The sequence below is a fragment of the Harpia harpyja genome, chromosome 3, assembly GCF_026419915.1.
Source record: "Harpia harpyja isolate bHarHar1 chromosome 3, bHarHar1 primary haplotype, whole genome shotgun sequence".
In the NCBI taxonomy this organism is placed as follows: domain Eukaryota; kingdom Metazoa; phylum Chordata; class Aves; order Accipitriformes; family Accipitridae; genus Harpia; species Harpia harpyja.
The window spans coordinates 61,183,332-61,255,420 of NC_068942.1; the positions used below are offsets into that span (position 1 = coordinate 61,183,332).

The window sequence follows — 72,089 nt, forward strand, 5'->3', positions numbered from 1 at the left end:
TTTGTCTGAAAGAGCGGGGGAAATAGTCTATCTCTTTGAATTTTCTATACCTAGACATATTAGATAGGTACCTTAATTAAGAACCTAGGTACACGTGGTATAAGTATTTCTGCATAGAACAAGTCCAAGCACTTCTCTCTAAGGCTGTTGCTTACCCTCTTGTTCACCTAGACCACACAACTGGATTGACCACGGGTCAGTAACCCCTAAGAAAACTCAAGCAAGTTTTACATAAGCTGCTGAGAAAGAGCAGGGAGGTAGCTATAAACTCAGTATTGTTGTCTGTTAGAGGATCCAAAGAAGCTGTCCACATTCCTATCATGGGACAATACTTGCTTAGATAATTATGCCTATGCTGCATAATAGAGTATGCGAGAAAGATCTCTGAAGTGATGCCAACCTGATCATATGTACATGATTACAGACACACTTTTGAGAATAATTTATCTCCATCTCTAAACAAGCGTACCATCTTTCACCAAGAATACACTTTTTCTGATTCTTTCATATCTAAAGAGAGAAATCTATTCAATCTGCAAGTTTGGGTTAGTTCTGCAGCGTAATAAATGGCTGATATATTCAAACCACCTGTGACTGATTAAAGAGTGGGAGAAATGCTGAATATCATCCTGGCAAAAGCAATACATAGAGGATAAAGAGAGCAAAAATATTTATGCTTAGGAAGATGGGAAATGGATAAATGTCCAGATAGTACATATAAAAATGAAAATACTTAAACAAAATGGCATACATTCAAAAGTGGTTCCATAAACCACTTGCAGACAAGCTACAGACAAAATGTTATTCTCATAAAATAATCTTCAAAATAGTTTAAATAGCAAATATATTTGAAAAATCATTGTATGTTATTAGCCAATTCAAAAACAGAAAAAGAGGAAACATTTAAACATATTTAGTAAAAGTAGCTTACTAAGCTGTCATTATGAACTAATGCTGTTGCAAGCAAATTTCCAGTTCTATTTTATGACAGGGAGAAATCTTGTTCTGACTTGCTCAAATACGAAATTACCTGGACTGTCTTTCATTATTATCAGTGGGAATGGGTATTTTAAATGAAATTTTACCTATTAAGGAGGACTTACAGCCATATGTTCATATTCTTGGCTTCGTGGTGTTACTACAGTTGTGATGGTTTAAGGGGAAGAGAGTTAAGATTTGCAGAAAAAGGCTTTTTTTTTTTTTTGGTGGACAAACTGATACAGTTAGAAAAAGTGGACAAGCTTTAATGATCAGTATCTTCCTAAAAGAACATTTCATCAGAAAGACTGTGCACTTTTTCCAGCTGTATCAGTATTTTTAAAGGTATTTTCTCTCCCTGTAAGCTTTTCTTCCACTATGGTTTTAGATTCCATAGGTAGTCAAATTACCATTAACGTGGAGGAGAGAAACAGTTTTGCAGATTGGTAAGAGTTCTGCAATGGTCATCTTCAGTTCAGCAGTTCAGTGACAGACTTTTGATGCTTCATCTTTGATATTTCATGACAAGTTGGTATATTTGTATAGCATAATGACCCAAGTGATCCCATTACCATGGACCCATACACAACAGTCCTCTGAACAAGGACTGAAGATCATAGGAGCTTCCAGTAACAATAGGAGCCATTTCCTCTGTGCTGAAGACTTGTCTTTTCTCTTCAGTAGAACTGGATATATCTTCTTAGTGCTCAACATCAAGAACGTGCAAAAAAGTCCAAATTTATTTTGCTAGAAAGCAGTGTGAAGTTGAATTTAAGTAGGAGCAGTCATCTTGAAATTCCCTTTTAAGTGTCATAAAATAAATAAATAAAACATAAATACAACAATTATGTACAGTAGTGAGTTGAGAACAAAAGAAAACAAGATCAAAAAGTTCATTTTTAACTTGTGAAATGCAGTTAAACAATCTACATTTCTATTTGTTCCATGATATTTGGAGTTGGCTTCCTTGGACATAAGGCATCTGGGTTGCTGTCTAGCCACATTGCTTGCTAAAGAAATCCTTATCTTTATGTCTAATTTCTCAGTTCTACCATCCGAGGCTTAGACGTTGCTCTTATTACTCATCATGGTTATTAAAAATAATTAAAGTATTTCCAAGGAAGTCTTGAGAAACAAATGCCAAACTTGAGGGCAAGGGGGAGCTGTTTGCAAATTGCAGGGATGCAGCATCAAGCTAATGAGCAAGGGATTAACCATTTTGATGTGCAGTATCCCAGAGATGGTGAGAAGTGCAAGAGAAAGCAAAAGTTATTGCATGTTAAGTACTGAACTAATGAAAGTTGTCATATCATAATTTTTGACAGGGGTGGGTTTGGCTGCTACTTTGCATCTGGTGTATAGTTAAATCTGCATGTTATTGTGCCTTACACAAATCTGAGCGAAAGTAAACAAATAAATATAAGCCGATTCCAAATCCTTTGGAAGAGTCATTTCACAGAGTTCTACTTCTTCCTGAGCTAAAGAAGTCGTATTCTCTATTTATCTCCTGTCATTACTGGTTACTCCAACCCTTTGGATAACATTTAAAACCAGGCAGTTAATAAAACAGAAGTGGCATTAACTTTTACACTGCGATGAAAAAAACCTCTATAATTTAAAAAAAAAAAAAAAAAAGAGGCAAACAATGCTGAGGCAATTATTTTACCCCAAGAAAATGAAACAAAGTAGTGAGAAGTAATTTCTTAGAAATTACTCATATTGAAATTGTTGTATGCTGGGTATTCTCTGCAATCCTGAATCACACTTTCCATTCATTTTTGTGTTGGTGCAGCCCTCAAAGAAAAATACTATTTCAATTTTCCACGCTATATTCAAGGTTCATATTGGAAACAAATGTGAACCCTCTTTAGAATAACAACCTTCTGTTACTTTTTCCATAAGCATTTTTTTCCCTTTTCCCTTTTAAGTCTGTAATTTGTTCTGTCTGGTTTTATTAAGTGTGTGAAAAGGTAGGCAGGCTGCCCAGGTCTTGGAAATTAAAGTTCCCCAAGTAGCTCAGGTGGTTGCATGAAATCCAGAAGCTCAACAGCTAAGAAAGAACAAACATATGACAGGATGATCCCACTTTGTATAAGAAGAAATTGAGGACATCCCCACCTACTGATCTCTGTGTAAACTCAATTCTGAGGTCTATTTACCGTGGTGGTAAAATGAGGAGGGAAATTTATATTAAAAGTTAGACATTCTGTTTGGCACGCTGCAGAGAAAGGAAGAATCACACAATCCCATTTTTTCATTGACATGGAAAGCATAACCAAGCTGTGTTTTTTAAAAATGCAGTGTGTTTGTATGACACTGGGAATATGAATTATGTAGACATTTACAGCTATGTCTACATAGTTAACATCATGGTCATTTTTGCTGCTGTTCCCAGATACTCTTAAAAATAAAATGGCAGACTAGATGAACATTGCACTAAAATCTAAAATGTTGATGACAAAAATCAAGAGCCCAGATAGGCAAAAACACCATCAAATTTCCTGTGCCAGGAAAAAGGCACATAGCATCGTGGTAATCAGCCACACACAGACCCACAGCCTTTTTAGTCTAGTGCAAACTGTTTAGAAGGCAGGTGATTTTATTTTATTTTACTTTATTTTACTTTATTGTCATTCTTTGCCTTGTTTTACACATCATTAACTAATTCATACTTTCTAATAATGTTTACAGAAGTGAAAATTACAAACTGATATTTTTTGAAAAACAAACCACAAGAAAACTATGCAACTCAGTTTAAATAAAACTAAAAGCTTGTTCAAAAAAGGAACAAGCTTCAGGAAAAATGTTTCTTGTATGTTTTTTTCTGTCTTTCTGTCTTTTTAAAGCATCATTGCATATTTCTCCTCATTGTATTTGACCACTTCCAGTCTGTCTACATTTTGATCTTCACATTGATTTGTTCTGGCCTGACACTGCCTAATTTGGATTGCAACCTGCTGTAGAGACATATTTACTTTTTTCCCCATTAGAGTTGATAAATGAAAGCAATTGAAAAAATTCAGTTTCAAGTTCTGTAAAACTTTGTCTGATGTTTTACTTGACCTCACAGTGTCCCCTAAAGTACCACATGCCATTTGTTTCATATTATTGCACTTGAACATATATAGAAATACATAAGAATGATTCAAAATCACCAAATACAGTAAAGAGATCCAAGTGCATTTTAGATGGCCTATGATCACGGCCACAGGCCTGTTTTTGCTGGGATTCTACATAGGCTGATACTTTTATCTGGATGAATCTCCTTTTCATTTAATGGAAAACCCACACTGGTATCATGATTTATGATTCCAAGTTCACAGCATGATTTGGACTGTAGACACAAATCTCTGAAGTATGAATTCTGATTTAGTAATTGTGTGTGTATATATACACATTTCCTTTTGTAAAGCAACTGTGTATATATGCAGAACTAGAAACATCTAGTGATGTTGGTAGAAGAATAACAATGAAAAATGACCACTTTCTCAGCCATATTGCTGGGTTACTCTGGTTATTTCTATCTGATTTCTCTACTTAAGTGGCTGGGCAATTTACATGTCCATCCCTAGTTTATAGTTTTCAGTCTCAAACTTCTCATACCATACATTCTATTGTCATTCTTTCTTAACTTTTGAATACTAAACTGTAACATTTTATGGGCTCCATCACTGAATTGTCCTGCATTTTATTACCATTTCTTTCACAGACTCAGTTAATGAAACTGATGAATGATACTGAGAATTAAGATGATAGCAACATAAAATAGTAATGCAACTATTTCATATGCCAGTGTTAATCATCCCACTAAAGCTTCCACATTTGAGTTATTTGTTTTTCAAAGATACTAAAGTCAGTTAGGAGAATTTTAACTACCTTCCCTGCATCCCTCCCCCATTTCTTTTTTTATTAAAATAAAGGTTAGCACCATCAGCTAACTTGCATTCTCTTCTTATCGAGGTACAGAGGTTCTGAGGGATAAAGCACCTTGTCTTCATGTAATCTTAATCCACAATATATGACAATAAGGATGTGGTAGATTCTTAGACAGTGTGTAACAAGTGATTAATCCTTTGGTATCTATTACAGCCACTTACAGAAACAGAATTAAATTTTACACATCATCAGAGGAACAGCTGCGGAATTGCCCCAAAGCTTCTCTGAGGTGCCATTATGAAAAATCCCCTACAAAGTGGTGTCTGATTCCAATGTGAAAGAAATATCACCAAAACTTTAACAATATGGTTCAAAGACAAATTTTCTACAGTAAAGGGCTGAATGGGACTCAGCATGTTTGTTATGCATTATGTATAGTTCCATAAGGCTTATGCATAATACATAAAGACATACCTATTTGTATAGATACATACTAGTCTGATTCAAATGAAAGACAATAAAACTGGAAACACAGATTTTTTTAAAAAATCTTATCCAGATGCACTTACAAAATTATTTTAGGGGAAAAAAAATAGTATAAACTCTTAAGTGATGAATGTATCTCCACAAGACTTACACACTCCACAGATTGTGAATTCTTGAGCCATTTAATAAAGGGACATCTTTACATCTAGATGTCAAGGACTAAAATGAAAACTTCATTAACTAATGGTGAGACTAACAATAATAATATAAGTTTCCATATAACTAGGGGCTTCATCCAGGTTTCTAAAAGAAATTTTACAAAAGCTGTTAAAAACTTGAGAGGCACAAGAGGAACTGAGCAACCTACTTCTGGCAAATCAGCAGTTTTAGTAAGGCTAGTCATAAGTTTGGATTGAATTTGCAATTACTTTTGGCTGAATCAAAATACTTATGCTACAGAAATGTCAAAACAGTTCATTTTGACATTTACTTAAGAAAGTGTATTGGTATTTTTGAGACATTATGTTTTTAAAGTCTTGGAAAGACAAACCAGGACAAGCAAAAGCAAGGTTCATGTACCAGCTGGAGGAATGAGCCCTTTTTCTGTCCAAAACTCCATTCAGGACATGAGAAAGACAAGTTCAGATCTCCCCTTTTCTTCAGAGGGTCAGTTCCCCAGATTATCCTTATCCTTAATTTGTGATTAAGTATTCCAGTGCTGAGAGTTAACAACATCTTCTGGTATTAATATTTTATTTTCTAGGAATGCATGATATCTTTTGAAGGAAGAGAGGGAGAAAGAGAGAACAGTTTCATGGCCTAACAGCTGAGATTTTTGCCTTGATTTAAATTTACTTTCTGTTAAATTTGTTAAATTCCAATTATTTTCTGAGATACCTTCTAAATTTTTTTTTTTTTTCATAATGGCAGGTAGGGAAATCAAAAAGTTAAGTGAATTGTGCAGGCAGATACAAAGCTAGTGACAAACTCAAACACAGAAACAATCAGTCTCATTCCTATGCATTAAGTAATAGTCCATGGTTTGACTCAGTTGCAGTGGCTAAAATTTATATTCCAATTGAGTAGGAAAGGTGAACATATTGCTACACAAAGCTGATGGCTATGAGATGAAATATTATTCACACCAATTGATGAACCCACAGATTTTTAAGAGTTTCTAGTTTATTAGAATTATTCTTTATGAGATGATGGATAGTAACAGAGAGGTTTTCAGTATTTTTCAAATATCTCAGTTCATGTAAATGAAATTTACACCAGAATCCAGAATGTAATCAGACTGTAAAAATTCTTCATTTTGTTTTTGAAGCTAAACTTGGAGTTACATTTCCTGTCACAGTGTAGAAACTTCAAACTGTAGTTACAAGCACTGCAAAATGACTTAAGAGAAATATTAAGTAAAAGTCTCATGCACATTCACCCAAGGGCACTCATTAGAGAAAGATACAAAACAAATGATAATTTTTCCTTTATGAGATATAGTTTTTAAAGATGCTATTGACATTACACAAGACAAAATGTTTGAGTCATGCTGTAAAAACATTTGATGTTTGCCATTATGTCTTGCAACCATTAAAAAAAAAAAAATCATACTGGCTCAGAACAAAAATTGGTGGCTGTTAGACCTTGTTACGGAGGCATGCACAATCAAATCCAACAGGTGTTAAAAGTCAGATTTATTCTTCAGTAAAAAGTTAGTTAGAACTCCGATAACATTAGTGGACTACAGGCTTAATGATGTAAGGGGAATTAGTACTACACAGCCGACTTGAGAATCCTTGAGATTTAAAAGTGATGACTCAAAACGTGCATATCACTCACCTAAAAGCTGAGAGCTCTCAACCTCGAGGAGTTACCTCAGGCGGTGCCCTGACCAGAGGGGGAGTCCCCGACTGCAGACCAGCTGCTCTGAGGAGGGCTGATTCCAACATGTCCTCTGGCGGGACCCTGTTTATACCCTTGTCGAATCTGATCTGTGGTCATTTAATCCCTATTGGCCAAGAAGGTAACCTCAGTGTACCTGGCACATCTCAACTGGCCAATCCAACTTTCAACCTGTGGCCTCCAGGGTTTGGGTTTTTTTTCCTCTTCTCCCTGCCTGGAGAAGTTTCGTTTCCTGCTGGGGGGAGTGTACTGCCACAGACCTTAAAGCTGAAATTTACTAAGATAAACTACTGCCCCTTCAGCATCTTAAAGGTTGCAAATTAGTGATCAGAGATTTAGCAGCTTTAATATTGACTGGATAATCACTGACTAATTGATTTTAAAGTGACTATTATCATTCATATATCTGTATCATGGTAGGTCCTATATGGACTTAGAGGTTCCGTTGAATTAGCTGTTGCACAAAGTACAACATTAAAAAAAAAAAAAAATTTCTTCATCCATGAAGTTTGCTTGCCAAATTGTTCCACTAAAGTGATTACTGAGAGATGGCACAAATGAATAATGCTAGTCATCCTGACAGATCATTGTCTTAGCGTACCAACTCCTGGGGCAGTTTTCTGTAGGGACTCAATAGATAATAAGGTAGTTTGATGCCTTTTTACAAGATCATCTCATCTATAAAGGAACATCAGGAGTAAAAGTAAAAAAATATAGGATGAAAATCTTTATTCCATAACGATGCTGGAATCCTAATAGAAACGCACAGAAGCAAACAACCTAATACTGAATGGGAGATGATACAGAGGCTGAGAATTGATCATTAAGGGTTTTGAAAAGTAAAGACAAACAGTCTGTGTTTGGTCTGGTAGCAAAATAGCAGCCAAGATAGTGAGAGAAAACAAGGTATGATACAGTTAAAACAAGAAGCAAGGATAATTGTCTTTGCAGCAGCCTTTGGATGGAATAATTATCCATTATATCAGCAGACACATACAACCAAAGATTCAACTGTGGAATGACAGTGATAAGGGGCAACATGAGTAGAGGCTCATGTTTTCTTCTTAAAAAGTAGTTTGATATGCAATGAGGATTTACATACCATGCACATGCAACATAATTACATAATGCAGGTCACTATGCTTTCCTCCACTTTCAGTGACAGAACACTTTCTCTTCCATCATTCCCAGGTTCTTCATTGCTGGAAAATTCATTTACTCTCTTCTTCATATGCAAAGTTTCGATTTTACTTCCAGTAAAACTGTGTGGAAGTGTTTGGAAAAGAAATGCCAAAACATGCAATATATACTATGTTTCAGTATCCATTTTCCTTAGTACCTGATTCACAATCTAGTTTTAAAATAGGTTAGAATTACAAAATGTTGGGCTGGGCTGAAATTACATTCCTTCCAAGTTTGGGGTATTTAAATTTAGTCATGTGGTGTGAGGCATTGTGTAAAGCATTAGTGAAATTCAGACACAAGATTTTGTCTAAAGTTAATTTCCCACCCTGTGTCTACTTCCCTTGCTTGAGATGAGTTAGGTAGAAATTTCCATTTCAGCATCAACAATGAAGTTAACATGACCAGTTTATGCTATAATTATATAAATCCTCTCCCCCGAAGAAAAACAGCGAGCTTAATATTTTTATTTTTATAGAGGCAAAACTTGATGATTTGCATGGAATTTCACATGTAACTTTTGAGTTTGTTTAAAGTTGAGAGCTTGAAGCCGAACTCCAAGATAGGAAATACCATATGAATCAAAACAAAAAGGAATCTGCATCCCTCCAGACTGAAAATGTTGGCTTTTTGGTGAGCTATAATTACAAGGCCTCAATCTTTTTTCATTCATACTATGAACTGAGAGTAGATAGAAAGATACAGAAGGGTGACTGCTTAAAAGTGCTAAATACTGAATCAGCCCAGGGTATTTGTTGAAAGCATTTTTGATAACACTTCCCCATAGTAGTACCATGTAATGAGGCAATTCTGTAATTGTAACAAATTTACCACTTCTGTAAATCTTTTTGTTTTAACTTAAAGCAAGTAAAAATAGTAAATTAGCAGACAGAGATGGTCTACTTTAGTTGAAGTCACAAGTAAAACTCATGCTGATCTCAAGAGATGAAAAAAATAAAAAATCTTCCTCTTTATAAGCAGATTGCTCCATAACGAGCACATTTTGTTAAGTCAGTGTCACAATAAAGAAGATTATGAATGGATAATAAAAATACAGCTAAGCACAGAAAAGTAAGCAGAAGTCACTCTTGTATCCAGCAAAACCAATGAATGTCTAGCTATTTAGTAGGTAAAGACTCAGCTCTTCAGTAAAAAACTCTTATAGACCCCATTAATAATACAACAGAGAAAACAGCTGATGGATTCCCTTGAAACCATATTAAAACGGGTCAACTCACTCTCCTGAACAAGGCAAGAAAATAGTCACCAGCTGAGTAAAGCCAAGGGCTGACATAATGATGGATGGCCAGATGGTTCTACCACAAAAAGAATAACCTGTCCCCAAACAGTAGAACACGGTTCTCAAGCATAAATATATTGACCCAGCCCACAACAGAAAATGGAGAATAAGCCAGTTTAAATTGAAAGTACTCACAATTTTTTTTTTTTTTAATATACTCTTAGTGATTCTCTCCACTGAGGAAAGAGAATGCGAATAAAAATGAGTCATGTAAGTGCTTTTGCAAACATTATTTCCTTTTTTTTTTCCATAGATGTATTAATAAATATTCATTTATACTTTATATATTTTTTCTTAAATGCAAAAGTTTCATATCAAGCAATGTTCAAACCTCTATCTCCTCTTGAAACAAACAGTTTTGTTCCAAATGTAGTTTTGAAGTACTTGTGCTTTCTTCTCTCAGGAATATAATTAGTTTGGAGAAAAAAGTTTTTAATTAGAAATATAGAGATTCCTATTTTTTAGTGAAATGTTCCATTTGTAGGGAAGAGATCATTTAAAGTTGATTTCTTAAAGAAATGTTTTTGCTCATTCCAGAGTCTGTTTTTCCATCTATCAGTTCCAGCTTAATAACTTCTGAAAAATTTATTCAGCCCTTAACAAAAGGTATAGGAAGGGTTCCAGTTGCATGGATATTCTGTTCTGTTTCAGTATATACGAAAATTTTTAGATGGGTAGATAAGGTGAACTCTATTATTTGAGAAAAAATGTAGTCTGAGTTTAGAAGTTCTGTTTGGAATGCTGGATCATCAAAAGCAACAACAGTGTGTTTGATGATGCCAGAGGTAACTTCGGGTGTTGTTGGAAGGGTTAATGGAGCTGTGATGGAAAGAATCAGAGAAATTACTGTAGAATAGTTGAAGGCAAAGAAAATGTGAAGTATGTGAACACACATTTTTTTTACAATCTATTTTCCTTTTTTCAGCTTTCTGAAACAAAATAAAAATTTTGACACAAAAATTTGAAATAAGCTTTCAGGTAAAAAAGTCGACTTTGTATTTCCCTCTCACGTTCTTCTTCTTTTTTGTCAAAATTCCTTTCTGGAATTAACTCATTCTAGTCATTTGGACAGAAAACAATCTGGCCTTAGATGATTAGAACACCAGAACATTACACATATAAAACACTGCAAAGTGTCACCTTTAAAGACAAATTGTACTAAAAAGAGTAACAATAGGTCTCAAGTGTTAAAAACATGCATATGTTCATATGCTATAAGCATGCATACAACAGACAGATAAATGGTTTAAGAAAAATGCATTGAATCATTTTTCATGACTATATAACTACGTCTACATTATGTGGAAATTTGAACCTTTCTTATATTGTCTGGAATATATTTGTCATTGGAGGTTTTGCCAGGAGTCATGATAGAAGTTCAACAGAGTTCTCCCACTTGCTTTACTGTATCAGACCACAATGTCTTTTTCCTTCCAGGTTCCTTGAGTTCCTGACCTCTTTCTCCCCTCAGTCAACTGCCATTCCCTGTTACTTACTGATTTTTTTTCACCAACAGATTCCATTCAGTTTCTTCCTACTACTTCTTACCTGCTTGACTTCATCTTGTGAGGAGGCTTTCTAACACACTGAAGAGGGACAGAAACTGTGACTAACCCTCATCTCAAAGGCTTCACTTAAAGCCATCATCAATATATTTACAGAACAATGAAAAGAAAGTGAATCAGGGACTGCTGAGCATGTCTGAGAAGAGGAATTGGCAGCCAGAAGGGAGGATGAAGAGACTGTAATAAATTGTTGGGGGTTTTTTTTCTAAACAAAATCCCTCCGGCAGCCCTGGATGAGAGGAATGTTCATTAATTAGCATAGAAAATGATTGCTTGCTTTGGTGAAGGGCAATTCTACACCATTCAGATAAGGTTTTGATTCCTCCCCCTAAAGCTACAGCAGGGAATTTGGATTCATCAGTCATAACTGGTGATGAAATGAAGCAGACCCTGTTTTAATTGTTACAGAAGTGTAAATTAGAACAAGCTTTGTGGTACTTTCAAAATCTGCTGAATGTCTTTTTTTTTTTTTATTTTCTGGGACACAAGGGGGGAGAGTAACTAATTACAATTTTAAGTACCAAATACATGGCAGCTTATCACTGAAACATTTGCAACAATATCTCAGTCACAGACTTGAAGGTGGTTCTCAGATCTTTCTGAGGCCCAGAATAGGTCTTTGCACTGTTAGAAATTTGAGACATTGAAAGTTACTTCTCCAAAGCAAGGTAAAACCAGTTTATAAAATTTATTTATTTATTTTTTGTTAAATAGTACTTATTCTCTGTTTGGATGTATGATGAAGATGGTAATTTCCAAACAAATGGATCTACTGAACTACTTTGAGTTTTCTCTGAACATTTCTTTAAACATACTTAATATATAGACATAGTCAGTTGAGCTTAGCTTACAATGTGGATTTTAGTTATATGAACCTGAATCTACTATTTATACTATGCACAAAAGATTTTTTGTCTTCATTCTTGAACACATTCTGGTCTGAAAAGCTTTCTTCTCAGAATTATCTTCATGTGTCTTAAATTACTGTGGAGGAGTTGAATGCACTCAGCAAGATGTAGAACTCATATCCACTGCCCATGTTTTTAGTATTGTACATATATTAAATCATGTTAGTTTAGAAGCCAGAAGATACCTCTGATAGGTTTCTGCTAATGCAAGCTTGATTCCATGCCCATGTTTTTCTTCACCGAAGCAGTAAGCCACTGAACTTTGCTTGAACTCAGATTCTCAGAACAGTGCAGTACATATTTGATGCAATCCATCCTGTTCATATTTAATTTCTATTTCTTTTCATTTTAATTTTACAAAGTTTATTATCACTTACTATCCAGCTAAGCAAGAAAGACTAACTGGCTCTGTTGTTTGGTCAGGAATCTGAACTCTATTAAGACATGTTCCAGGAAAAGCTATCTCACAAAATACTGTTCCACCTTGTAACATTTTTTCCACAAACTCTGAAAACCAAGATGGCAAAGACTTCTGAAATGGAAATTCTATATTAAGATCAATAATACATGTTTGAAATGTCATTTCAATAGCAAGATTCATGACGTTAGCAAGTGTATTACATTTGAATGTATATCTTCTTCATTTAAAAAAATAGGATATATTTCTTAAAATCTAGTTTTTGAGAAAACTTGTTTTCAGTTCTGCAGAAATGAGAGAAAGTAGAAGCGAAATTGTTCTGATAACTAACAGCCTTATGCTGGAATTAACTGGTAAGCTCATGTTCTAGTAGGCTGTGATGAACACAACAAACTTCTTAAGCATGTTAAAATCCCATGACCTTCTTCCAAGAATTATAAGTACTTTAGCTCACTGAAATCAGGCTAAATACGTTTTGCAGCTTTAATTGCATGTCACTTCTTTCTTCAGTTCCTCATCTGCTTGAGTTGTACAGTATTTTCAAATACTTGCTGTGTTTAGTTTTGGTGTTAATTTCAGTGAAATGGTCTCCAGAATAAGTTTCTCCTCAAACACACAAAATAATGTAGTCAAATGGCATCCAGGTTCATCTCAGAAACATACATAGGGCAAAAAGACCAGAATACTTGGTCATCACTTTTGACCATCACTTATGAAAGAAAATTGCTTCCCATTTTCTGTACTAAGGAGATACAAAGTTCAAAACCAAATACAGTCTAGGTTCTCTCAAATGCTTATAAATTATGTTAGTGGACAATCAAATAGCACAATCTGAAGAGCTAAATCCACAGAGAAAGATATTTGAAAAAATGTCCTTATTACTTTGATTGGTGCACTGGCTTGTGAGGAAAGGGAAGGGAAGGGGGAAAGGAGCTAATCTAGAGCTGGCTGCAGAGTATTAGTCTCAAAGGCAGACAGCTCTGCTGTAAGGGTACAGTCTATCTCCTAAAGTAGAGCTGAATAAGGATTTAACAAGCATTTGCAGTCATTTATAATTGTTGAAAAATTATGCTGCTTATCATATTTAGCAGGGTAAGAAGTTAGTTTTTTGCCCTTGCAGGACAGAAGGTTTTAGCAGAAAAGCACTAAGTAGACAGTTTGTTTCTATTCTACAAATACCGAATTGGCCTTCATGAGCCAGTTGTAATGGTGCTGAGCTCTTCTGATGAAGTTGAAAATGCAGTTGTTGTAATACATTTTTTTATGGCTTTGTAAGCCAAATCTGAACACAGCTTTAAATAATTCTCTTCCCTTCTACCTTATTTGCATGTCTCTTAATTATACTTGAAAATAACTGGATATAAAATATCTTCAGCTTTCATATATTTTTCACCGTAATTTCAATTGAATTTGGAGTTCTGTGGGGTTTTTTTTTTATTTTATTTTATTTGAGATATCTGACATATTTTGACTAATAGGAACTGCTAAGCATACTGATTACCAAACTGATCAGCAGTGGAGTGTAATCCAAAATAATTAGCTGCTTAATATTGGTAATATCCTTTTTTTTTTCAAATAAATGGAATTCACCATAGTTTTAATTCAAACAATCCACTAGACTGCTTCTTTCCTGGACTTTTGTTTCACTATTTGTACAATCTACAATGAAAATGTTAAACATTCCAAAGCGTGCATGAAATTTGAGGACATGTGCAGACTTTAGGTAAATACTTTTAAATTTTTCATGGAAATAATTATTTCTAGTTCAGTTTTTTTCTGATTCAGTATAACTCATATGAGGTTTTGTAAAGGCCTTCTTAATACTGTTAGTTTTGGCCTGTAACATTAGTTGTCATGCTGATGAAATAGGAAGGGTTTTGACCTAAAGGCAAGATGTGGCAAAAATACATCACCGTTTCATTGTAGTGAAGAACGCAACACCTATAGCTGCTATAGTGTTTTCCCCTAAAGAACTGTCATGTACAGCTACTATTGTTTGGGATAAATCCTAGTTGTGTTTAAAAAGAAGTATAAAACTTCCCACGACATCACCTTGTTGTGGAGTCAGGCATTCCCCCAAATATTTTGATTGCTGGCTTTTATACATAATATCAGTTATTATGATAATGTGGGAGGTAATAGTTGTTATCATATTTAGCACAGGTCAAATAAAAGAAAAAAAAAAGAAAAAAAAGAAGCTATTTTCCTTTTTTTTTATTGTTGTTTGATCCCATCCTTCTGATAAACTCACCAGGTTTGACTCTTGTATTTCACCTACAGGTGAGCTGTTTTCACCAGCTACTGTTGGAGGATGGGTCTGTGTGTTCAGTTGCTCCATAATCCTTTTGCAGTGAATGGTGAAAGAACACACTTGGTGATACAAAGTTAATTTGGAAGACACTGGAGAACTGTCAGTTTATCTTCACCCAGAGCTGAAAAGCAACTTAAGGCAAAGGATCCACCTGGTTTCTAACTATGCTGTAAGCTGTGTCAGCAATTTTCACCACAAGAATCACAAGATTTTGGTGAGGATTTCATATGTATAGATTAATATGCATTGGTAAGGTAGAGGAAGTTTAGGACAACAGCTATGTAGGAAACTGAGCTAAACTGAAGTCACATCAGCATTGTAAACCATTGAATCATTTGATTTCCAAAGATCCTATTTTAGCTAAGGATAAGAAAATGTGAAATTTGAATAGAGGAAAACTTGGCTTTTTCTTTATATGCAACCTTTTCTTTAGATGTGTCCTCTAAGGAATTAATTACCTTACAAACAATCAAGAACTTGTATTGCTTGCTCAAAACCACTTTGCTCACAGAAAGAAATTGTCCCAAAATCAATGGCAAAATTACTGAGCATGAAAAAACAAAAGCTATCATGAAGAATAATGCTGGTGAAGTAGAGATGAGTCCTTTCATTGAAACAGGATATACTACACTCCAGCCAAAAGAAGCATGGCATTTCCCAGGAAAAGAATTTGTTGTTTTGAGCATAAAAATAAGATATGTCCTGACCACTGGGTGATACTACTTTTGCATTTCATACTTTTATTCTATGGAAATATTTCTAGCAAATTACAGCCTTTTGGAAGACAGCAGACAGTTTGAGTTGGAAAACTAATCCATAAAAATAAACACAATCTGCCCATTGTCTCTGCTTTTTCTTTTGCTATTCACAGAAATTGGGAGACGCTACGTATTTTCACAGGAGTGAAAGAATACAAGTCAGCCCTTTACCACTTACGCTTAGCTCTTGAAGTAGTGTCATGGAAATGAAAATCATTCCTTTCACCCAATTTTGTAGGCAATCAAACTGCATAATTCAGCATTTCTTTGTTATCATACTAATCTGATGTGAACCTATGAAATACTGTTTAGTGTCTTGTATTCATTACTTTTTGCCATACAGTATGTGCTGCAAAGATCAATGAATGATACATACTTGTATTCATTAGATGTAACTTTTAAATCTACTGAAAAACAATTCAGTCAAACATGGTAGAAGCTTTTTAAAAATCATAATTAGTCTGAGGGGATAAAGAAATTGTTGACACTGTGTCTGAAATGAAATCAGAGATTTTTAAAAGGGTGGGTAAAATCAGCATCTGCATCCTACCATGTCTTTACTAGAGAGGAAAAAAACAATGTTTCTAATCTTTCCAAACAGTGTTCAACTTTTAGTCCACATATAAAAAATTTAGAGGGGCCTCTACAGCTTAAAACACAGATCCATAGATTTTAAGGTCAAAAAGAACTACCATGATCATCTTATCTGATCCACAAAATAACTTAAGCTATTGAACTTCACCTCTCATTCCCGCAATATGGTAATTATTCTTTCCTGCTATGTAAGTGAATGTTATTGAGCCAAATGTGAATTGCTTTGTTTGTCCTTGGAAAGACCCTCTAGAAAAGGTGTTACTATCCTGTTATAAGCCAATTCAATTTATTAAATTCATCTGAGTTGCCTGCTTCCTCACAGTGAGATTGCTTCAGTCCTTTAGGATTCAGCTACAGAATATGAGCAAAAGGATTGCTTATATCCCCCAGGAGAAAGAAAGCCCATGTAAAGCTGGAATTCACCTGATTGTATCTATCCGATTTCTTTCAGACCAGCAGCTCAGTTTAGCAGAACCCTGAATCAGGCCTGCAATGTTAGGATTTGTCTACATCCATGTTTTGCCACAGTTCAATGATATTGGTCTAGGAAAATTACATTTTCTACTACCAGATTGCTGCTTCCAGCATTTTTAGAACTCTATAATCCCATCCATATATTACACATGTTTTCAGTCGAATATATGCATAGTTAAGCATATATTGCCCAAATGTTTTGTTGTTGTTGTTTCTAAATATCTTTAATGCCATAAAACTCAAATATATAGAAGAGGGGACAGGAAGCCCTTGTTATTATTACATTTTATCCTTCTGTTTTAAAAAGACGACTATTCAGGCAATTTTCCATGAGCTTGGCAAATTTCTTCCAGAAAAAACAAGACCTCAGGTTGCTGGAACACAGTGTTTATGAAGGTTGCTGGATTTCCTCAAAGGTTGCTGAGCTGGCATGGTGGACTTGGTAATTAGGAAGGGTTTAAATTTCTTTCTACAGATTTTAAATTTAACATTCCTGGGATTACTTTTGAATGTCATAATTTAATTTCTAATGCCATCTTTTAATAAATTGATTGTGCATGTGTATGATTTCAAGAATATGAAAGGTGTTGTTGAAGTCCATGAAAACCTTTGTGCACTTAAAGTTACATTTACGCCACACTGCCTTGCAGCACCAAAACTAAACTCTAGATACTGTGGCACAGGATAAGCAGGCAAAGGATGATACAGACATTTCACAAGCAACTGATATGACAAGGACATTGTGCTTTTTTGTATAGCCCATATGTAAAACCAAGCACATCCTCTGTTCAGTACACAGACATGGGGAATTTCCTATATCTGCTCATTGGGGTGACCCTGCTATGACTTCCTAGCTGAGCTTTCTCAAACAGGTCTCTCCAAAGTTGGACACTTGTGCCATTACCTAACTCAGTCCTAAGCCTAAGCAGCCAAACCCCCAGAATGCACTCAGAGCACTGATCTTTGACACTTTAATAAAAATAAACAATGTCCCGTAGCATGTTATTTTTCTTGATGATTACTCGATATTATTGCAGGCAGATGGATGAGTAAATGTGGTAGCTACATATTGTTAATCAAGGGTAAAATTAATGATACTAAGAAACCTGACTCATCCCAACTTATGAACCATCTGTCTCTATCCTGATTATCTATAGTCCTCTTCTTCATCCTGTAGCTGCACCAGCCAACTTATTCACCCAGTCAGTCCAAGGAAGAAATTCCTTAAGAGTTGGCTCACACTTGTGCTCAGCAGCTTAAATTTTCTGGTGCTGAGAGCACTAAATAATCTTTATTTGATATCTTTGTTTAGTCCATACCACCTGAGTACCACAGAATGAATGAATAGTATCATATTGTGGTTTTTTTCATTTTTAGCTATCCATGTTAGCAGCAATTAATGAAAAGATTTAAAGTTATAACTATGTAACAGTGACAAATAACAAACCAGTGAACAACCTGCTGCAAAAACAAAGGACTACTACTTCTTTTGGTAATTTTTGAATATTGATAGTCAATCATTTTGCTGCATCTGGTAAATAACCTTTTTCACCCTGAATGACTATCAAACTCCAGGTATGTCAATATAAAAATATTTTGGAATTATAACTTTTGGCTGAGGAAAACTAAGTTCTCAGATTAGTGTAATTTCTCCACTTACAGTTTATCATAGCTGAAGAAACAATAAACTAATGGTCTTGTCACTAGCCTGTCAGTTTTGCCCTTTTAGCTGGTGAAGGACAAAACAAATCATGCTAGTAAATACCTTGATTATAGCGGAAGCTCAGGAAAATAAAATGATTTCTGAAATCAGAGGTATTTCTTTCAGGAAATAGTATTACCATTTTTATTTTATTTATGTGATTTATACTGTTCTGTATTGCTAAAAAGTTACAAAAAAGTTATGAAACAGGTAATTTTGAATAATATGAATAAGGCAGATGGCTAATTTGACCACATCTTTTTTTTTATGGATAATTCCCAGTTACAAAACCCCCTCATATATTGCTTGTAGTCAGTTATGGAAAGTACTTTCTCTTGCAGTATGAATAGTCCCAACTATTGCGTTGTACAACATCAAAAAAATGAAAGGATGCTTTATTAATCTGCAATTAATAAAGATAAGCTTAGTCCTTCAAATGTAGTGAAAGTGAGGATGACTGTTTGCTGTTCACAAAAACTTCAATACATTGTTTTGTTTGTTTTATTTTAATTTTCTCACTTTGCTTGTGTCTGGAACAGTGATTAATATTACCAAAAATAGAATAAGATCTCCTTTTGCATTTCTCACTAATAAAAACTGAGAGATGTTGGGAAACCTTCTTTAATTTGAGGGTCCAGGCTGATTTCTAAACAAACTTTTGAGAAAGTTAGGGATGTGTCCAAACCTGGGGTGTTTATCTATGCAGAGCTTCTGTTACTGGATGCACATCCATCATACACCTTTAGCTATGAAACTCAGTGAGATGGAGAACATGCTGTTCTAAATTTGCTTGTTCAAATAGCCAAAATGGGCATTACTAATCTTCTAATCTGCTGTTCAAGGGCTTCTGATAAACTGACAAGACTCTGAAACACAGACAGTTGTCTGCAGGTTAAGCTATTCCTGCAAACCTTTGCTGAATCTTTTTGAAGCAAAACCATTAAAAATACTGACAAATAGAAAGGAAAATTTTTCCTCTCTTCAGGAGTAAACTATGCAGCTAGCTAAGCATGCCTCTATTTTTGGAGTAGTGTGTGTTCTCTGGAAATACTTACAGGAGGTTTTTTTTTTTTTCTCATAATTTAGCTAAATAAAATAAATACAAGTAAAGAAACATTAGAAAACTTAAAATGTGAATTTTCTGAAAATTTTACCTTGTTACAGCAGCTAGGGAAAGCTATATGGGCATTGGAATTCAAGTGGGTGCATGTGACAGAGTTACTTTTTTTCCTCGTCATATCATTTACTGTAAAGAGAAAAAGACCTTCCAGTGTAACTCACGTGATTTCTATTCATTTGTTCCTTAATATAAACTTCCTTTGTGACTTTAAGAAAGGAGTTTGATTTCTTTGTGCATCACTTCTCTCTGCAAATGAGCATAATAAAATTTCCTTTCCTCTAGCCATTGTCTACTTTTCCTTTCAAAGTACAAAATATTTTGAACAGAGATGCTTACCCACTTTATGAAAAGACACTTAATTTTCACTTTGAGCCTCTATATTCTTCAACAGGAACAATAACAATAATAGTAATACAGGCTCTATTATCTTTACCAGGAGTCAAAGAAGAAAAAGCTCTTTATTTAGTTTGACTGTCTCCAGAAGGATTTCTCCCTGAAATGATTTGTTTAATAAAGGTTCTGATTTTTATTTTTTTTAATAATTTACCTCAGGGATTTCCCCCCCCACACACCCCCCTGAATGGCAAGCAATCTGTTGGGTTTTTTCCCTCTATTTCCTCATGTTTTAGAAAAAGCCATGATGGCTTCGGTATCCAGGGTCCCATATGAGTGCGGATGGAAGAGATTATTCAGCTTTTAGGATACCGTTACTTGAGCAAACAATCATTGAGCCTGAAGTTTTCCATAGTGATTACTGCTCATTATAATCCCTTTTAGAGGGCTCCTCCTTTTTTAATGATTTAATTCGTTACACCATACCCCAGGCCACTGTGCTTGGTGGGAAGGGAACACCCCGCAGAGGGGGTAGCGGGCCTTTAAGGGCCCGGCACAGCAGGTCGCTCCGTTCTGTGAAGAAAACTAGGAGCAGGCACCCAGGTTTGGTCCCGGGAAAGGAGCGAGGGTGTAAAGTACGTGTCTCCAGGAGAACAGGTAGGTGTTACAGCCGGCAGAGGATAGAGGGGAGGTGGGCTGGTGCCGTCTTCACCAGGCGAGAAAAGCGGCGCGGAGCGGCCGAGCCTGGCTAGGCCCCGCCTTAGGGCCTGCCGGGCCTCCCGCCCCGGGGGCGGCCGGGGCCGGGCCTGGCTTGGCTCCTCGTGGAGCGGCGGCCTGGTTACGCTCGGGGACGCTGCCCTGCGTGCCGGCAGTCACCAGGGCAAGGGAAAACATGCCAACTTTTAATGATCTTCGTAGTGTATTTACAAGGCTTGTTTGTGTGGTTAATATTGACCTCTAATGCCTACTGACACAGGCACTTGCTTTAACTTCTGAATGTGATTTAATGCGGTGATAAATACAAGTGCCAAGTCTTTTCACGTCCGTGTAATGTGCAAGGCTGTGCCGTGTTTCACTTGGTATACTTCATTTTACTTACTTGCAAGCTAGTTTTCCGGCCGGCTGACTGTTCATGCCCACGCTGATCTGAAGTAATTCCTGAAGCGAAGTCCTGCGGGTGTCTGTACAAAGGTTGAAATATATTTAAATTGTGGTGGAGCATTTCTTTTCCTACCTAAATCAGTAAAGTCCTCTGGGGGAAAACAATATCTCAATTTTTGTGGTGCTGTATTTCTTCTCTATAAATGCTGTGGTTACCTACAGTTCTGGTGTGTCAGCGAGGCTATGGAATAATGACAATGCTATTCTAGTCCTAAGCAAGTACTTAATTTTTATTTATCTTTTTTTATTATTATTTTTCATTCCTCCTTACCAGTTGTGTTAAAGTGATCCACACCTTAGCTTCTCTTTCAGATGCTCTCTCCGCTTCCACAGTGTGGGTTTACTCCTGGGCTCTTGAGAGTTTGCAGGGGCCTCCTCCTGTTTAGATAATGGAGGAGACTTGCTAACATAGCTGTTTCTCAGAGAAATGCTGAGGATGTTTTACGGCCCATGAAATATTCTCTGAACAGTCATATAATGCAGGAGGATTATGGGTTTTGACAGATTTGATACTATGCCACTGAGGTAATGGGGAATTTTGCTATTGATTGAGGAGAGGAAGCCTTGCATTTCCACATGAAACAGAGAAGTCATGATACAACTATTCCCAAAATTCCACATTTATCATGTTTGGCATAGCTGTATCATTGCCTCATTGCCCCTTAAAAAAAGGTAAAAAAAAAAAAAAAAAGAAAGAAAAAAGTGTTTTTCTCATCCCAGTTCTTGCTTTAATTCTTAAATAACACTTTCCTTAGGAGCAGTACTATTTTGAAACACATATTTGAGTCTAGTCCATAATATACAGAAATGCCACTGAAAGGGAGTCAGTATATAAATTACAGTTATCAGTGAGAATAACTTGTGTAATACTTATTCAAATAGACTGCAATTTATATGTGTATTAGTATTGTTTATACATCAAACAGATTTTAGCCAGATCCCAGTGTGTGGATTAACAGAGATCCACTGAAGGCAAGGGAGTTGGCTGTATTTACATAATGTGGATATCTACTTACTTCTATGAATATCTGCCTTTATATGCTTACAATATAGCTCTTTTCCGTAAAAAACAAACAAACAACCCCCCCAACAATCCCCCCCAAAAAACCAGCAACACCACCCCCAAAAACCCCTCACCTTTTCCCGAATAACAGATTTAAAAGACTATGAAGCTAAATGATGCAGTTTGAGAAATAAGAGGTGGAAAATTCTCTCTTTTTTTTTTTTTTTTTTTTTTGTAGTGAATTAAATTAACTTGTTGTGATACATCTTTTAGCCTGAGGCTTGCTCTTTTTCTCTCAAGCCAGACCAGTAGCATAAACATTAAAGAAGGACCATATGTATGGCTAAAATTTAAGCCACAGAGGGTCACACAAAAATGAAACAAGTGCAGCTGTTTGCACATCCTTGTAACAGAAACTTTGTTCCAATGCAGTTAAAGACATTAATTGGGGAGTTCAGTGTGGACAACTGTTTCTACTGGAGAGAGGCATATAATAATGTGCTTTTCTCTCTCTGGATCAAAAGATGCAAGAATTTCAGATTCAGTTTCCTGCCTATTAGTTTGGAAGCTGATGATAAGTAAGATCTTAAGACTATTTTTAATTACTTGCTGTTGCAAGGTTTTAAGTAGTCTGTACGGGATCCAGAAGGAAGAATGGCTTAAAGTACTTGTGTAATAACTGGAAGCAAAGAGAGGCTGTAAAAATACAAGTTGCCCTGGGGATCTGAACTATTCAGAGGGACCTGTCAGAAGAAATATTGTGCCTGAGCTGGAATCAAAGACTGAGGAACTGTTTGCAAGCATAATGCTTACATTTCTTACTACTTTGGGTAGGATCATCCATGCCTTTCTGTGAAAAAGGCTTGAAGATCCTCCCTGGATGATTCAAAGGGGGATGATGCAGTTCTCCTAAAGGATGACAGAACATGACTTAACAAGTGGTGGAATTAATGGGAAGGAATTAAAGAAAAGAGGTCTTCACAGAGAACTGGATACTCTTCTTTCTCCTTAAAATAAAGGTCATTGCCAAGATGGAGAGAAAAGACCTTGGCAAAGCAGGAAGACATGCTTTCAGAGAATAACCTTTTATTATTACTTTGTTTTGTGGTATCGCTGAGCTGATTAGTTATCCTTTGGCATGCAATATCCTGAAAGGAACAAAACAGGTGATCTGTTCTATGGACAGTTCTAACTTTACTTTCAATTTGTCTTCCCCCCTCAACACTTGCTTCTGTGTTGAGTGCTGCCAAATTCATATGAGGTTTCCCATCTTCAGAGCAATGAAATTAAGATGGCTGGGTTCGTGCCTAAATACGGGGACACATTTATTGCCTATTCAATACTTAGTTTCTACAGAAAGAGTAAAAACCAAAAACCAAAGAGGGGAAATAGGCAACCAAAGTTCAAATCTTAATTTCCACTACCTCTCTCTATTGCAGACAGTGTCTGGGATGACCTGGTTCCCAGTTACAAGAGATGAACTTTAATAGAAGGAGTTAATAGGACAGTGTGTTCATGTAGTTCCTAAGGTTGACTCTTCAGGTCAAAACCTAGAAATAGAATGAAGGCAGGCATAGGCCAGTCTTTCATTTTGGCCGTATTACTGAAGGTGGAATTTGTATTTATTTCTATGGAGATATTTGTGGCCAGTAACTTCATGGTCAATAGAGAGAAAGAAACAACTTCAGATAGGATGGTTCACTGCAGTTGTGATGCTGTTCTGTGAAAAATGATGAATATAAAGTCCTTGATTTCAGTAGAAGCAAAATCAAGTTTTTAAATGGAGGGAAAGGGGTGTGTGTGTGTGTGTGTGTGTGTGTGTGTAAGACCCAAGTGAACAGTTTTCTTTCAGTCAGTAATTTACATGCACAAACCCACAAAAAGAACAATGAAAATATAAAGCAAGAAACATTCCCAATGTAATGGTATTTTTATTAAAGGAGCAAAATGAAAGGCTAAGAGTAATGCCAGTTATCAGAGAAAGGGATTAGATTCAGTATCAAGAATATTTGAAATGTCACCTACTTCAGTTTAAGGAAAAAAAAAACACAAGCAAAAATCTTCCATCTGTTCATTGTTTTATGCACTGCTTCTTTCAAATATCAAGGTTATTGCTTTCTTTCCCCAATATTTATGGAAAATATATACAGTCCTGGCTGCAAAGCTGTAAAAATCTGAAAACACAACGTAAAACATTCCTGACTCTACTGTATCAGGAAGATGCAATATACGTGCACACATGTGACTGCTAATCTTTTTAAGGTAGGTGACATCTTTGGCACTACACGCATGAGTAAGTGTTGTTGAAAACAAGTAAGGGCTTCTTAAGTGTATCCAGAATGGCTACAGCATATGCATTCAGTGAAGTTCAAGGAAGATGACTTTCACAAAGTGTTTAATGCTGGAGAACAACTTATTTAATTCATGTGATGGAGAGCAAGATACCATTCTGTTAATGTGTAAAAATGAGAAAACTAATAATTTATGTTAATTAGTTTACATTGGTGGGAAATGAACTCAGCTGAGAGAAAAACAGGACCATGGCATCCGAGCTGTTGTAACAGTACTCAGAAGATGGATATGAAGGAAATGCAGTAGCTGAAACTTGAATGGGGAGTTGTGGTCCAGGGTGCTGGACTTTCTTTTTGCCACTGTTATTTTCTTCTTAGAAATTTTTAGTGGTAAACTAAAAAATAAAATAGTTTTCCTGGAAAAGTATCCTATCAGTAATTCATGGCTTTTAGTAAAATGTCAATTTAAAATAATACTGTTTGAAAAGAAGTTGGAACTGCAATAAGAAAAGCACGAAATATATGGACGCCAATAAGTATGTGATCATCATACTTATTTTCCCCCCAAATATGCAGTATAAATCAAGCAAGATGCAATAAGAATTTACCCCAATTTAAGAGGTTTATTTTAAATCTTCCCTGAACTTAATTTGGTAGTTCTTGGTAAGCCAAGTGAACCCTCCTAAATCAGATGACTGGTTAGATAGCATGTGCAAAACCCAGAGCTAGTCCAGGTATGCCAGCCCAATGGTCCCATCTGGACCTTAGCCAAGCCTGTCAGATCTCCCTACCAGTTCTCTCCACAGCCTTAGCCCAATGGCATCTTTTAATGAGGATGTAAAACACTGTTCTATAACAAGCTCAGCCAGGTCCAATCTTCAGACCCCCCATGCAGCTATCTCATCAGCTTATTCTGAAAAGAATTCTGACACTGGCAAAGCCCTGGCTATGTCGCTGAAATTAGCCCAGTGTTGTCTTCCAAACAAGGAAAACCTTCTGAGCAGAAGCATTATCTATAACTTGGTCATTTCTTACTGTTGTTTCCTGAGTCAAATTTGAATTGTATTTCCACTCCAGCTTCACATTTCTTCTTACATAATGTTTCTTCCTAGTCCTACCTCTATTCCTTACCAAGTGGCTACTCTCAATACAAAACCTTAGTACAGGCCACTTTGCATGACCTAGCCTCAGCATTAAATCACCAGCTATCCTGAACTCTGATTGCAACCCTAAATCTACCCAAATAATTTCTGCTGGGTCCAGATGAAATTTAACAAAGTATAAACTGCGAACCAAGCCAGTGGTATAACAAAACCCTGGCCTAGGTTTAGAATTATACTAACATTAGAAAAGGGGCACACTTATGGCTAGAATGGGGTTTCATAAACAACTGGTCTTGGGAGTATTAAAAAAAAAAAAAAAAAAAAAAAAAAAAAAAAAGTAGTGTTCTTTCTTGCTGTCCTGGTTTCAGCTGGGATAGAGTTAACTGTCTTCCTAGTAGCTGGTATAGTGCTATGTTTTGAGTTCAGTATGTGAAGAATGTTGATAACACTGATGTTTTCAGTTGTTGCTCAGTAGTGTTTAGACTAAAGTCAAGGATTTTTCAGCTTCTCATGCCCAGCCAGCGAGAAAGCTGGAGGGGCACAAGAAGTTGGCACAGGACACAGCCAGGGCACCTGACCCAAACTGGCCAACGGGGTATTCCATACCATGGGACGTCCCATCTAGTATAGGAACGGGGAAGTGGGGGCGGGGAATCGCCGCTCGGGGGACTGGCTGGGTGTCGGTCGGCGGGTGGTGAGCAATTGCACTGCGCATCATTTGTACATTCCAATCCTTTCATTATTACTGTTGTCATTTTATTAGTGTTATCATTTTCATTATTAGTTTCTTCTTTTCTGTTCTATTAAACCGTTCTTATCTCAACCCATGGGTTTTTCTTCTTTTCCCGATTTTCTTCCCCATCCCACTGGGTGGGGGGGAGTGAGTGAGCGGCTGCGTGGTGTTTAGTTGCTGGCTGGGGTTAAACCACGACACTTAACTTACTTAACCTTGCCATTTTCTCAACTGCTAATGCTGTATTTTTATTGCTGTTCTCTTTTTTTTTTTTCCTTAAAATTTCCTGTGTTTTATCTATATACTTATTTTCCCTACTGAATAACTGCTATTTCATACTGTAGGAAGCTCCAAGTCTATAAAGGCCACATTCTATGCCAATTTTGAGAGGGAAAGAGCAAAAAATAATTCCTCCTGGTAATTTTATCATTAGTTTAGTTCTGATGTATACATTTCATTCTCGTTTTTATACAGGTTTATTCAGTCTTCACCTTTATCTTATTCAGGTATCAGAAGACTCTGCCAACAGTTTGAGAATTTACTTAGTGCAAGACTTCCTGGCATTATATGTCATGCAGGATCCTGAATTAATGGTGGTGGCATACTTCAAAACTAACTAGAAACATTTTTGTTTTAAGAAAAGCTGGCCTGTAGTGCTGTATGTGCTGCCTTCCCTGACACATTGTGTCAAAAAAACTCAAGATTTAAAAAACAAAACAAAAACCAAGGAAAAAAAAACAAGCCCCAACAACAACCAACAACCCTTCCCCCAAACTTTTTGATTCCTATTTAAATGAAGATACTTCCACACCAAACTGACAATTTTATTTTCCTTCTTTGAGTCAGGCAGTCCAAAGGCCGAGACACATCACATGTGATGTGAACTTCAATTACTAGTGGATAGTCAGAAGAGATAAGTAGTGATTTGACATTGTTTATATATTTTTTTTATTGGGTGCAATTAGTTAAGAAAAAGAAATTAAAGTGAAGCACCGCTTTAAGGTTGTTGTCCATTGTGCATTTCACAAATGGCAGGAGATATTTTGAAGGTCTGGGTGAATGTGTCAGACTTCTTGGATTCTAATGAAAACTCTTATCCAAACTGTAAAATAATAAAGTCTTACAGAATTGTTTGAGAAATATGCTGAGTGTGTGCTTATCCTTAAATGACTGGTGCTGGCTGCCATGTAAGACCAAAAACTTGAGAGGAAATAAAGATTTCACACATACAAACACTCTCTTTTTTTCAACACAAGGAAAGACTCTGGATTTGTGAAGGTATTTAGAATAGTTTAATAAACTCAATGGGAGCAAGAGTTCATGAACAGTAAATCCTACTCTCAATGGCTGTTTCGTTCCACTATGTTCATTGGTTTTCTACAAAATTTATGTTGCTTATTAAGATGTTTGAGTACCACCTTATTCTCCTACCAATACTCAGCTTTACAAACAAGGGTATTCATGTATAAATGATAATGTTATTCATGGTTTAGATACTGAAGGAATATAAAAAATGCCATATGTTTTATGTACTCAATAATACATGGGTAATAACTACTAACAGACTATCTAACTAAATTTTAAATTTTTACGTGTCAAACTGAAATACGTATAAAGGCGCATAAACGTTTTTACTAAGCAGCTTTGAGTAAACAGTAAATTGGTTTTAAAAAGTAATTTGATTAACTATGTTAACAACAAAAATCTACATTAAAGTTTCCCCTTTACCTTATGACTGTAAAAGGTAGTACATAACTATTGACAATGATGTAAAGAAAAGGTTAAGGCTGCAAAAAATTGATACCCTGTGGGTTTGATCCCTTTCACAGTGTGGTTTTCTGTGTGTGTGCTCTTGGTTGCTCTTACTCTCAGAAATGTGTTAACCCTTGGTGACCTGTTATTTGTCCAGTACTTACTGGAACATGATAGTGATAATCTTTCTCTTCTACTTAGTGCATTACCGTTTTCTTTGGAAATTTCTTCTAACTTTTAAATAGAGATAGAGTTGAATACTAACTCTCCATAGTTTATATTTACTATCCTCCTCCTTCATGATCTTAGACAGTCTGCGTAAATCCAGGAAGCAATTTTCTGTATGACTAAAGTGTTTCTTAACTGTCTGCTGTGAAGTTTCTTTCTGTGCAGTATCTGGTATTACTAAAGAAAAGGTAGAAAAGCAGTCAGCTTTGATTCATACAACGGCACTGCAATTCTTATAGGGCTGTGTGCTGAAGGGTAAAAGTTTGGATCACAGAGGATCTGTGAAGCATTATGTCCCAGTCCCTAGGCAGTTCCCCATTGAATATGTCCCAGAATTAGGGTCAAAGGTGCCTCAAACAACTTGCCTGATGAGTTGACTCTAGGGACAGGGAACATGGCTTAGATTCTGAAAAAGGCCGTCAAGTGCAAAATGTTCTTAAAGGAAACAGTTGTGCTCAAAGAATAGTCCTTTGTTTCACTCATAAGTTTCCAAGGGGGTCCTAACAGATACTGATTTACTAAATTAACTTGTAAAATGTTATGGGGCCAAGAACAGAAGAGCAATATTTCAGATGTTTTCTCCACTGTGTAATTAAATGCATAGATAATGGTTTTAAGTAGCTGTAATGAAGATCAGTGGGGCAGACTCTCTTATGACATTTTTTGTGTAATGGACAGATGTGCAGAAGACTCCACTCCCTCTAAAAACTATTTAAAAGTGAAAGCCCTGATGGAATGTTACAAGGAAAGACTTTATTGCTGAATTTTTCTTCTTCAGGTTGAAACTTAGGAGTGTGTACTGTGGAGTAGGTAATAGAGGAGGACTCAAACAGCCTGCCCAGTGTGGTGGTATTATTCTGATGGTAAGAGAACATGTATGTTACAGGTGCACCCTGCTGTGGCTGCGTCAGCCTAAAGTAGGCTCAGCACTATATAATACATAGTGAACTGGAGCACAATAGTGCAACTCTGTTACCAAGAGTACTAGTACAGCTTAGGATGGTTGCTGGGGGAACAACAACAAAGTTTCTTAACTTCATACAGATGACCTGTATACTTTCAGTCTGCTGTGGTTAAATCTGTAGTAATCTGTAACATCTGAAAGCAGACATGCTTTGCACTCGCTTTAGAAAGCAGTGAAATGGGTTTCTGGGTCCATTAATACTTGCCCCTTTGTCTCCTTTGCAACTAGCTATTCTTATTTGTGTTATTTTGTGTTCCCTCCCTTCACCTGTACTTAAGGAAGTAAAAGACTCTGCTTTTCATTGATTTTTTTTTTTTTTTTTTTAAACTGGATTATTTGTTTCATTGAAAGTTTGGCATATCAGGCAGAAAGTATTTAGGAGTTAATTAGTGACTCTGCAATCCATACACATCTTGTGTTTGTTCTGTTTGGGGTCTTATCGTGGGACTAAGTCTAATGCTAATAAATTAATACTTGTTAGTATTCTCACTGCTGCCTGTGTATGCAAAATATGATATCCCATTGCACTCAGCAGAGAGCTCTGATTTTGTAAATTCTTTAATTCTGTGCTAGCTTTGATGAGGAACGGTAAATCAAACTGACAGTTATACTCAGCAAAAGTTTAGTACCATTTGTAAACCAAGTATTTTATTAGTGTCTTCTTTTTCTCTTTCCTTTATTCTTTCCTCCTATTTGACTCAACTGGTCATTCCTCAGCAAAGATGAACATTTCTACCCAGAAGTTAATGGCACTGAAAGTCTCCTGTGGTGGCTCTGGGTTTAATAATCTGAAAGATACCTGAGGCACACATTATTGTAAAAGCAAGCAGAAAGAAGCCAGTGTGAAGAGATGGAAAAATAAAGTTGAAAAATCTCTGAGATGACATGTTTTCTCATCATCACTACCAGTACTGTGCTGTCTGTCAACTGGAGAAATCTCAAAGCCCTGGCAGTAGCACTAATTTAATCCAGTGGTAATTTACGTGCCACTCAAGAAGGGGTCTTTTTTTAACATGAAGAAATTACTCTGATTATATAATTGAATGGCAGAATTCATTACTGGGAAATGCCACCTGTGGAGAAAGATTTGCTCTAAATCCATTTCTACTGTGGAGTAGCAGATTAGTGTAGCATAAGTCACTTAAGAAGCCATCATGGAAATTATAGATGGAATAGACCCAATAAGCTATGTAATCCATCCCCATCAGAGTATGATTGTTCCTTATAATGTATTTTGTATTGCCAATGCAATTTGAAATCGCTCACATGATGAGTATTTAGCTGCTTTTATAGGAAATAAATGAAATGACGCTATACCGATCGCAGGTGCTGCCTGTGCTGCTAGAAAAGTATCATTAACACTAGCATTAGCTGGTATTTCTTCAGCGTAGTGAAGTGCAAGATAAGTTTCAAATATTCTGTATAATGCATTCTGAACCAAAAGGACAAAGAAATATTCACTTCTGAATCTTTTCAGGCTAAGTCCACACTTTGAATTGTCCGATCTAGAGGTGAAGAAGCATCTATGTCTACCTAAAATGATAATGCACTCTGACTAGAGAAACCAGATACTTGAATTCTGCCTATCCCTCCCTTATTTACCCAAGTCACCCAAAATTCTGGCTAATAGTCATACCTAGGTGAAATTAGTCAGAGATTGTTTACACGACAATCTGGTGGTTAGAGCACTCGCCTAAAAAGTGTAAGGCAATGAATTTTTCTCAATTTAAGAATTATTCTTCGTATACCCAAAACAAAGAAAAGTAAGCCAATTACCAAAACATACAGTGTTTTAGGTAAGGGTATTTTCTGTACCATTTTGTTGAAATAGAATCCTTCCTACTAGAAATGTAGGAGTCGTGGGACAGGAAAGAGAGGTGGCAAATAGGAATCTGTTTCTTTCCTGCTCGCTTGTATACCCACTGGTGAGGGACAAGAACCAGTCATCTAGATCCTTGTCTGTAGGATTTTTGCATCTTTCAAACTTTTTAGTACACAAGGACAGATATGGTTAAATGCCCGAGGAAATGTCATGGTAAATAAAGAGACATTCCATGAATTTAGATGCCTATGGAGTTACAACTATGGACTAGTAGATAGGTTAGCTAGTTATCTCTCACTAAGATGGGTAGCAGCTGTCTAAACCATAACTTAGATCCAATTTGGTTGAATAGGATCTCACCTAAAATGTGCAGAGAACATGTCTACTTAAAACAAATATATTTACTCCTTTGTTGCCTGGTGTACTTATCTGGGAAAAAAAAAAAAAGTTCTTTCTGTAAAATTCAATGTATCGATATTGATGAAAAATGTTAAAATATTAATACACATACAGTCTTCAGTCTCCTTCTCTTAGGTTTTTAAGATGTATCAGTGGTTCAAGATTCTAGTAATTATGCCCAAATAAAAAGTAGTAGTACTACTGTGAGGCCAACAAAGAGGAGGAGAAAAGAGTAGCAGTTTAGCGTGTCAAGCATTGCAGACATGGATTTGGTTTTTTTCTTTACAAAAGGAGACAATTCTGGAGCATATATTGCCTTTTCCAAGAGTACACAATGGCAAGATAAAGTAGGAATTTTGACTGTAAAAATTAAAAATAAAATGATTGGACAGAAATTCCTCTGTCCCTAGGCTGGAGTTTGTAGTCAGTGTGCATGCTATGGGTCTTGCAACTTGCTGTAGTTTCTACCTTTTTTTTTTTTTTTATATAATATAAGCCTTCATAAAAAAGTAAGGGTATACAAATCTGAGTTTCTAAATGTGTAATTTATAAGTGTTTGTTGTTGTCTGATAGCTTGCTTGGGAATGTTCAAACAAACTCTTTCTTCACCACCATCATTTAAAGAAAAAAAGAAACCCAGAAGTAACAAAAATATTCCATAAACTATATTTCTAGCTCACACACTTAAAAAATACTTCTCCAAATGAGAATATTTTGCATTATGTCTTTTAAATCTACAGACTGAAATGTCATCTTGCAGGGTAGCATAAGCTACCCTTTTCCATATCAATAAAAATAAAATAAACCTATCTCACTGTAAAGCAAGTGTTTGTTCTGAAAATGAAATGGTAAAACAGTTCCTGTTACTTCTTACAAGGACTGCCATAAAAAACACCTTACTGGACCAGACTGATGAACAATCTAGTGTAGCATCTTGCCTCTAATTGAGCATGTCTGTGTTAAGATTTTAATTCTGATCAGGAGAGCATTTTTAAATCGATCTACTGACTGTCCTTTGGTTCACACCATACCATGATCTCAAAGAACTCCCACGGGATTCCTTAAAGTGAAACTAAACTAGAAGATGCATTCAGGGAGGGCATCTAACGCGTGCCAACCACTAATGTGCATTCACTCCTTTGAGGCTAGACTAAAGCTCCTACACAGTCAAATCTTGGGAATATGTATCATGCAGACATTGGGTCCTCAGCACTGGTTGTTTTACTCTAGTGTGACCCACCAGGAGCAGACTGAAAATGTTAGATGTAGCCGGTGGTCAATATCCTGTTCTAAAAATTAGCTATCAAGAAGCAAGGCATATATAGAAGAACTCTCTCCTAGATGTGCTTTGAATTCATAGACTTCTCCCAAATTTCTGAGTGCACTATGGCTGATTAGGCTCATGATAGTGTTTGTGATGCTCTCTTGTCTATTATGAGATTATGATTAGCATGATCCTCTCTCTTAAGAGGGAAAATGGTTGTCTCCACTTATCTTTCCCTTCATCCCCACTAAAATGCATTTGCAAAAAAGATGTATCTTAGAGTGTAATTACTGTATTCCTGAAACAGTATAAACTGTTAGCCTAGCAATCATTTGATCTTTTCATCCTGAGGAATTTAAATGTAAAAGTGCTGCCAGGGACTTGGGGGGGAAAGACCCCATTCTAGAGGCAGCCATTCTTTCACCCTTTATAATGCTTACTCCCTGCCTCATCCGTGATACCTTAATACTTCTACTTTACAGTTATACTGCATAGCTTCATATAGCTTTGAAGTGCTGAAAGTATTGCTGCAAGATACACTATTCATAGGCAAGTACTACACCGATTGCTTTGAGAGAGCATCTGAGATGCAGAAAGTTTTGTAACTTGGTCAAATACGCTGAGAAAGGTAATGACTCTGGGTTGATAGGCAGACTATGGCACGTGTAGAAAAATCACAAACCTGCAATTCCTGTTTTTTCTAATCCACCAAGTAATTGCAGCCCTTCTGAAGGACTGAAGCTGCTTTGACCAAACTCATGATCATCCTTGTGATTGAGGGAGGACCACTGCTCACGCTGTCAGATCAGTCTTGACCTAGTCAATATGATTAGTTGGCAAGAAGAAGTGCTAAACAGTGGCTGTGAGCTTAAGGTGATTTCCATATTTGCCAACAGGTTGTGGAAAACATTCTGCATGCATTCAGAAATATGGAATACGGAGTGCAGGTTAAGACTTGACTGTCTTCTCAAGAATTAAGATGGTAACAGTAGGATGGTCTGAACCAATATTGCTTCTGTTTAGATTTACACTTTTATCTATCCTTCTGGACTGAGCAAAATAATCTTTATTAGTATGTAGTACCTTTGCTAAAAATAATGATAGGGAAAAACATTATTTAAGTGGCATTTTGTGAATATTTTCAGTTAGGAAAAAAAGCAAAAAAAATGGAGATTTAGAAATGTTATTTTGACAGTTTTTAAATTAAGCATTTCAACTTTTTTTACACAGCTGTACCTTCTATTTCAAGTGTGACCAAAATTAAAAAGGAGGCTAAAGAAAGCATTAACTAACCTGGCATTAAAGAAAATACTTCATTTTCAGTTGAGCAAAATGCTTCATTCCACCTGAAACTTTTTTTCATTTGGAATAACGTAAAGCTTCTGTGATAGAGCTGAAATCTTTGTTTGTTAGGTTTTTTTTCACTTTGCATAAATCCCTGATTATTTCAGTTCAGCTCAAAATGAGTTGGTTGTTTGGTCCCCAGTATTCTTTAACCAGACTGTAAAACCCATTAAGAGGCCAATGGTATAAGTCATTATTTGTTAACCTTTAACATGTTTCATAAAAGTAGTTATCTCAAGTCATGTTGCTTGTCTCACTCAGAATTGAGCAAAAATGTGATATATTGTACTTCTGTAGTGCTTTTCCCTAAGTCCCATAACTCTTAAGTCACTAATCATTCAAACCCTGCTGTTAGATAAATACCATTTGCACATTTTACAGATTGCAAAACTGAGGCAGAAGGAAGCAGAGACTATAGTCTTGGGGAGATCAGTTTCTATCTTATCTTTGCATAGTGTGAATATTCCCCTTAATTTCTGCAGTTTCCCACTGCACATGAAAAAAAGTGTATGAGTCTAAAGTTACAAACTAGCATGAAGCAAAGATAGTAATAGAGGTCAGGTCTCATCAGTCTTGTTGCTTTTAAATACTAGATCAAACTGGAAAATAAACTTTATTTTAAACCATGTCACAGTGGACAGCTTGATGGTATGAGTCATGAATAAAAGTCAGGGTCACTATGGTTATCTGTTGAGAGCTTGAAGAAAAAAGTCTTGTCGGACAGCTGTATTTTGAATAAATTTATTTATATTATGAGGTATACAGCCTCAAAACTTGAGAAAAACTCAGTCATGGAAGAAAATAGTAATGAGATCCAATACCGAAAAAAGCCGGCAACTTCAAAGGCAATTAGCTTGTCTATCTCTTTCAGCTAGAGGTGCAAGAACAATGCAGCTATCGCTCTTAGAATGGGTTATAGTGATACTGGTTTTCAAAACTCACTTTACTTTTTTTAATAGTCATAAAATTTTAAAAGTGAAGGAGAGGGAACAAAGATAATTCAGCTAAATAACTCTGCTGAACTATTTCATAATTTTGTTCTTTTGTTTCCATTAAAAACGAGGGCTTTATAGTGGAAAAAACACCTTCATTTTACTCATAATTTTTTATTTATTTGTTTTTGGAAGCCACATGGAGACTATGAAGTCCAAATACTGCCTCCAACCTCCTGGCAATTTTTTTACTACTAGAAAAATACTATTCTTTATTTTTGTTGTGTCTGTGGTAAAACTTCGTATTGCTACTCATGACTGCATATGATGATTTCATTTGGATCACTTGAGCTATCAAGAATCATTGGTGTAATCTATACTGTCAGCGAAGTGGAAAAATCTATGTATTTAATTATGACCAGGTGCTTCAACTCTTTAAAGTAGTGCAAAATAATGGGCCAAAAATCAACTTCTCTGCCAAATGACACCCCCCGCCCCCCCCCCCCCCCCGCCATTACCTGAAAACCTTTTCATCATCTGTGAAGAAAGTCACTGGGCTGTCTCAAAAGCATCATTAATTAGTCTAGAAAAATGCTGGACTCCCGCCCAACACAGGTGGGTTGTTAGTATTAAGGGCATTGGCACTTCCCCAAAGAAACCAGACTCTTGGAGTGCTCCTGTTTCCTAGAATGTGTTGCTCAATACAGTGGTGGGCAGCAGGGGTACCTGGATTAGGCTCTCTCAGAGGCAGTATGGCCACTAATGAGATGCTGGTCCTCTGGCAATAAGCACTTAAAAGGAATGCTTGCAGCTTTAGGTAGCTTCACAGTGTAAAAATGGTGCCTTTAAAAGAATGGTATTCAGGTAGAATACACACACACACACACACACACACACACTCAAATATATAGCCTGGTGGGTGTATATATATATAAATAAAAAATCATTAGTGCAAAGAGGGCTCCCCTGGCAAATTTTTCTAGTGTTGTATTAGTCTGATAGGACTGTCTTCCTGTAGTAAGCAGCACTATGTAAAATCATTATTTTTAAAAAGTGTAAGTCCATTTCAAATGCTTCAGACACTTCCTAGACTTGAGAAACCTTGGTCTTGTTGAACAGATATGATACCAGCTCCTGATGCTGGAATCTAGCCATGGCTCTCTGTTCCCTACATTACCTGAAGGGGACAGTGGGAATGAAAGACTGAGACAGAGACAAGCTGGAAGGGAGTTTATCATAAGCTGAAAAGACTGGCAAACTTCTGAGGGAATTTGTTCCCTTGCATTTCTGAATTTAAACAAATGGAGTTAGCAGTTTTAATGACACTTCGACTTACTATCATTGGATCTTGTTTTGTTTTGCTTAGGGTTTCTTATTACGCATGTTCTGGTAAAAATAAGTGAAGAAATAATCAAGTGTCTGAGGATTCCTTGTGGAATCTTGACTTCCATTTGTTTAAAAATATGTTGCTGAAATAGCATCCAGCTGCTGAAGTTTAAACTCTAGAAATTACTCATCAAAGTTGCTTGTGTTGCACCTTCGAGCATAATAATGGAATAGTTAGAGCTATGCTGAGAGCAGTGAGACAGAATCCAGACCTGGAAGGGACAGTTACCTTGTAGAGATGATCTGAACACAGAGGGTAGCCCTTTAGTGGTTTTGATGGAGCTACTTGCATGCTGAGATTAGAATAAAAGATAAAGCAGAACAAGAGTATTCACAGGCTCTAATGGAAAGCTTGCCCGTTTGATCTAGTTCCAAACCACTATCTACCACTCACCCTGAATACTGCTTCTCCCAGCAACTGTCAACGAAAGCAGCACTTCCAAATATGACATCACGTTCTCAATTCAAAAGTCTTATTTTTAGTTACTTAACTTGATGTTAATGGAGATAACAGGAGTTCTCCCTGCCTAGCAGATGTCATTGCAAAAAAACCCCAAACGCCAAAAACCTGCCTAAACCAAAAAAAAACCACCAAAAAGGAGAGATCAGTTAACATATAAAAGGTTGCTCCACCCCATCCCCATCCTGCATGTGTTTATTCTTTCCCCATTGTTTCTTAAGTACCAGTTTTCTAGCTCCTTAGAAAAGATTTCCTCTTGAGAAGTAGATTAAAAAATACCCTTTAAGGAAACTATAATATTTTTTGTTTATATTTTAAATTTATAAATAGCTATGTACAAAAATATGTCTGTTGAAGTGACAATAAATGTGACTCAGATGGCTATTCTTGTACTTGATTTGTACTGTTGTGCATCAGGACAATTTATATAACTAGAATGATTTTCTAATTATTTTAATTCTGGAGCAGGTTTGTTGTTTCAGTATTGTCTCCTGTATAAGCTTCCCCACTTCTAATGCAATCAACTGTTCACTCTTGTATTTGTCAAGGTCTGCTTGGAGACTGGTGTAGTTCTTAAATTTTTTCACTTCTTGGTACTAATCTGTATTAAGTTATAAGGCTGCTTTTGAACTCTCTGGGAATGTTCCCCAGATCAAAATGAAAGGATGCCGGGCTGCCACTTACCTAGGTCTGCTGGGGGCTGCATGGTTTGTCCAGTAGCAGACGCCAGACATGGGCAGATACTGGAAAAAGACCAGCAGCCAGTAGTGTTCTGAGAGTGCTCTTTGGTCAAGATTATTCCAACTGGCAGATTTGGGATCATCCAGGAGCAGTTCCCTTCATTTTCCTCTAGTACCTGCTTCCCTTTTCTCCCAGTCATGTTGACAAGTGCCTTTTCATCCACCACCTTCAAAATATGTCATGGCTCAGTTGCTTAAGCTATGTAAGCCTATCTCACTTAATCAGTTCCTTGACATTGAAAGGTCCTCAGTTACCCAGTCTCTCCTGGTTTCTGATTTTGGCCTGAAACTATTTCAAATTCTGAGGGAAAATATACTTTAATCTAACTTTGGCCTACATTTATCGTAAAATTTACCTAACAAATACAGCTTGTCAGAATTAGGTGATCTAATATTACCTCCCAGCTATAAACAGCATGAAATCTCACTTGGTTGCTCTAATGCACAGGAAAAACCACAATCAGTCCTGGAAAGACCAGGCATTTCCTTAATTAATGTATTTGTTAATTAGAGCATTTTTCCCTTGATCAGAGAGAGAAGGCTAGACTTTTATCACCGGAGTATCAGCAATTAGAGATCCTGCTGTTCCCTGGATCTTACTTTCCAGTTACACAGTTCTATTCTTTCAAAGTCTTATCTCAGAACACAAACAAGACATAATTGGAGGCAGAGAGACAGAGTGCCTTCAATCAGTGGAGATGTAGTGTGGCAACAAAATAAAATAACACCTTCCAAACTACTTCAAAAGTACACAGGAAATATTCTGGGAGACCTTTGCTCTTCTCTTGATTGATATAATGCAATAAGACAGGAGCAGCAGGTCCTGTTAAATATATATTTTCAAATACTTTTAATGGAAACATTTCATTCAATCCACATAATGTTAAATATGAACTTCATGAAAGAGTAATGGGAACTAAAGCTGTTGTCAGCTGTAGGCCAGGGAGCAAGGTCTGAAGAACAAGCCTCTGTAGGCTTTCATAAGCAATACAAGCCTAAAGTTCATGTACGTATTGGGCTCAGGTGAGGTTTATAGACAGATAACCTGTCAAAGATACAAAGGTGTACTAAATGGCAGCAAAGTTTTAACTGTGAAGGATGAGTTCACTGGAAGGTGAAGTGTTTTGAAAGTCTGAGGCCTAAGTTACAGAACGTTAATGAGAGTTTTCAGGTTTCAGCCACAACTGAATGTTTATCTACAATCTAAATATTTAGGGAACTGATCTGCTTTTGTTTGCAATTGAAAGAGAAACTAATTCTGTAAAGAGATGGGGGTGGGGGTGTTGGCTTTTTTTTTTTAAAGTGCTATTCTGACACTACAATGCTGATGCCAAACTCCAGAGCACTGGAGAGACTCTGTGTGAAGCTCCCTATGCAAAATAACAGCACACCTAAGAAAATCATTGGTGCTTTTGTGCCTCAGTTTCCATTTCTATAAAATGTTCTGTCTTAAAGTGATATTGTAGCTTTATTCCCTAGAAGTCAGGCTATAGGGGCCACCACTGTATTTTGACTGTGCACTTGAGCACACTTCAGCATTTGGACATGCAGTAGCAATGTTTTAGCACAAATAGGAAAGACCCTACAGTGTGTGAGCCACGTGGAGTGGCCCAGTCTACCATCTTGTCTTGACCCTCAAGGATGTGGGGAACTTCAGATAGACAAGATGTTGCTGCAGCCTTTTCAGGAAGAACACTGGCTTCACATGCCCCCTGAGGGCAGGAATGAATTGTATCTTTCTAAAACTCAGGTGACTTTTGAAATGTGTGGATTCACAGTATTGCACTGAAAGCAATTCACATCCTGGCATGTGTATGTGTGGATTGTAAGAAGAAATGTGTACTTTATTTTGCTGCTGGGCTTACATTCCTCAGGCAGAATAAATAGACAGGTACTGTGGCTTGTGCAGCCTTCCTGAGGGACAGAAATGAACAGTCAAAGGTACCATTTTTTCATCTACACCTAAATGATTAACATTTATTTCTCTGCATTAGGTCAAGGAGCGGGCTTGGTTTCTGAAGTGCTGGCCCCATCTCACAGGATAGCAAACTGTTTAGTCCTCCCTTTACTCGGCAAAGGATGCATATGCACACGTAAAGTTCTGGCCTGCTGACTGTTTGTCTTATGTTGACCACAAGGAGATGGTGTCAGATTCATAGGTAATAGTAACTGTGTATAAATATTTATAAAAGAATTTGTGGCGTTTTGAAGGATGAGGAAATAGTAGGAAGGGACAGGCAGGGGATAATGGCAGTTTGATAAAGGTTTGTGTTTTAAATCAGAATCTTAGTATCAGATATGCTCTTTCCCATGTATGCTACCTCATTGTTTCTCTACAGTAAATACTAAGGGATACTACATCTTTGGATTTTCAGCTTGGATACTTAAGCAAGGTAATTTGAAAGTCATTTCTTTTTGGTATTTGATAATTCATGCCAGTAGAACTTAGCTGCACAAATACCTGTCGAAAATTGAAACAAAAATGGGCAAATTCTTAAGTGAATAATTTATACGCTGAAATATTTGTAGAAGGATCTTTGCACTGTCACCTATTTCAGCTGATTTTGGTTCCCATCCAAAGCACATCTAAAGCCATGGAAAGAATTTTGCTGAATTTATCTGGGATTGCATCAGGGATTGTAGTTCTTAACCTGCAAGCCCATGAGTAATTTTATTCTCAATGTAGAACTTTGAAGTCTTTTTTTTAAATTAATTAGGATGTGTATACATTTCTAACAATCCCTACTCTACAAGTCTGCATACAGCAGGATGTGAAGTGATTTCCTGTCTCTCAGATTCAGGCCCTCAAACTGCCAGTGTCACAAGTGAAATCACCCCTCAACAGCTGCTGGCAGGAAGTTCTGAATACCAACTTTAATTAACAACTTTATTTTTGAACAGTGTCAAGGTTATGCACATAGTGAAGAATTCTTTTCTCTGACATCTAGATCAGAAAAAGTTGCATCTGTTTGTTTTTTATATTGAAGTCTTAAGTAAAAGAACCTACAATAGTTTTGATGCAACTGGCAATGTTAAAACTTCTAAACTAGTAAATTCAACCAAGACCCCTTAATTTAAGACAATAAGCAATACTTTAAGGAACTACTTCTGGAAGTTATTTCCAAGAGCACTATAAAATGTATTGCTGTCTATCAACAACAATCTAAGCTGAAGAGGCTCAGAGGATTGAGGCTTGTCAACAGAAAGAATCTACTGAAAGGACTAGAAAGTTCTGGGACTTGTATCACTGCAAGCAGCTTAAATTTTTTTTCCCCACATGATTCGTTAGTCAAGTACATTGCAGTCAATGGCTGTGCAAACAGCATGTGGATCTATGAGGCTCAGTGCAAGGCTACCCGAACTGAGAGAACACCACCTGAGGAACCAAGAGCGATGGTAGCTTTTGAGACTCTTCCCATTGCATATGACATATATACATGTGCCTTCAGATGGAAGTCTTGCAGGAAGATAACCCTTAATTCTTACAACCCCACTACTCCTTTTCTCTGCTGTTGAGTGAGAATTATTACAGCTGTAGCTACTGTTTCAGACTTTGTCTCTAGGTTTGAATGTAAAGCAGCAGATAATAACAATAAGGAAAAAAAATACAGATTCTGTCTAACATAGGCATAGGCTGGTGAGAAAAGCCAAACTGATAAAATACAGCCAAACTTACAAATACTGTGTACGGTAAGTATAGAAAGGATAGCTCTATCACGGATTGGTGCAGGTTTGTGGGAACCTGGGTGACTTGGAAGTCCACACATCTCTTTTTCTGTCTAATTCCTTATTTAAATTATTGCAGGGAATAGAGAAGCAAGATTTAAAAATATTTGCAAAGTTGGGTTTTTTTGGTTGTGGGGTTTTTTTTGTTTTGTTTTGTTTTTTTAAACCATTGATAACTGTAGATATTGGGGCATGATATGACAGCAAAAGTTGAAAGGTAAGTGTAGTGGGGTGAGAAGCTGGAGCATAAGAGAACACCGTAACTGAGTATAAAATATTAGGTAACCACTGATTTTGTGCATGTTACCAATCTTTCTGAATGAACCGATTGGAGCCTTAATGCCAGTGTTCCTAGTGATACTAAGAAGGAAGGAATCTGTCTGTATCAAATAACCTTGCTACTGTGATGGAAAACCTATGAACCAAACTACAACAAAATCTTGATGTAAGCATATCTTCCTGGAAATTCAATAGAGAACTGGGGTTTGGCTATAAAACCGTATGAAGATGATACAGCTAAGCTGATATAGTTGTTTGATTCCCACTGAGAGAGGCAGCCTCATTCATTTTCCTTCGCTATGCTTTGTCCACTGACCTTTCTCAACCTTGGATGAGCAGTCCCGGACCTGGCACTCAGCCGACCTCTGGCAGGCTGATTCAATTCTCAGAAAATATTAACTTTTCATGCTGGTTTAATTCTCTGCCAAATTAGTGAGTTGTGTCTGCTCAGTGAGAAGCCAGAGAAGGGCTTGAGCTGGTGAGAATCGGCGTCTGGGAGCTGGGGTGGGCTCTGCAGGTGGGCAGCAGCTAGGCATTAGGTCAGTTCAGCAATCCTGTCTAAATACACTTGTAGGTGTAAATTTAGCCATACTGGTTCTTTCTGCACACTCTCTTTACTGAAACCTAATTTACTTTGATGCTTTTTTTTTTTTTCTCTTTGTCTGTAGCTTGAGAATTTTTTTTATTATTTTCTGTCACGCACATCAAGAGCTCTTAGGCTCTTCAAAGTCATTCCAGATCTTGTCAGCATGCACCAATCCACTGCTTGGTACTGCAAGGAATTATATCAAGCCTGAATGTTGGCCAATGTCAAGGAGTGCATGTTTTAATAGTTTTAAAAGCTGCAGTCCTTTCTTGTTTTGCTGTAAATGCATTAATGGAGTATCAGAAATGTGTACTCTCTACTAGGACTGAGGCCTCAGTACAGCATTAGCCGGAAATACATTGTTGCACTGTGACTTCAGGACTGGGCCTGAGAGGAGTAAATCAGCAGTGTAACAGCAGTAGGAGGTTGGGAGTCAAGAATTATCTTCTTCCCTAGGTCATATTCCTTCCTGGACTATGGGAAAAAAAAAAAAAAAAAGGCATTTGGTGCTGTTTTATGCTAGCAAATTCGTTCATCACCAGGTTGCTTTTGCTCTCTAAGGAGTGAATCTGGGGACTGGAGTCCAAAACAGTATGCTTTTTGCTCTGTCTGCTTCTAGTAAGTGTACTCCATACTCCACACATTTAAGGCAGGTACTTTGTGAAAGCTTTCCCTTGCCACAGAAACTAGTGCAAGTGACTCTTCAGTAGAGAGGTGAACAGGATCCTACTGTACCTCACATGTCTGCTGCAGATACACTTGCCTCTCCTCACACCCCATCAGCCTACTTTGGTTGACACCTAATAAAACCTAGAGAAATCTCCCCTTGCACTTTTTTTTTAACAGTGTAATGGCCATGTCTTTGATAGTAATCTCCAGGCAAACATCTGTATTCTCAGTAGCAGACAACAAATTGCGGTTTTAGGAGCCAATTGCACTCTTTTCACACATTTGTGAACACTTTTCCCCTAGGTTAATATCCCATCAACACTGTTTCTTTTTTAGTTACCTGCCAAGACTCTTTACCCAACAGGGAGCTTCATATTTATTTTTATCTTCCTTTAAAACTAAATTCCCTTCACCTGTCAACAGATGTCATATTGTTCTTTTAATTCCATTTCACTTAACTGTGAATAATCTCATAACAGTTTTCAGATGCTGGCTTTTGAATACTTTTCTTTTCCTCCTTCTTTTTGTCAAAACATGAAAAAATATTCTGAATCTTCAGCTCCCACTGTATTACTTTCCATATATTTCTCAATGTGCTGAAAACATTATTGTCTTTTGGTATTTATCACCCTGAGAGCAGTGTTATACACAGGTGTTCTGTCTCTAAGCCACAAAAAAAAAAGGAAAAATAAAATCTGTGAGAGAAGGAAACTAAGGTATATCCTTATAATAGGCGGAAGAAGAGTAAGCACATCTCATGCAGCTAATTTGGATCAGCAAGGTGTGATTCTGGAACTTGGTGATAAGCATCTAGAAAACTCAATCTGGTTTTGGTGCATAAACTGACTTTTTCAATCTTCTCAAAGACCTTGCTATACAAGCCCAGATAGAGCATAAATCTGTTCTCATCCTCCCTAAGAAAATATAATTTTTCTGTGTCCAAAATTCCTTTGCCTTAACTGAAATATATGAAAGGATTTTGGATAAAGAGCTGCTGGACCAAGGTAGCAGATTTTGTTACTTTCATTCCTCAGGCACCTTGTAGTCAGTAGAGACTGACATTAGATATTGGGCTGACAAAAACTAGGCTTTCCTCCTGCTAATATCCAGATACATACTTCTGATTTTTGGGCAAGCAACTTTTATAAAGCTGTGCCAGACTTTTCAAGGCACTGACTATTTCAGTTGAAAGAGCTCTAGAAGCTCTCTGCTGTTATAAATGTGTGACCATGAACCTCTGTTCATGAGGGGAAAAATAAGTGTTATCACAATAAAGAAATACATATGCTGAATCAATAGTACTGAGGTTCTTCACATTTTTTAAGTTTGGCATGTGCTCAAGGAGTCTATTGATTTGTGGCATTATGGTGTCATCCTCTCACCCTCTTCATCTTGTACAGATTGTGAAAAGACAGCATACTCATCATGTCTGTGAAAGGAAACATAAGGATGAAAGAGCTGTAAGGGTGGGCTGGACATTCTCAGCACTAACTTCATCTGTGTACTTCAGAAACAAAACTCAGAATCACACATTACCAGTCTTCAGAGACATAATGACATATCTCGTCCTTTCACAGTAGCCTTTACCAAATTGTAATTAACATCAGTGGGAATTTCGCTGTAGACACAAGGTAAGGTGCATCCACAGTGCTCGTAGAGCACAGGCTGCACAGCGACTTTCCTCTGTCATATGGCATGGAGTGCACGTCTCATTGTGTGCTCCATGGGCAATGGGAGGGCTACATCTCTCTTACCCACTCCCCCTCCATATGCTTCTCTAAATTCACTCCTGCAGTTCACTGTAAAAGTCCCAGTATGAACACTCAGGCAGGTTATTAGTAAGAACAATAAGGTATCCTCTGTGGCAGTGCTGTTCTGATGCTGAAACTGAACAAGTATGAAGTGGAGAGAGAATATAAGAAGAAGGAAAAAAGAAGAAATATTAGGGAAAACCCTGAAAATTATCTGTTCTGATTTTAGAGAGAATTTTAATTTCTGAGTTTTCATGAACATTTCCTGTTCTAACCTTTACCACTCAAGTCTTTAGAAATAACACACTACAATACATATGAACTTATATTTTTGTGAAAGTAGAGTTATTTAACTTGAAATTTGACATTTTTTCATGATACAGCTAAAATAAGAAACAATTAATTTTCTTTTACATTCTCTTAATCAACTGTATCTTTAGCAAAAATGATAATACATACCCTTAAAAAGTCATAGGAATTTGTAAAATGAATTTTAGTAGCTGGTGTGTTGTGAATCAGAAATATTACGGTCTAATAAGAATTCATAATTTGAATGTCTCGCAAACTACTTTGTGTATCAATTCACACTTTAACTATTTATAGGCTCTATACAAATTTGGAATTCATTTCATTACATAAACTATTGGCTTGCAGTCGTCACTACTGAACAGTTCTGCAGGCCACAAATAATTTTGTAAGAAATAAAAAAATCAACTTAAGTAGCAGATTTTTGTCATCTGCTTGGTAAAGTTTAGAAAAAGAAAGGAAAGGATAAAGGGAATCTGTTTATTATTTGTGGTAAACGATTAGCTGAACTCTCATAATTGTGTCATACCACTTATCTGATCAGTGGATAAACTGGATAGTGGTAACGGACAAAACCAGATCTGGGTAGATGAAGTTACTGTTTTCAGTTTTTAGAAGAGGGAGAAAAGGTGAGAGCATACATTATGTCTGAAATGATTTAGTAAGGAAAAAAGAGGGGATTTGGTAGAATAGAATCTTTTTTACACTTTAATTGAAGAACTCTTAGATTTTACTGGTACCTCCCGTTTTTAACATAGCAGAGAATCTGAGCCTGGCTGTCTGCTTTGTATTCCGGACGGAAACATGAGATGTTCCATATTTTGATTAAGAGCTTGAATACTCTACCATATGACCATGTCTCCATGAGCTATGGAAACATTCAACTAAAAGTGATATTTTTGCCCTTCTTCAAGGGATTGAATGTCTTGGGAGATAGGCTTTTCTGCTTCAAACCAGAACAAAGCCTGTAAGCTAACATGTAGATTCACTAACTGAAGAAAAGAAAAAAAAAAAAAAAGAGAGGGAAAAAAACCCCAAAGAACCTCAATCTCATGAAGCTAATTTCATGTCTAATTTCTCTGAGATTTTTTTTTTTAACATCCAAGATCCAAACCCAACTTTTTCCTTGGTATATCTTTACTGAAAGGTTGTCTGAAACTACTAGTACAACTTTGATTCTAATGTTGTTAAAATATACCCCAAATCCCTTCTTATGTCAAACCAGGTGAGCCATAAATTAGCATTTAGATGCAGATGTTACTTCATCTTTCTAGTTTATAGCAAAGGTGAATTTCTTGAGACTTCTACTGCTTTTCCACAAACTCCTGGTAATTTGTAAAGAGGAGACATAGCCTCTCACAGATTTATTAGCTAAAAATTTTAACATTACGACAAAGAAATTTTGAAAGTGCTTATCTCTTCTCTCCAAGTTACAAGTAGTTACAGTTTTGCAGAGTACTTTTTTCTACCCAGAATAACCCAGATGATGCTTAAACTCAGATATTAATCTCGGTAATATTTCTAGGTACATCCAGCTGGAGACAGAGAGTATGTCCATTCTCTGGGAGAGTATCCTTTGTCTCTCCATTACCTACTTGAATAGTATGTTATTTTAGAAAACATGTATATGCTGATCTTCCCTGAAATTTCTGCAGTAGTACACTACATATTCCACAATCTTTTACTTATTCTTAGAGCCAGTTAACAGCAGTATTATTGGGTTTACTTCAGCTAAGCTTAGAGTGTGGAACATACAGCAAAGAAGAAGATGCAGCGTAAGGGGAAATGGTGAGTTCTTGGGAAGCTTCTGTTCAACATTCAGCCCTACTTTCCATTCCAGTATTGCTTTTCGCCACTCCTTCCTTACTCAGTTGTACTTTCTGAAATAACCTAGATGCTAAAAAGGCAATAATAATTAAAAGAAAAAAAAAAAAAAAAGAGGGTTTACAAATTTGTGCAAGGCCCAAGAAAGGAAAAGAATGGTAAAAAATGGGAAACAGACTTCAGCATTAAAAGAGACTCTGGAACTGAGAAATGCTGAGAAATGGGGGCAGGAGGTATGGGACTATAATAGGAGGGGAGAAATACAACATTAGTTCTATTTTCCCTTCATGTAATACTTGCATTGTTTGTGTACGAACGGATGCCCTTGCTCTTCATGACAATGTTTCAAGCATTAATCCCATCGGTTTGGATGTTTTCTATTTGGACTTGCAAATGATGTTACTGGAGAGCATTATTCTGTTTTTCTTGGTTATTCACTTTGCAGTTTGCTTTCTGAAGGATGCATAGAGATTCCCACGTGCAATCTTCTAGCTAAAACTGAAGACAGCCCCAATATAGTGGAAAGATGCAATAAAGCTTTGTTGAACAATTTCTGTTCTCACAATTGCAGCGCATTTTCATTAAATGGCTCTCCTGAGACAACGTCTCCAGGTGCAAGATTGCTGTAGGTTTCTGGCTCTCAAAGGTGCTGAAAGTCTATACCTCTTAATTATCCTCTACATCACATTATTCCGTACAGCTATTCTGACTCTCATCTTCCAAGAAAGTCTAGCTAAGGAAGGAGCTGCCACTTTAGCAAGAATGCCAACCACACAGAGGAAAATGGCATAGCTTACATTCCTGAGGCATTGAAATATTTTTATTATGAATGTTCCAGTATAAAACTGCCATCCTTATAAAGAAAATTACTTTTCCTGAAGAGACAATGAGGCATCATACCTAGTGTATACTGTAAATTAGGAAGTTTAAGTGGTCTCTGAAGAAAAAAGAAACCTTTCTGAAAATATAAAGTTTGGAACATATCATACAGCAATAACAATAAATAGGTTTATTTATAAAGACTGTTAGGAAATGTGGAGAGTTTAATAATACCTAATTAAGAGCAAGAACTTCAAGAAGGTGTAGACAAGAACAAAGTGTGTGTTGTGTTTCAGAGGAGAAGGGAAGGTTTTCTTAGTAGTAGACAGAAGAACAGTTCAAAGCTAAAATTGAGTAACGATAAATGCTTATAGTTTCATAATGCTGTTAAACAATGTAAAGGATATCAGACCCTGATAGCATCCTGGGATATTTAGGATGGGACATATTTTTCTTTCTACTCTTTAGAAAAGGAGTTCAAAGTGTGTTGTGACTGAACAATTCAGAACACCATTCCAGAACCCGTTCCAGGCATCACCACCTTTGTCATGGAACTATTTTTTTTTTTTAATTAACATTCTAATCATGAGTCTTGTTTATCTTTTGGGTACTCTAATGTTTCCATATTAGCCACATTGTTTTTGTGAGAGCTCTGCTTTGGGAAAACTAAAGGCAGAGAGATGCAGAATGAAAGGATGTGAAGGTGCTCTAAACGGAATAGCATAATCAGCCTTGACTTACCCAAGGAAAAAAACAACAACAAAAAATCAACGAAAAAACCCCACCACAAAACCACCAAAACACCTGCTTCTTTTTATCCCTCATTTACTTATTTTGTTTTAGCAGTTAGCAAGAACTTAAAGGTGATTAATTTACATAATGAATCCTTTGAGATATGGAAGTCTTGTAGACTTCAGTTAAATATAGGCTATTATTAGTCTTAGGATGGTGGTAGCATGGGGTACCTCCACTATAGATGAGGACTTCAGTATTAGAAGTCCTATCCAGAAAAACTGAGATCCTTTACCTAAAGATGATCAACTCTTCTGGGTTTAGCTATGAACCTAAGAGAGGAAATCTTATCAGCTATTCAGTTCAATGTAGATACCAATCAACAGAAATAACTTAAAACCAGATAATTTCCGAGATTCCCTTTGTTAATTACAAATGGGAATCTAAAAATGGGCACTTTTTCATCATATCTAACTCAGAATAAAACCAGAGTGTCTAAATTTGAATGGAGGTAAGTGAATAAAGCACGTTATTTTTTTTTCTGATCTGAAGCCCATTTCTAATTTAAACCAAAGTAACCATAGTTTCATGCTATACTTAAGGATTTGACACTTGTGCGACAAAATATGTTCTGCTGTAGAATCCTATTGTTACAGGGGCCTGAACTGGTACGATGGGAATGTTAACCAGAGAAAGGATTTCCTTTTCCAATGGCATAATTTGACTTTCCAGTGTTGGCCTGAGCTTGTGTCCGTTACAAAACTTTTTTTCATTCTCAGGAAGTGCACTACTCAGTTTTTATATACTGTGTTTGTCGTGGAGATTAAGCTAAGCTTCTTTGTTAATGTGGGGTTGAACAACAGTGTAAGGTTGTGACTTTTGTAATTTATTTTATATATTTCTTTTATTTGTTTTATTTTTCTCCCAAGAAAGAGCATCAGAATTATTCTTCAGCAAATATTTTGTTTGTATGTATGTTAAGAAGGTTTGAATGGAGTTTGCAAGTACATTTGCATAAAATTTTAGACCTCCCAGCTTTTGCAATGTTTCTTTAAAATAATAATTAGAAGACATTGCAGGTGACTTTTCAGTATGGGCTAGTAATGTCAACTGAGTGCTGTTTTATTATATAGAAAGTTTTTAATAGGATAAATACTTATTTCAAAAGTAGCTAATGTGCATTCTTTTCATAACTCTTCTTTGGATAAATCACTGTATTGTTTTTCCAGACTTTTACATTCACATATCAGTGCCAAAAATGCATGAGAAAAAGGGATCTAACTAATCCTCTTTCTTTGCTTCATTGCTAGACTAACCTTCTGTGTTACATCTTGCACCTCAGAACAATACAAATATTTGGAGATTGTTTCATGCCTGACCTGAATTTAAGAAATATTCAGGGTCAGACTGTAATCAATAACTATGCAGTTAGCAATATAAAGAGGTATCTAATTTCTTTTGTGCTTTTGTCTGGATCAAGCACCAAGCCATCACAGGCTTACTGAATGCAAGATAAAATTAGTTTTATCTTCTTTTATGAAGAGGTTTGTGCCCATAGAAGCCTAAAAAAAGGGGACACCCTGATCCTAGAGGTAGCCAAACGCTGTGTATTAGTAAAGATAAGGTAGTAACAATGTTTTTGAAATAGTGAATCAAAAATCTTCATTTTTTTGAATGAATGGAAAAAGAAAGATTAACTAAAACTAGAACATATGCCTAGAATGGCTATTGCCATCGTAATCTCACTTACTTACTTACTTTACTGCTTAGTGCAGTAAAATGTAGGTTAATCGGGGATGATTCTCCATGAATTATCTTGGCATAAAGAGATGTATAGTCCACAAAAAACAATACAAAAGGCACATTATCTGTTCATCAATATTTTTAGCCAGGTTATTAGAAGATATCTATCTATCAGAGCACTGAATTTCTGTAATGGACTCCTACTAAGAATAGTGGGGGCAAACAAGTCATCCAACTTTAATGCTGGTGATACCATGGGTGAACTTGATGATCTGGGAGGTCCCTGCCAATGTTCTGTGTTAAAGAGGGCATGGTTTAGCCGGTACACCAATGAGCTGACCAGCGTTTATGAAGAAAGTACAAATGTTTTTGTCAGAATTTCATTAAGAGCATCAAGGATAAAGTTATAGTATCAGCAGTGACTTTTCTTCTGGACAACCTTAAATAGGCTCAAACTCTTAAATGAGAAGAACATGACAGCCAGCCTGTGATATCCTAAGGGCTGTAACTGTTCCTTACAAATGCCCTAGTAACAGGGAGTCTTCATAAAGGAACAGAAATAATTCAGAAGGAAGAGAGATCCTGTACTTTTATCAGTTATTTGTTGCATGATAGGAGGGAGCAAACAGAAGCAGATAGGCTTATAAAATAGGCTGGCAGAAATGTAATGAACTCTGCCCAATCCTATAGGTGTATGAGAGACACCAGGAGCTTTTAAAAGAACAGCCCTGGAAGAAGAGGAAAGGTCTGTCTACTTGAGGGCACAGGGGGGAAAAAAAATTAAATGGTCTAAAAGTGTGAATTTAAATTGCGTTAGTTAAACCACATAAACAATTGTGTGAATACTCTCCCTTAAAATTAAAGTGGCCTAAATCTGATTTAACATAATCTACTTGCAAGGTAAATTAAGATAAACTGAATTAAGATTATTTTAATTCTGAACCAAGGTGTTTACACAGCCATACAATAAGGTAAAAGTAATCTAGTTAACTGGGATTAATTTTCTGAAGTACACTGGTGTAAAAAGTCTTAAGAACTGAGTGTGTTTTGCAAGATGTGTACAACTAAACTTTTCTTGCTAACAATGTCTTTAAGCACCTATACTGTACTCAGCACACAGGACCCAATAACTCAACAAAGACAAGATAGACTGGGACAGCAACATTTTAACAAAGGCAAGTTTTGCTTTGGTTTTTTCTCAAACAAAAAAAATAAAAAGAGAAAAAGAAAAAAGCCAAAACAGTTACTTCTTTTAATATAGATATTTGAAAACTGAGGTAAAAAATAGAGGAAAAAGTTATGAGAAAGATGAGAAAAAGGATTTGACCAGTTAAGAATTGCCAGATCTTCTTAGGCAGTTAGTTTTTTCCAAACAGTGTATGGGAAGATGGGCGTGAACCTCAAAGAACATGTCCTATAGTGATCAATATGAATAGATATTTTCCATTCATCTTAGAAGCAGCTACATGCACTCCTGAAGCATAGAACAAATCCCTTAATCTTGTCCTGGTATTAATAGCCTATTAAGATCACATTACGAAAGCCTTCCTAACTGATATCAATGTCAGAAGGAAACTAATTATGAATTGTTTTAAAACATTACAGTAGAACTTTGAATCAGTTATGAATTTTATCATGTAAGAGAACTCATTCTGATCTCTTTTAAACCTTCCTCTATCACTAAATACTGTATTAAATCAACGAGACTTGGAGTCTCAAATTATTGTATAATTTGGGCTTGTGAGATTAGTGCTATGTGTTTATATTATTCCTCCTCAAGACAGTCCATTATTTCTGATTAATTTTAATTAAGCCAGCAAATGGCCTTTTATCTCTGTACTTCCAGTAGCTGCTCTGTGCTAACATTTGTTTGAGTTTATATTTAATAAATATCTCCTGCTTAACCCTTCAACAGCAGCTTGAACTGGAGTGCTGGTAATGAAGATGTATGGAAATAAAGACAGGAGAAAAGCATTAGAATGAAATGGATTAAGTTGGCTGAGAAGTCTGAAGGGCTCACATAACAAATGATGCTACAAGAGCACCAAGGCTGAATAAATATCAAATTGATTTAATTGGGTTACTTCTTCAAGGTCACACTTAAGAGATTATGTTTATGGCTTTTGCCACACAACTTCTATTTGGATTAGTGAAGAGTAAAGCAATGCCCTGGAGGAAAAGAGAAGGTACTGCTAACTTCTATACGATGGCACCAGTTCTGTTGGACAATATGCAACTGTTATGTTTTCCAAATATAAGAGATTTTTGAAATCTGTGTTAAGTGACTAACTCTTATAATACTCTGCAGAAATTACATATCAGCCACCATCTGTCCCCCAGTTAGCCAACTGGAAAGAAGCTATTAAAAAAACCTGGCTACTGACGACCCAAGACTATATGCATTGTCTAGTGGCCTCATTAGTTGCTTCATTTGAACCTGAATAGTGACTTGAAAGTAGAAGCAGTTTAATAATAAGGACGTCATCTACTGACATAACTTTCTTAATTTTGGTGGATATTTTACATTTCCTGCAGTCAAGATTCTAATCCAAGGAGAGCCAATGCAGCCCAGGAGAGATAAAAATTTTAAATCCCTTAGCCTTTAACTTCAGCCTAAGTACGTTCTCAGACTGCAGAGGGTAAGCAAACAGTATCTTCCTCATGCTCATTTTATTAGCAGGGACCATTTATAATATGAGTTTAGAAATGTACAGAAGTACAGTATTCAGCATCCTTGATCAAATGTCTGCTTAGTATCCCCTTAGTTGCTTGAACCTTGGATAATGTGTTATTTGGAGTTCAGTAAACTTCATCCCTAGGAACGTAACAGAGTATTTTTAAAGATATAGTATGGATATTCATGAGGCATTTTTAATGGATAACATATTTTTCACTTAAGAGGTTTAAGGCACCCAGTGGTATTTTGCTGGCATTATTCCAAATTCATGGCTGGCATTGTGAAAGTACTCAAAGTCTGTTGTAAGGAAACTTGTACTTGCTGGTTATGCTTGATAGGTGGTGATTTTGTGGTTGGTTTATATATCATACTGGGAAATAAAAAGAACAGATACTTGCATAAAATATCTCCTTAGACTGAAAAGAGATTGACATACACAGCTAAATATTGTGGGCTTTTCTGTGTGAATTACAAGTATATGCTGTTTTCTTTGTGACTGTTTTCACCCATTCAAAGGCAACTGCAGATATCTCAAAACAAGTGAAGGAATAGACTATTTAAGAGCATCATGTAGTGAGGATTATGCAGCTAATGCTAAGATAAGGGGCAGGAATTAAGCAGCATTCCAGAAAATAGACTGCATTTTTAACTTACTCTTTGAAAAGAATTGCTTCTTTGCTGATTACCTAAATACTCTTTTATTGCACCCATGTAGCTAGCTGTTGTTTCCATGTCCCTTTTTCTTAAAAGGTTAAATGTTTCTTTTCATATCTGTTAAGCAAAACAGTGACTGAAATATGAACCATAAGGCAAATTTGCAGTTGAGGTAAATCAGTCTGACTTGGCTGATGCCTATGGAGTTAAACCAATTGACACACCACACAGGTATGTTGCCAGTGATTCATCTAGTGTTATGTTTGCATCAGTAGTTAATAATAAATAGATAAGAATAGCAGTAAGAACTTTGTGTTGGTAAGTCAGAATATACTCTCACAATATATTAATATAATATTTTGAGACTATTAATAAGTTTCTAACTAATCTTATCAAGATGTTGATCTATGCCCCATTTAGGCGGTTATAAGACTCTTTGTTTATTCTTTTAAGAAAAAAATCCTTCATAATGTAAGTTTGTGTGTTTTCTAATTATATAAATAAACAAAGGTTTTCAAGAGTCCCATGTTCTTAGACTTATTTCATAATGTGGAAGCACATTCTTCAGACATATTCTGTGATTTTATACAACATATATGTAAGTACAGAGTTAGTGTGAACAAACCTTAAAAATTCACACAAGTTTTCCAGAATTTCGGACCATTATTCTGACCTTTCTGGTATAAAGATCATTCAATAATACATTAAAATATTTCCAGCATGTTCTAATTTCCACTCATAGTAGGGGTATTTCTTCTGTACAATTTCTATTTCTGGATGAAAGCAGAAAATATAGAGTTAGTTAGGAATCTACATATACACATTTCTATATATCTATAATGCATAGTTATAAAGTTATATTTTAATATTATAACATACTTGCTTCAGCTTTTCTCCTTAGCACTGAACCCTAGAAAAAAGATTTTGCTACCAATATTTGTTCATCTTCAACACATGGGAACCACATAGGAAGTGGTGGCTAGATGTCAGTGCTGTCAGGCTTGGAATGGGCAAGAACCCGGTGATACAAGAATGTTCCAGCCATCTGTCCTCTGCCAGTCCAGGAAAGCATCCCTCTCTTCCCTGGTCTTTCTGCAACCCAGCACTAAAAGCATTAATATGGGTACTCTGGATTACTGGAATCAAGTAATAATAATGGACATTTGCCTTGAACAAATTACAGTTATGAACCCTGAAAATTTTTGCCTAAAGCAAATTGCTGTGCCCAGGTTCTTTAATATATAACCCCCTGTAGGGTCTAAACCTGATTGCAAACTTATGAAACACAGGCAACTGTGTCAAAAGGTAGGATAGAAAGGGAAACAGATGATAAGGTAATGAAAGTAAGCCCATCTGGTGTATAAATTCAGTGGGTAACATATAGTCTAAAGTCTGCTTTATTTATAAGGAAGGGATTGGTTTTGGTGTTGATAACAAACAGTTTATTTAGAAATCCACAGTTTGGTTCATATTTGATACAATACCTTTGTTTGTTTTCATGTTACAGAAACCACTTAACCTCTCCTTACAGTTTTTGCTCTTGAAAGTTTGCTGCGTAGAAGATACTAGACAGACATCACCTATCTGTTATGATAGAGCTTAAAACTAAAAGCAGATGCTACTGCAACTGAGTCCATTGGCTGCCATCAGCCCAACTACATTCCCCAGTGACTTTTCCAGTTTTGCTTTATCTGCTTTCACCAGTTATGAAAGTTCTTTGACTTCACCAGAGTGAAGACCTAAACTAGAATTCATTTTCAGAAATTGTCTCCATAATATTCAATTTGTATTTTTTGAAAGTCCTGTCACAAAACTTCTTGTAGATGTTCTGTGGAACTGCCATTTCTTCCTTACCCAGTCCTCTCAAATATACTCCTGCCAATGTTAGTACAGAAATACGTGGTTTAGAGGGAATTATTGTACTTAACAACCTTTAATTGCTCCGTATGCTTACTGTTACCAGAGAGAAGAAAGTATGCCTGGGTATGAGTTCTTGGTAGGCAAAGGCAGATCATAATCTATGTGAGTCTAAAAGGCAAACTTTATTTTTTGCTTGAATTAATGAACTACTGCCACTGTGCTTGCACTCTGGAAAAGAAAAAATAAAACTCTTCACAAGCCCACAAGGGCTTCTGAACTGCATTTGTTACAGTGCTAAAACAAACACTGCTTCTGCCAGTTTGCATTGAAAAATGTTTCCTTATTTAACTATGTGCCACTTATAATCAATAATTAGCATTGGTTGCCCTCTGAAGTCTTTATACCTATTGAGACTTTTATAAAAGGATTTAATAAGTAAAAAAGGTTTTGCCATGTCTTATTTGAAACAGATAGGCTGTAGAATTTCAATGGTCAAAAACTTACATTTCCTCAAAAGTTTTTTCATTTCAGTCGTGCAAATTATTGTGTGATACAATTCTCTTGGGAATACTGTAAAACAAGGTATTACTTGTATAATCACTCTATAAAGTACATTGGATTGTGACTGTGGAATTTGTACTTCCTTTATCTCTGCTGGGCTTCTTTAGCACTAACTAGAGCTTTGAAAATATCATGGGTCACAGAATGCTTTCATAAATAAATAACCTGTATTAAAATGTGGTTCTATGGTTTTCCATTCACAGTGCAGCAGGATCCAGCTATGTTTACTGAGGCCATCATGTGGATGTTAATTTCTCAGTTTGATTGTGTATGCCAAAAAAATTGTATTGTATATGGAAAAGAAAACATGATCCCTTTCACAACAGTAAAACAGAGAGGCTTCACTGAGAAACCCATGTTGATTGAGCACTGATTCTGCTGATGACTTCAAGCATTTTGAATGCCAGCTTCCAGGCTGTTGGTTAGGATCAGACCTCAAGTTTTTCAAGTTATCTGTATTGGTCCTTCAGAAACCATACCCCAAAGATCCTAAAGGAATATATAAGTTATAATTATGCCCGTTAAATCTCATTTACTCTTGCCACAGTAGTGAAGTGAGACATAAAGAGCATTCATTCCTCTTCTCCACCCAAAACTTTGTTTCTTTCTTTGTGTATTCTTTTGACTTGTCATTCTTCTTTTAACAGTCACAGCATGAGAAAGTGCATGTTGTAGTAGTCTATACAGAGTCTAAACTAGAGAAAATAGTTCAGGGTTATGTGACCACACCAACATTGTGCTACTTCATAGCAGAGTTTATAGCTGGTTTGTGGTATTCTGTTCTTTTTGAGCCTTGAAGGGGGGAAAAAGAAAAAAGCAAAAAGCATTAAGGGCACAGAAGTGATTTGGTGTCTTTTATTAACAAAAAGCCTCAGACAGAAACCTGCCTCACCAAAGTTAATTAATATTTGGCACCAAGTCCTTTGATCTGAGGTTCTACACTTCAACGTTTGTGTGATCACACGCACCCAAGTTGCATCTAAACTTCATCAACTTCAGCTTAAAAAACAAAATTCTTGTCCTTCCTTTACAAATGAGCATCTTGTTATGTTAAACCTATCACATATAGATACTTCATAGAATATCTCAAGTTGGAAGGGACCCATAAGGATTGTCAAGTCCAACTCCCAATGCTTCTTTGCTCCAACTTCTAAAGCTACTTTGATAGCAGCTTTAGAAAACAATCAAAGGGGCCATGACTTTCAATTGACTTTTCAAACATTTTAAAATTTGCTATTATAAAGAGACTCTTTTCCTTCATGGCTTGCAAATATCCAGCTATAGGTACTGATTCTCTTAATATTACAGAGCAATATGGTCTGAATGGTTAACGACCAGAAGCTTCAGCCTTAAAATTATTGCTGAATGACATGAACATTGGAAGCCCTGTTCAGTTTACATGAGCACAGGTATTCCCTGGCTTTTCAGAGGTGCTAAGATACTTGAGTTGTCCCTGTGAGCTGGTATATATGACTCGCGACCTAGGGAAGGCCCACACGCTTCTTAAGTGGTAGCCAAGGTCAAGTGGATAATGGCATTTGAAGTACCCAGGACACCTCTGGGCAATTCAGATGACACTTGACATAAACTCCACAGAGTTTCTCTAACTGCTCTATGTTCTTTGCACAAATAGTACCAGGGGTGGCTTTCTCTCAGGCAACAGAGACAGTTGCCAGAAACGTCAGTGGCCATAGTTCCTGGCTCGGTGCCTCTGCCATTCTCACAGACTGAAATAAAACCCTGAACCCCAAACCCCATTTGTACCACACTGAAGGCTCTTTTACCATCTAAAGTAACAGCCAGAGCACAGTTCTGTGACTGAGTTACCACAAAACCCCTTTAGCACAGAATATAATACTGCTGATGCTACTGCATAGTCCTGAATCCAATGTCCAGGCCTTTTCAGAATAGTAAATAATCCCACATGTAAAACCAAGTTAGGTCCTCACGATTGTTATCACCCTACAGTGAATACCAGAAGAATTAGTAATGACCAGCCATTTGCTACAAAGTGTTAGAGAGATATGTCTTTTATACTTCATATACAATAAAAGATGTGGCTGGAATGCAAGACAACATTGGTTTGATTCCCTGCATCTGGAAGCTTGGGGCTGTTTGTATCTTTCTCCTTTTCATGTCAAATGTGGGTGTCATCATCCAGTTTCTTATTTTTTTACAATATGTGTTTGTTCATTTTTTATTTAGCCTTTGCATAGGTGAAAGCATTTAAAGTAATATCTCATTCCCTTTGTGCTTTATTTACACACATGACACACACTCACACCATAGCTGTAAGTGTCTAGAGAATAATGATTCAGTGCATGAAAACTCTCAGTGTATGACATTTGTTTTTATTCTGCATGGGAACTAAACCAAAACAATCCTGAAACTTAACAAAAAGAAACAAAAAGTGTCAAAACAGGTTTTAAGAGGGGAAAAAACCCAACGTTTTTAGCTTTTCTCTTTCCATCTGTGTCAGCAAAAGTAATCAGAGAAATATGTACCTGAAAGATTGCCTGCATGAAAGAACACTGGAAGTAAAATATCCTAGTTTTGAGAATGAATAGTTCAATCAAAATATATTATCTCAATGTTCCTATTAGGTATGTCTATAAACACTTCATAACACACCCTCATACCTTTCCCCCACAACAGACATAACACATGTATCTGTTTCAATATAAACACATTAAACTATTCACAGAAACATAAATACATTTGTGACCACAAGACAGTCATTTACACTTTGGTATATGTACAAATTCAACACACACATAACACGTGTAAAAATTCATCATCTGACTTCCTTTTTCCTTACAGACACATTCTTTGCACATTTTCTGACTGGTAATAGGAATCACCTAAAGGATGTAAGGCAGAAGTACAATAGCAATATGGAGGTCAGTCAAATCCTGCTGTAAAGAGCAGCAAAATATGCCCCAATGTTTCTTGAGTACTTAATCTGGTCAACATCACAAGTCAGAATCATATAAAAGATATATGCCAAGGTCTGTTACTTGCATAAGTGATAGACTGAAGGAAGCCATTTCCTTGTTACTAACCTATATCCAGATCATGTCTTTATGAAACAACATTCATACAAGTTCTCTGCAAAGACTTTACTTTCTTATTTGTCCATCTAAGCAGAACGTTTGTCCTCTGTGGTATAAACAAGAGGGGTGGATCAACTTCATAGCTCTTCTACAATGTTTTTGAGTACTCTGTTCTTCCCAGGAGCTCCCTGTTACAGGGCTTCCCTGCTATAGAAACAGTAGGAAAGAGAGTAAGAATCATACCCTGTATTGCTAGCCTGGGGGAAGTAGCAACACTGCCTCTCATGCACAGCTAAGCTACACAAACAGCAGTCTGAGCAGTTTAAAAAAAATAAAAATAATCACACTGTCTACTGTGTACTAGAGTTCCTGATTTGAGCAGAAATAAAATACTGCTTTCTTAAAGGAAATTCCACGTGAAAATTGTTGCAGTTGGAAGCTAAAGTCTGATCTAAACATAGTTTTCTAACTGGTAAAATGCAGTTGGCTAAGTTTTTTTGGTTTTTTGTTTGGTCCCCCCCCCCCCCCCCTTTAAACTGAGATATGTGCAATTATGTGCTTAGTTATATCAGTTCTAGTTCCTGGAGAAGAATAAATAAACTGTAGTAGTGAAAGCAATTTCATAACATTATGCCAGCAGTCATAGCCACACTTAAGGGGTTGCACTACATAAGTCTTTTGATATAGTCATAACAGTACAACTCTTGTGTATAAACAGAGCCTTTTAGAATACGGCAAGTATCCTGATGATCTATACTTGTTACTGGGATTACTGGCCCCCTCTGACAGAGCCTTCACAGTATTTGTAATATTTCTGCTTACATTTTTACTTCCCATTCCCGCCACAGCTAAGAAGAGAAGTTGTCAAGAAGAAAGCATTAAAAATAATTTAATTAATTATTTAGTAAGTGTATCATAACCTCATAAAATGTTGATTTATCTTTTGCTGAAGCTTTTTGAGTAGTGAATAGCGAAAGACTTGGTAGTATAAAGAGGGAAGTAGATTTTAGACTTCTCTGAACCAGTTTGCTCATTACTCCTCTGTATCTTTATAAGCAGAGGGAATTCTTCCATTCCCATGTTGCTTCCCATATATGCCCCTCTCTTTAATGTATCTCTTTCTAGGTAGTCTACAACTTATTTGCTTTTGTAGGGAAGAATACTGTGTTTTCTCTTCTTCCTGCTAAATTCAAATCTAGTTTCCACAAGTGTTGTGAGCAAAAAAATTTCTTTTTTAAATCACACTTTACAAAGCATATTTAGCTATTTGCTAAATGTCTAAACAGGCTGTTGTTTATTATGGACAAACAGTCTTGTCTGCATAAAACTTAATTATGACAGAAACACCATTACACCACTTGATTTTTCCATCTGTTTTGACTTCTCCCCCTTAAGCAATGAATGGTAAAGGCATCAAATTCAACACTGTTTATAACAGTTGGGTCTTTCTGCCAATCAATTCAAGGAAAAAAAAATAGATTGACATTATAAAAAATAGCAGGCCATTGATAATGTTAACCAGTACAGGAACCTAAACCCTTGTGATCTGTTTTAGCAATTAATTATACTGTACTCTTGGGCTGCACATACTCAAAACACAAGCTGGTAAATTGACAAGTTGCCTGGGACAAGTTTTTTTTCCCAGTGTTAAAGTGCAGAATCTTTTTTAAGCAGAATTACTACTTTTTAAAAGAGGATCTTTGATTTTCAATAAAGTTTTTGAATTATCATGCTGACTCCAAGCCTCTCATTTAAAGCCAACAAGCAAAGACACAATTCCACTTGACAATGCAAGAAGTAAGGAAAAAGGATGCACAATGGAATATTGAGGTGGTATTATATCTTAAGCATCTCCAGATTGGATGCTTTATTTCTGGTGAAGACTAGTTACAAATAACTAAAATCTGGTTGTAGTTTTCTAATCTCTTTCTGTTACACAGATGAAAATGTTTACTAAATATTTTTTGGTAATCTCATTAAAGAAATGAAAAATTAAGTAGACTGTTGGGAATGACCTTTCCCATTTGAAATCTGGAAGAACTCTTTGCAGGTTCTCATTGCAAGGTACACGTCTAGGTCTTTGTGAATAAAGCCAACCCAATCACTTTGTTGGAAAAAAAATAGTTTACTGTTTGCTGACTTTAGGATCATTAAAATAGCTTCAGCATTTCAAGAGGCTAGGAGTTTTTAAGTGCAGAGAAGGAAGATCATAGCAGTCAAACAAAAGATGTAAGCAATGCATTAAAAATTAACCATGTTGTCCTGAACTGAGTACCTACCATTTTGGAAAGTTCATAAGGGAAGTATTGTTCCATATAGAGACAACAGTAAAGGCAAAAATCTTTCTTCTTTGGACATGAAAGATGACAAATACAGTTTCCTCTCATCTACCATAAAAATAATCAATCAGGCTGATTTTTTTCAGCTCTTATGAAGTAGAAAATTCCCATAAGAAATTAACCTCATGGTTTGGGTGGAATCCTAGAAGTTTCATCACTGACTTCTTAGAAACAGGCTTCACCTCTAGTAAGAAAAAGTCATTTTCCTATAGTAGCACTTATAAAAAATAGTCGTGATTTTTGCAAATTTCATGTTTATTAAAGACATAACATTGACAAAATGTAGGAGTATTTTTACCTCTTCCTAAATGTTTGATGTTGTCCTTAGGTTTTGGGTTTTGCAAGATTAGGTTAGAAGCTTTTTCTTTTGTCATAAACACAACATTTATGAAAGTTTCCTTGTTTTCTGTTCTGTGCTTTGTGCAACATAAAATGATCTTCTGATATGTTTCTGCTTAGTAGGCTCTTCGTCATGGAGTTGGGCGGTTTTGACTAAATTTGCATGAAATTTCAAAGGCAAAACAAGCAGCTATTAAAAAAGCAATAGTTTATAAATTGATAAAATAGATAATCAGAAGCACTTCACATACTATGCCAATAAACTTCCTAAAAGTAAACAAGGCTATTAGGTTAAAATACATTGCTCAAGGCCCAAGAAAAAGGGCATTTTAAAATGTATTAGATGAAAAAAACGCTAGTAACAGTGTTGGCGAGTAGGAGATGGAAAAGATAAAACATTCTTTGTAAAAATGAAAATGCTAGCTTTTAATAAATCTCTCATCTTTATTTTGAAAGAATAAAAATTATATGCTTATATGAGTGATGAACAGTGAACTAGCAACTGAGTAGACTGTTGATCTTTGTGAACAGATAGCTAACTAAATGTCTAGTCCGTTGATGATAATTATCAGTGTGTTTTAAAATACCAAGAACATTCTAGAAATTTAAACAAATACTTGTTATCATAATTTCCCAAATGGGCAGTCAAGGTGACCTAAGCAACTGTAGGCTGATTAGACAGACATCAAGCTGACACAGGTTTCTACCAATAAATAATTAGGAAATGAGAGAAATAATTATCATCAGTCAATGTAGAATATTGTACTGGGTTTGTGTGGCAAGACTTTGTTCACAGGGGGCTATGGGGTGGCTTCTGTGAGAAGCTGTTAGAAGCTTCCCCCATGTGCGACAGAGCCAATGCCAGCCAGCTCCAAGACAGACCTGCTGCTGGCCAAGGCCGAGCCCGTCAGCGACAGTGGTAGCTCCTCTGAGATAACACATTTAAGAACAGGGAAAAAACTGCTTCTCCTGTTTTCAGCTGGGATAGAGTTAATTTTCTTTCTAGTAGATGGTATAGTGTTATGTTTTGGATTTAGCATGAGAAGAATGTTGATAACATACTGATGTTTTCAGTTGTTGCTAAGTAGTGTTTAGACTAAGTCAAGGATTTTTCAGCTTCTCATGCCCAGCCAGCGAGAAGGCTGGAGGGGCAAAAGAAGTTGGGAGGGGACACAGCCAGGGCAGCTGACCCAAACTGGCCAACGGGGTATTCCATACCATGTGACATCATGTCCAGTATATAAACTGGGGGGAATTGGCCTGGGGGGCGGGGCAGATCGGTGCTCGGGAACTAACTGGGCATCAGTTGGCAAGTGGTCAGCAATTGCACTGTGTATCACTTGTTTTGTATATTCCAATTATTTTCTTATTATTATTGTCATTTTATTATTGTTAGTATTATCATTATCATTTTCTTCCTTTCTGTTCTATTAAACTGTTCTTATCTCAATCCGTGAGTTTTACTTTTTTTTCCAAATGTCTCCCCCATCCCGCTGAGTGGGGGGGAAGTGAGTCAGTGGCTGTGTGGTGCTTAGTTGCTGGCTGGGGTTAAACCACAACACTGCTGCAGAACAGCATCCGGACAGAGGAGTGAGACTGTGTGAGAGGACTAATTCTGCAGACCCCAAGGGCAGTGAAGAAGGAGGGGGAGGAGGTGCTCCAGGCGCCGGAGCAGAGATTCCCCTGCAGCCCGTGGGGAAGACCATGGTGAGGCAGGCTGTCCCCCTGCAGCCCATGGAGGTCCACGGTGGAGCAGATATCCACCTGCAGCCCGTGGAGGACCCCACGCTGGAGCAGGTGGGTGCCCGAAGGAGGCTGTGACCCCATGGGAACCCCGCGCTGGAGCAGGCTCCTGGACTCTGGCCTGTGGACCCGGGGAGAGAGGAGCCCACGCTGGAGCAGGTTTTCTGGCAGGACTTGTGACCCCATGGGGGACCCACGCTGGAGCAGTCTGTGCCTGAGGGACTGCAGCCTGCGGAAAGGACCCACATTGGAGCAGTTTGTGAAGAACTGCAGCCTGTGGGAAGGACCCATGTTGAAGAAGTTCTTGGAGGACTGTCTCCTATGGGAGGGACCCCACGCTGGAGCAGGGGAGGAGTGTGAGGAGTCCTCCCACTGCGGAGGAAGGAGCGGTAGAAACAATGTCTGATGAACTGACCACAACCCCCATTCCCCGTCCCCCTGCGCTGCCAGGGGGAGAAGGTAGAGAAAATCAGGAGTAAAGTTAAGCCCGAGAAGAAGGGAGGGGTGGGAGGAAGATGTTTTTTAAGATTTGGTTATATTTCTCATTATCCTACTTTGATTTGATTAGTAATAAATTAAATTAATTTCCCCAAGTCAAGTCTCTTTTGCCCATGACAGTAATTGGTGGATGATTCTCCCTGTCCTTATCTTGGCCCACGAGCTTTTCATTATATTTTCTCTCCCCCATCCAGCTGAGGCGGGGAGTGATTGGGTGGCTTTTGTGGGCACCTGGCATCCAGCCAGGGTCAACCCACCACAGATACGTCTTGCTAAATAAGCATAAATCATTCCGTTATAAAAGTATGAATTTGTTTCATATTTTGACGGAAAAAATATACTTAGACATGCTTAGACATGTATTTGACATCATATCATGTGAACTGCTTTATCTGCAAGGATAAAGCGTGTATTCCATAGAATTTGTTTTGTCCAGCTGAGGGATCTTAAAACACAGATGTCATAGAAGAATCAGAATTGAGGGGGGGGTATTAACAGGGCTGTAACAGAAGCAGTAATAGTAGGGTTGACACTATTCAGTATTTTTATCAGTGACCTGGAAGTTAAAGTTAAAATAACAGCTGATAAAATTAAAGAAAGATTGAGGAAGCAGTAAATAATTATGTACACTATAGTAGTCATATGGAACCATCTGGAGCCATTGTTTGATAAATTGGAACTATTCAGATAAAATGGATTTTAATGCAGTTTACTGTGTAAATTTAAATCAAGAAATTCACAGCATCTACTGGTTGTTGACTAATCTGTTCAAACTAAACTACTCAAAAGAGGCAACCAGTTTCTCATGAACTCTTACATAATTTCTCTACTAGTGAACTAAGCAGGACTAAGGTTGGACTTAAACAAAGCATTTCATTGTGAAGAGATTGCCTAGAATTCTGTGTCACTAGTGCCATCTCAGGTAATGCTCAATCTTACCTACCTTGCAGATCTTTTTGAGTTGTATTTATAATATAATATATGTCACTATATTAAATATTATTTTAAAGTCAGCTAGTGTAGATCTGTCACATTTTATTTATGTAATGATCATTCTTGTTAAAGAAACTCCATATACACAGGCAATTTCTTTTAACAGAACCTCTAATGTTGTGGCTGTTGCTCTTTACATCAGTAAAGTATCTGACTGAAAGCATGTGTGAAGCACCCTTTAAAAAGAGATTAAGTAAGGCCTTTCTACATTTTTAAAAGGGCGAGGAGGAATGTGAAATAGATTGAAAAGGTGTTTGCCTAAAAAAATACTGCTACAACATTAGAGGCTAAATGTTTTATATGATTTGAAAGGAGTGACATGCTATTTCAGCTTTTCCAGTAACTGCTTTGGAGTATTTGTACCATTTTCTCTGGGTAATATCCTCAGCTGCAATCCGTTCCTTAAAGTGCTATTCCCGCTGATTTGTGCAGAAGGTCAGTGAAGGCAAATATCACCTTTTAAAAGCATATCAAGTTTCATTAGTGCTAGTTCTTTTCTTATCCCTAATTGCTTGGAAACCTGTTCACTGTGTTTTGAACCATGGAGCTGTAATTTGAAGATGTTCTGATGTAGCATATATCCCTTTAAGAAGAAAAAAATTAAGTACCACAAGCATAGGTCATATCTGCAGTTTGTACAAAGTAGTTCAGAATTATTGGCTTACTGGAGACACTTGACTTCAATTTACAACCAGTAATTTTGTTAAAATTTTTACCAAAAAGCAGGCTTTTTAGCGATTGTGAGTTTTATAATAAACATCTGTGTGCATATAGATATAAGTGTATACTGTTTCTGGACTTTTCTAGATCAAAGCAATTAGTTGTGCAGTGAAATGAACTTCATTTAAAACTATCTTGCAGATGCAGAAAAAAGTGAACCATGGTTTACAATCAAGCTTACCACTGTCTTGTACAAACTACCCAAGGAAATCATGGTATGTTTGTATCTCCAAAGATGTTGGATAGACAGCGACCTTTCTTAGGAATCTCATTTCTTAAGTGAAGTAAGATTTAATCTACGTTCATGTTACTGCCTTCCTTTATCTATCTCCACTTTGGCCACATGATTTTTTTTTTCAGTCATTTGAGAAAAATACTAGAGTTGCTTGTTCTATTAAAAAAATATGTAATAATTAAAAAACATTTTGAATTTTCACTCAAAAAAGTGGAGAGGAAGAATGAAGCAAATTCTTAAAGCTTACTTCTTTTTTTCCTGTAGAGGTTTGGCCACTCCTACAAGATGAGAAGTTTAGATCCAGCTGCCCTATTTCCCAGGCCTGAACTTTTCAAAGTTTTAAATCAAGGGTTTTAGCTTAAATTAACCTGAGTATGGAATTTTTACTGGCATGATTGAGATTTGGTCACTTAATCTTAATAGGTCACTATTAAATGAAATTAATGAAATTTGAACCAGTCTTTCAAAAAGTTTAGCACAAGATTTTGTATCATCAAAATAACATTTACTGGAGTATTTTTAGAATTTTTTTGCAATTTCTGTTAGATTGGATTTTTTTTTTCTGTAAATCATGAATCCACAGGATCTGTGGTATTTTGATGTACTGGCATAATGATTTACAAATAAATACTCATAGTAAAAACCAAGAAATACCTATAGATATATTCATAACTACGTGCCTTTAAAAGTTAACCATGGTTTTCCAGATTTTGGAATAAACACTTCTGGATTCAATTTTTTCCCGAGTTACAGATCAAGATTAGTCTAATTTACTTAAATCATTTATTCTATTCCTACAAAATAACGTGAGCACAAATTAATTCTGGGCATAACACATTCTTCCTTATGCATGTTGCAAATAATGGAAATGTCTTGGTGAATTTAAAAGCACTGTTGTCCTCACAGGGAGTGATTCTGTGCAAGTCTCTTGATGCTGAACAGCTCAGAGGAGGCTGTTATAATACTTTACAAGAACAGCCTAGATTTAAGGCGAGGGCTCAAAGACTTAGAGCTATCTAAGCCATCTTTACCCTATTATCAATGTCTGATCTTAAGATCAGACATCTTTTTTGTCCCAGTATTATATACAGGTACTGTATAGTTACACTGATGTAACTTCTAATGTAAACAGCATTCTATTGATTTTAAAGTGCTTTGTAATGTCCTCATACAAAGAAGCTGTATTCCAGCCTGTGTTTCACCACAACAGGGACGTTGTATTGTTAAAACTGCACAGGCAGAATTAAAATAGTATTAAAATAGACAAATTTTAATGTACCTGAGCTCAGACAAAAAATGTCAGAAAATTGCACTCTGAATTGCTTTTCCCACATCTGCTAGTAACATGCTGAAGAACCCATGGTAAATCATTTCCAGTCTGAATGTAATTAGTTTATGCTTTTATAAAGAAAAAAGGAAAAATCATAACAGCAAAAACTTTTCATATTATTTACCTAAATATTATCGTAGAATCATTTCACAGAATCATTTAGGTTGGAAAAGACCTTTAAGATCATCGAGTCCAACCATAATTATGAATCTATACGAAGCATAGTTTTTGATAGGATAAAAATAGCATTGATTTTTCTTTTTGGCATTACTTGGCTGAATTAACAGAAACATGAAATACATTAAAGAAGTGCAAAATCATAAAATTAAAAAGTGAAATTTGTATTCAATTTCAAGCATTATTCTTTTTTAATTTTTATTAAAAAGTACCTCTGCTTGGAATGTGTCTGTTCAAAGACTAATATATCCATTAGTTGAACAGGTACTGCAGTAACAAGCATAAGGAATTCAAGGTGGATTTATTGGGACAGTCAGAAAGTGAGAACCATCTTAAAATACTTTAAAAATTACAAAGTTATGTGAGTTAAAGGTGGGGGGTGAGAGTAAAAAAAGACTGAAGTTGGCCCCAGGAAAGGCAGGAAAATGGAATCATAAATCATATAAGACAGCTGTGTTCTTTTATCCATGGATCCAGATGTTCCCACTAAATGTGTAACAACTTCAGAATTATTTTACAAGGAGGAGAGGGACTGTGAATATTCCATTTCTCTCCTTCTTAAACAACACTAGCTGGGAATGTTTGATGCCAAGTAGAACCTTTGACCTGTGCTTGCAGGAGAGCAGTGTCTGAACAGAGTTCTTAAACATAGCTCCTAACCAGCCTGGATTATGATATGATTTAAACAGCCAGTGCTAAAAGGCTAAAGTTATACTGGAATCTTTTTGAAAACAGTGACTAGAATTGAATCTCTGGTTGAAGCATCTGGATAGTACGAGGCCAGATACCCTCACTGACTAGGAATTTCTAAATGCTAGCCAGTGTCTTTGGATGATGGAGCCCTGTTAGAATTATAATCAGTTTCATACTGAGTTTGGAAGTAGATCAGTATTAGATGGCAAGAAAATGAAATTATAAGTCAGTTCAGATATGTTTTGAAATGGCAGCTTTGGACAGACTATGGCAAAACTATTTAAATATCTTCCAAATGGAAACTGATTTTCCTCCCTCCTGTCTGCCTCATCCTTAAAATGTAATAGTTGGTCATAAAACACCTTCTTTTTTCAAGTAAAATAGAGAAGGAAAACTTTTCCCACTCTTCTAAATGTTTCTTTATTACCCAGAAGTAAAAGGTAATCATACATTTTTCTTTATGTTAGTTTCCTTCCACAATCTAGTTTTGAAACTTAAAGACTGCTACCTAGAGCTATTCTGTAGTCATATGGAAAGATATCTTATGCTGATGATAAAAAATAGCAAGCTACTGGGTATTATTAGGTTATTTCTGTAATTACAACTCTGTGACTGAAGACAGCTATTAGGTGATTATCACACCATTGTTTGCTGAAGAGGAGAGAGGAGGATGAGTCTCCATTAAATCGTCAAAGATATGAATGTTCTTAAAAAAAGTGCAGATATTATATTTTCTTTTTAATTTGATCTACAGGGACCTGAGCCACTATTCTCAATTTAGCTCAATGCAAAAAAAATACAGAGAAAAAGAAAAGGCAGATATATCTACCTCTGGATTCAGAAGTTACTATTGAAGTCATAGAGATAAGTGCATCCCCACTGAAGCATCGTGAAGCTGATTCTTTGCATTGAAGAAATTAGATCTTTTGGTTAAAAATTATATTACTTTTCTAGTGCTATGTTCCACAGAAACCTGAGTCCCTATAAACTTAAGGGTACTTCTCTTCAGTTTGTTCTCTGTAGTTCAGAGCATGATAAAATTGAAGGTGATATCTGGTCTCTATACATCCTTACATAAAAGCAGCCACTTCACAGCAGTAGAGACCTTTGCAAGATTTATTATGCATTGAAATGTGAGAATTTTTAAATATGTTAGAAGACATTGGGTCCATCATGTGTTCTTTGGCAGATTTTTCTTTTTTTTTTTTTTATTTTTCAGTGAAAATAATTGTTTCTCAATTTCTCAGGTCTCTGCTATATAAAATATATTGAACTTTGTGCTGTTATATAAATGTAGTTGGGAAGATTTTTTTTTTTTAAACCATTTTTCTTTCTCTTTTATATAGCTTCCCTCAAAACTTTTAATGGGGGCATGAGCTAGAAAAAAAATAGTGTGACTACCTTTTTAAAATAAATTTTGAATAAATGCTTAAAAGTCCCACAGACCTCCTGAAGAGTTTGGAAAGCCTGTTTTCTTTCTGACAGACCTATTTAGGTGTATACCAGCTCTGAGAGATCAGTGAAGTAAGTGACCTTAGCAGATTTTTCCAAAAGGCTGAGATAAACATGGTTATTTCCAGACATGCCCAGTTCTGACTACAATAACATCCAACACATGAACAGCTTATAACTTTCCAAAATCTTATTAGATCTAAGGTTATTTCTTTTCTGGGCTAGGAAAGCATCAAGACTCTACATGACTATTACTAGGAAAACATTGGCTTGAGGAAGTTGCTGTAACAGTGTTAAATGATTCCGTATTTCCTCCTTTGGTTTGGGTAGTAAGTATTTTTTAACTCTCACCTGTTTTTAAAACCCTACCCAGTTTACAAATTCTCCTTCAGTTTGTATATTATATTCCATTATTATATGGAAAGGACTGAAAATTCATCATTTTCAATCCTTAATCACTTTTTTGGTACCTTTTCAAGGTATGATCAAAGTATCAGTGGTTACTTGATGTGTCTTATAAAAAGGCTTTGGATCATTCTGAAGAAAGAGTCAGGCGTGTGGCAATTAGAAAACGTTTGTAAGTTTATTTTCAAAAGCTGAGGCAACCTGCTTAGAGTTTAGAGTGAGTAGTGGTGTGATAAACACCTTTGTTAAAGATGGAAAATGCGTAAGGGAAAGCACAAGAAGAGTGTACTGCGGGAGGAGTGAATCGGATGAGGAGTTTCTAAGTAGCTCTAGCATTCTGCTCAATATAAGGAAAGGTTTATTTAACTTTAAAAGGGAGGAAAATAGAAAATCTAAGATTGATTTTAAATCCTGTGGACTTTGATATGGCCTGAATGTCCAACTTTGCAGTAGAGAAAAAGCTAGGCTAATCTAAACTAGTATAAGAATCCTAATATAACTATGATTACAGAAGGAAGAAACAGATATCAGCCTGGAATATTGCTACATTTTAAGTATATGAAATACATTTAAAAAAAAAAAAGATGTGCTTGTGTGACTGAGAGGAAGCAGTGGCTCAAAGCAGCATATTGGGGGGAGGAGCTACCTGTGTTACTGCCTTTCATCAGTTAGACAATTGGAGAAAACATCCAAACACATATTCAACCAGGTGCAGGTGAACTAGGTTGAAACATGTCCATATTCCAGCCAGAATCATACTTCAAGTATTATCAGTTTAAGGTGAACGATACGACGGAAATGAAAATTGAAGACATATTATTGATATTAATGAGTTAAACTTGAGATGGTCTCTTTCTCTCATGGAAAACAGACATTTTTTGGGAAAAACATGGTTTAATAGTTCTAAGTGCTAATGATATGAAATGCTGAGTGATGGAAAAAAAGACTATATAGTAATTGCTGAAAGTACATAAGACAGACTTGAAAGTTAAAGGGAAGGAAGACTGGAACTGAACTAATTTTGAAAAGGTAGAGAAAATCTCAATAGAAGAAACCTACAGTAGGCGAGGCTGATGAAGACGGCAAAGGACTATTGGAAAGAATCTTTAATATACAAGGGCCCTGAGATTTAATTGCTCAATGACCTGTGGGGCTCAGTTACTGGGCTCAGGGGTTTAGGGCTAAGTGACACACTTTCAGGAACAGATGTTGCTCATAAGAAGAGTTCATACACCTCAACAGTGCTAAGGGTCAAAGGAATAACCCTCATGGGCAGTGACGCAAGGTATCACTAGACTGCATGTACTGAACTAGATCTCACCTGGTACAAATCAGTGTAGTTCCATTAGCCATCTCAGTAGTCTCTTACTATAGCTAATATTTGCCTACACATGCCATATTTGAAGCTTACTTTTATTTAATTTTTATCCCATGAGAAGAATTGTATTTCCCAGATTTGTTTGTATTATGATGATTGTTTCTGAGCTGGTGATGACAAAGACCCAGACTGAATGAAAAAATTGGGCAAATAAACTACCCATTTGGTAGAATTCATGTAATGTAGCAGGGCAGTTTACAAAAATCCTTGCTTCATCTTTTTTTTTTAAAGAGTAAAGCATGAAAGAGAAAGCCTGGAATCTTGCTGAAAACTCTAGTTTCACATGGAATCACCCAACTCAAGGGTGCAGGTAGGCAACCAAATTTCAAAGAAAGGGTAAATATCAGCTAGATTTATGTCTACTAAATTTTTTGGCTGGCTTAGGTGTTTCCTTTCTTAGTGTTCTGAGTTTCATTTTGAGCATCTGTCTTTCTACCTTGAACATATAGTGACCTTAAGGACTTGCTAACCATTGCAAATTTCACTATAGCTGCCAGACTTTACACTTTGAAGGATTCAGCATCTTCAGAAAATCTGGAACCAGCTTTTTGCCCTGTCTCCAACATGGCTTTGAATTGTGGGGATATATGACAAATGTTCACTGTTTCAACACTTTGCTGACTCGTATTACTGATCACCTAAAGGACAAAAGATTTTTTTCCTTTAGGTGATGCATTTTTTTCTGATGCAAGTTGGCAATTAATGAAATAGCTGTGGATGGCATTCCACATGAATAGAATGGTGACTGGCTGCTCCATAGGAAAATGTCACAGTGTTTTCTAAGCAATGAATGGATACTTTAATTTTTTTTTAACCTCATAAAATTCATGGAACCTGGTTGACTGGAGTTTGGAAAGATCTTGGGTGAAAACATGACCACACTGAGACTACTTAAGAATTCTATTAATGCCAGTGGACTTGAAAATTACACTAGGACCTTTTGATAAAGGAATCTAAAAGATCTGGCTTTTGTTCCAGAATTCCTGATGGACTCTTACCTAGTATTTGGTGAAAAAATTGTAGATGCTAATAAGGCAAATACGCTTTTTTAGAATATA

At 36.5% G+C, this 72,089-nt stretch overlaps 1 long non-coding RNA gene across 1 annotated transcript; it reads right to left on the minus strand.

Moving 5' to 3' along the window:
- Window positions 1-9,796: 9,796 nt before the first annotated feature.
- Window positions 9,797-37,638, minus strand: LOC128140232 (uncharacterized). The gene is made up of 4 exons (XR_008234658.1): window positions 37,434-37,638; window positions 21,340-21,446; window positions 19,609-19,700; window positions 9,797-10,543 (listed from the first exon to the last, which is right to left on the minus strand). It is a non-coding gene; the product is annotated as an uncharacterized LOC128140232 (long non-coding RNA).
- Window positions 37,639-72,089: the final 34,451 nt, after the last annotated feature.